Genomic DNA, 72,089 nt, shown 5'->3' on the forward strand with positions numbered 1-72,089 from the left:
TTCCAATGCCTTCTATGGTCTGCTCACTCCCTCCATCAGGCACACATTGATCTCCCCCTTCCATTTCATTTAAATTTAACCTGCAAAATATTGAAATGGAATGAAGGCACTTGGTGTACTGCTGGAGTTGTGTTTGCCTAGCAGACGGGGAATGTGGCAGGCAGCACTGGAGGAATCTACAGCAACAACTGCGTGACCTTTAGTGTGAGCTGGGGAGGTAAACCTCAGAGGTGTATGTGCTTGCGCTCGCGCGTGGGAGGGAGGGAGGGAAGGCGAGGAGTGGGTGACTCATTAAAAGCTAACAAAGCTATAATCATCTCCCCCTGCTGTTGTATTATTTCATCCCCACCAAGGTTTATTTTAAACTGCTGCTCTACAGGATTGAAACTTAATTAAAAAATAATTTAGCATTTCAAACAAATTGATTGTCTTTAGAAAAAGTACTGTTCTTTGTACACAGAGTGGGCGAGGGAGGGAGACGGTCCCCGCTCAATGCAGAGAGCGAGAGAGAGCAGGTTGGTATATTATCAGCAGTTATTAGATGAAGAATAAAGGTGCAGTTCATGGAAGGTGTAAAACCAGCCACGAAAAAGAGGTTTAACATATTCACAGTAGCTGCTGGTGGATTTCCTTATTGATGCTGAGGTATACACAAGGGTCTACTATTACACTAAAGGCAAGGGGGCTCATTCGCAGTTTGGTGGCTTACCCTTTAAGCTACTGGGCACATTGTATCCACCAAATTTATATTTTTTTGCCAAAACTGTTTTTGTTGATATGGTGATAGCAGCTTTAGAGAAAACATGACATTAACCAGCCTGCATTGGAATGGAGGCATGGTGTGGGCTGGTCGGCATTTTGTTTTGTTTTCTAAAGACAAAGCAACAAATATATATTTGTTTTTGAAAAACAAAAAAGGAAAGCTGCCTATGATTTGGGAGTGATTTGGGAGTTATAGCACTTGGGCAGTTATAGCACTTGGGCAGTTATAGCACTTGGGCAACATTTTTATAATTTTCTTGAAAAACAGTCAAAGCGGAAAGAGGAAAATATGTCTGACATGATGTTGGAAGTCATGTCCTCTGCAGAACATAAGAAATTACATGATCTATGAGGTCATGAACACTGCGCACTGTTCCTGTGGGGCAACAACCCTTTTCAAATGAACCGTACAAATTCTTTCATAAAGAATGAAAGCACAAAATTATAATTCAAACATGTCTTTTTAGTACTGTTCTCATATTCTTGCATATGTAACAATTCAATGTAGATACACATTTGAAATGTATGCAAACATCAATGAATAGAATCATAACATATCATGACAACATAATGGTAGCGTCAAAACACAGTATTTGCTTTTGCCAAATGAAAAGTATTTGAAGTCATGCCCGATGCATTTCGGGACTGCCGCGTCCCTTCTTCAGGGGCAACCAATCGTGAGGATGAAATTAAGCAACCTTCGTTCAGCGCAAAGCGGTAAGGAAAGAAGTAACCGTGGTGGTAAAACGGCTGTTGGTAAACATCGAGTGTTCTGGTAACCTCATGAAAAGGAAGCCGGACGCTACGCCATGCTGCAACCAGAGAGCTACCACTATGTTGTCATGATATGTTATGATTCTATTCATTGATGTTTGCATACATTTCAAATGTGTATCTACATTGAATTGTTACATATGCAAGAATATGATAACAGTACTAAAAAGACATGTTTGAATTATAATTTTGTGCTTTCATTCTTTATGAAAGAATTTGTACGGTTCATTTGAAAAGGGTTGTTGCCCCACAGGAACAGTGCGCAGTGTTTATGACCTCATTGATCATGTAATTTCTTGTTTCAATGTTAACACTTGATTTGACAGCAAGTGTCACACTGCAGCACCCTTGGTTTAATCAAGTACAATCTGATCAAAAGGTTTACATAGGTGTGCGCTACCTCACATACTTACCTACTCTGCAGTACATACCCATGGGTGTAGGAAGTGTGGGAGACGCGAGGGATATATCCCCCGCAGATTTTGTAGTGGAGGGACAAAGTTGGGGACAGTAGAATTTCCCCTCTATCTTCTGTCAGTCGTAGGACACTAGTGCTTTGATGTGCAATTGCCCTGCACTTGACCTGGGACCAGCTGTGCTGCAAAACTCCAGGAATGTTTTCTCACTTCGCCTCCGCCCCCAGGGCTGCCTGCAGTCTGTACTTTTAGGACAAAGGAAGAGGGAAGTTTGTTGGTTGATGTGTGCATCCTGCCCCTCCTCAGCCCGGATCCTACCTTATTTGACTGTTTCACACTGCAGAAATTCAGCCACTCAAAGAACTGGGCTAATGTTTGGTTGAAAGGTTTATTTTGAGCAGTTGAACCTTGCCCTGGAACATGAGCACAATTAGCATCAGACATAGTCTAGGCACACATCTGGGGCTACCTTGTGTCAGATGTGTTGGTTTGTCATAATATTTACACAAATAACAATTTAAATACCACTCTTTTGTCTTTTTTTCTTTCATAGCGCTACTCAACGCAATCTAGGGTGTAGGAGTGCTTTACATCACACATGCACATTATACATTGACAATAAATCATGTGCGTGTAACTCAATTTACAGGAAATGGTTACATAAGATAGTGAGGGTTGTAATGTGTAGGAGTCACATGTCCTTTCCTTCATAGTTCACTGTGCAATATTAGAAAGATTACAAATTATGAACTTCAAGTAACTAAAGGATCTCTGTGTTAAAAGCAATAACCCACTTACCCATATACATAAAATAAAAATCAGTCATCTGTCTGTCACATGATGTGCTTTGCAGGAGACATATTAAACCTATATGCCACTTTGATTCAAAACTGAGACTAGACAAAACACCTTTCTCTCCAGTGAGTGCATTAACCTCCAGAGTTATTTTACCATTATTATTATTTCCTAAGATTTACTGGGTATATAAAGATCTCTGCAGCAGGTGCCCTAACCCCATATGATATTTTAAAATGCAGACTTTGCAAACAATTAATCAGAACAGATATACTGCCACATTTCTCCTTGTTGCCAATTTCTTTCTGGCAGAGTTTTAATAAATAAATGTATAAGTGGAGGCCTAGATCTTGCGCCTGGGTTGCATCTATTTTTTGGCACAACTCCAATGCAAAATGTAATTAGTTAAATATTGAAATGCGCTCAAATGTACTCATGATAGACCTGCTTAGTATATGTGAAGTCGTAGAATCTGATGTCATTTTTTGTTATATCACTTCCTGTGAGGTTATGGGTTGTGAAGTCGCATACGATGTCACGGGCTGTGATGTCACTTACATACTGCCTCACTTGGTTAGTGCACCGCTTCTGTTTTTTAGTACTTGTGCTCTGATGAGAAAAGTATAATGGAAAATTGGTGGTGGTTGTAGTTGGCTGGCTTAGTGGGGCTGGCTTAGTATATGGTGCATGCTCTCAGAAGTAATTAACCATGCACTAATCCAGGCAACCCTTATGGTGATTTTAGTGGTCTTCGATAAATATAGAAAGCTCTCAAAGTGGTAGCTATGGAGAGCAGCCTTCAGGCTTATCTTGACGGAAGGTAAAGCAGCTTGTTTTACCATATTTAATCAACAGTGTAGATTAGATGAAAATGAACCACACAGTGTATATAAAAAATAAGTCTATTTATTATGCAACAGAATTATGAACACATTGGTATATCTCCTACCTGGAGATATCAACAATACACACAAGAATACTTCCAAAATAATCAGGTAAGTAGCACAAATAAACAGTGGTCTCCAATGGGAGACCAAACCATATGCTAAGAAAGTGGAATTCGAACTGCAAAGGAGAATGGGATTTAGACCAGAAGACTCAGAGGAACTGGGGACACAAGAAACCACCCAAGGTAAGTACCCAGGAACCCCACGGAGGCTGTGTGCAGAATGGAAACACAGGCGTGTGCCCAATGGAAGTCAATAGAGAAGTCGCGGTTGTAGTTTTAAAGAAGTACCCTTGCAGAAGGACCCCAAAGAAACCCTTTGGAAGACTGGAGGTTGGAGAGCCACCTCAACCATGGATGCCCCGGCAACTAGATTACTTGTACCAGGGAAGCAGGGTGCAGAGGGGTGAAGCAACGTCGGAACCTTCCGTAGACGGCAGTGGAAGACTTCAAAGAAGATGCCTCTGGAGAAGCCTGTGAAGGAGTCCAGTGGAATCCAAGAGTGGATTCATAAAGAGAACAACCTGCAAGCAGAAGGGACAGAGTCTATGCCACTCGGAAGTGACCAGGAGGCACGGAAGCACAATGCCCATCAATGTTGGGAGGGTCAGGGGTGAAAATGTCGACTTTGTCGCTGCAGCTGGGAGGACCAGGCAATGCTGAGGATGACCAGGAGCCATGCACGAGCTGTCCCACTTTAGGTGTTGGTGTCTAGGTGGTCAGTGTCCGTCAGGAATACCAAAAAGCTTTGGTAGCCGCAACTGGCGTGGAAAGTGAAAAGATGCAAACTTTGGAACCAGCAAGGGTTAAGGGACTCGCCAAGTGCAGGAGAGTCAGAGAAGGCACAGAGCAAGCAGAAGAGCCCACTGAAGCAAAGTAAGACCCTCGAGAGGACCCACAGGCCGTAGGCACAGGAGTCGCAAGAAGACCTCAGGCAGCTCACCAAAGAAGGTGGCCCAAGGTGCAGAGGATGCAGTGAGTATGCTGATCTTCAAGGGATGAGGTGCTGGAGGCTGGGGCTTCTTGTAGCCCTAAGATCTCTAGAGTGCAGAGCCAACAAGCCATGGCAACAGCAAGTCGACGGAGTGCACATTGGTTTGTTCCCAGCAGCTGTGATGAAGGATCCTGTGCTCAAAATTTCAGAGAAGACCGGTCAGGCCTCTAGGGAGCTGCAGAACCATCAACTGTGTGGCTGGGCCGTAGAACAACAGGAGCACTAGACCGGTCAGCTTCATTGCGGTGCCTGCAGCCACAGGGGAGTGACTTCTTCACTCCAAGGGAGATTACCTTGGATGTCATTGATGCCCAAAGGCCTCCTGGGGAACATGATGAAGCACAGACACAGGTGACGGAAAGGACTTGAAGAACAGTGAGACCAGGAGCAGCCTCGGTTCCCTATCTCAGAAGCAGCTGTCTGGACAATAAATGGTTTGGAGTAGTCAGAAGTTTGCAGAATTGGAGCAGAGCACATGGCTTGCTTTAGGTCATCAAATGCCTTCTGACAGCTAACTGTCCACTGAACTTTCTTAGGTATTCTTTTGGAGGTGAGATCATTAAGAGGTGTCACTATGGATCCATAACCCTAACCAAATCTTATGTTGTACTCAGTCAGGTCCAAGAAAGCTCTGACCTGAGTCTAGGTTGTGGGAGGAATCCAGTCCATGATAATCTGAATATCGCTCTCCAGTGGTTGAACTTGGCCTTCACCTACCAGGTGGCCCAAGTACACGACCTTGCTCTGCCCTATCTGGTACTTTGTGGCATTGATAGTGGGGCCTGCCTTCAGCAGTGCCTCAAGTACATTTCCACCTGGTAGGTGATTCTCCCCGGTGGGAGCAAAAGACCGCTATATTATTTAGATATGCTGCACTATAGACTTCAAGACCTGTTAAGACTTTATTTACCAGGCCTTGAAATGTGGCAGGCGCATTTTTCAAACCAAAAGGCATCGCATTAACAATTTAATGGAGCTTGAGAATGCTGTGTTTGGTTTGACATCCTCATAGAGTCTGATTTACCAATAACCAGCAGTCAAGTCAAATGTACTGAGATATTTGGAAGAGGCCAAAGTATCAATCAGTTCATCTGCCCTCAGAATTGGATGCAAAAAGAACAACCGATGGACTGAATACTGAACAATTTGAAACATTCACCCCAGTAAAGAGATCAGGACTTTAGTCCAACATGTTGTTTGCTTCCTAGTCCATTCCAGTTTAAACTCAGCCATATGCAAATCAGTCTTGACCCTGCTCCCCATGGGAACAGTTCAGCCTGATCTGCCAGGCCAGGTCTTCCGTAGACTTGAAACATGCATCCTGGGACTGGTTTCAGAGTATCACCCCTCCTCAGCCATATCTCTGGTCCATGGAGGACCTGGCCTGGTAGTTAGGGCTGACTGTTCCCATGGGGAGCAGGGTCAAGACTGATTTTCATATGGCTGGGTCTGAACTGGAATGTCGTGGTATGGTGTGCAAAAAAAGATTGATTTAACCCAGATCACTGACTGGGGGAGAATGTTTGATTTGTTCAGCATTCAGTCCATCATCGATACTTTTTGCACTTGGAATTAGATGGGCATCAGTTCTAGTGGCTGGATTTAGGCCTTTATAGTCAACACAAAACCTCATCTCTCTCTTATCATCCTGGGTGTGAGGTTTTGGTACAAGGACTACAGGACTAGCACAAGGGCTATCTGAAGGCCCAACTCCAGCATCTTTTAGACCTCTGCCCTGATACAATCTCTGACATGGTCAGTCTGTCTGCACATTTTGCTCTTCACAGGCAGACTGTCACCGGTGTCCACTTCATGGGTCCACCAGGTGGTTTGACTGGGTGTCAGAGAAAAGAGACCAAGAAACTGATTGAGATCCTGCCTGCAATCAGCTTGCTGTTGATCAGTGAGGCTGCCGGCCATAACTACTTCTTTAACTGATTCATCAACAGAGCCCTGAGATAAAGAGATCAAGAAGAGGGCCAATCTCTTCCTCCTGTGCCTCATCAGTGGCCATGAGCAAGCTCCTGTTAGCCCTGTCAACAAAAGGTTTCAGGTGAATCACATGAAGTAACCTGTGGGGACTTCTTTGAGTACCTAGGTCAACTAATAAGGTGATGTTAGACCTGGCATCCTTTGCGTGGTTTCCCCTGATTTTTTGCCTCTACCTCCTACGTTTTTGACACTGTGATGGATTTCGTTTCGCTGGTTTAGATGCTTTGGGCACTTTGCCACTGCTGATCAGTGCCACAGTGCAAGTGCTCCCGGGTTAAATTATTACTGTGATTGGTTATACATGATTGGCATATTTGTTTTACCAGTAGGTCCCTAGTAAAGTGCACTGAATGTGCCAGGGCGGGTGATTCAAATGCTACTAGTGGGCCTGCAGCACTAGTTGTGCCACCCACATGAGTAGCCCTAAAATGGTGTCTCAGGCCTGCCACTGCAGTGCCTGTGCACAGTCTGTGAACTGCCATGTTGTCCTGGCCAGTGTACACACTGGCCAGGCCTGACCCTTCCCTTTTATTACACATTGGACACCCCTATGGTAGGCCCAAGGTACCCCCCTGGGCAGGGTGCAGTGTATGTGAAAGGTAGGAAATGTGCTAGTGTGGGTAACATGCCCGAATAGTGAAATACTGACAATTTCGTTTTTCACTATTGAAAGGCTATCTTGCCCATAGGATACCATGGGGAATGCTGTGTAACATGTTTACCTGCATATCTTCCCATAACGGCAAGATAGACATATGGAATCTAGTATCCCTGAACTCAGAATTTAATAACACATCTTTTAGTGAAGATGGTTTTTAAATTCTATGTTTGGAAATAGCACTTTTAGAAAGTGGCTATTTTCTTGTTCAACCTTTCTGTGTGCCTCTGTCTGTTTGTGGATTGAGTGTCTGGTTTGTGAGTGACAGGGGATGGGGGTGGCTCTAGGAGACTGGTTGAGTCAGCACTAGGCTGAATAGCCCCATCTGCATGTAGAGTGGTAGGGAGGAGTAGCACCTGGGTCTGAATAGGGCTGTGCTTGCTCTGCCTCCTGCGGTGCGTCTGATGGTCCTGGCCCACACTCACAAAGGAAGAAGATGTGCCCTGGCAGAGTGCACCCAGAACTGGTTTGGACTGGGTTCAGGAACCCTCACACAGAAAGAACAAAGACTTTGGGGGTATAAAAGTAGAGCTAAGACCCCTGTAAAATTAGATTAGGAGAATTTGTGATCAAGAAGGAATCCCTGCCAAAGAAGGGCAGCCAGGAAGACTGAGGAACATTGCTGCCATTGCTGAGTGTCTGGAAGCTGACCTGCAGTTGCTGTGACTGCTGAGGAAGAGGACCAAGGGACTGTCTGCTCTGTGCTGTGTCCCCCTTACTTGAAGAAGAGGAGCTGTGCTGTGTGCTTTGCCCCCTCTGAAGTCCCCCTATCTCCAAGGGCCTGGGTAGAGCTGGCCTCCTGTTGCAAACTCAGGGACACAAAAGTTTACAGAAGGACAGCTGTGCTTCACCGTGGGCATGTGCTCTAACCCCAGCGTGGTTGCTGTAAGAAGCGTGGGGTTAATTGGCACCATCTGTCTGCTCTCCCCTGCTCGTGGCCGTGAAGAGGCCGGGGAGTGTTGTGCCAGTTTCACCGCCGCCGGCCCGTGAGCCGCAAGTGCCTCGTGCCAATTTCACCGCCGCTGGCTCGAGTCAGGAGAGTGAGCGCACTTCGTGAGCGGCCTGAAGGCTCCGTGTCAGTTTCACCGTCACCGGCCTGAGTCAGGAGAGTGAGCACGCTTCATGAACGGCCTGGAGGCTCCATGTCAGTTTCACCACGCGGCACGGGTCACGAAGAAAAGCCGCGTTGGAAGTTGAGCAATTCCAGGACGTTGCCTAGCAACCGGGAGGCTCGAACCCGTGAAGCCGCGTCAGGAAGAAGGACAGTATAGGCGTCTCCTAGCAACCAGGGCTTCCTCAAGTGCAGTATCGAGGATGGAGCCTGACCAGAAGCCAGGGAGTGCCACCAAGAAGAGAGGGCTGCCTGGCCGATGACGAAGTCTTTGCTTCGCATCCCAGAGGTAAAAGGGACCCGATCTGTGCTTAGAGCAGGCGCAGTGAGCAAGTGTTGTAAGCGCTACGGGCGGCCCACCTGAAACCCCGCGTCCCCCTCCTTGATTTACAGTTCATGTCGTGGGGGCAATATTAAGGACAGCGTCCTTCTGGCAATTTGAAAGACAGCGAGGAAAATATTTCAGAGCCGTGTCCCGCGCTGTTGTAAAGGGTCATTTCTAAAAGGGAAAGTGAACAAACAGGGGTAGCACACCCCGTGCTACAGCGGAGGCATTCTGTTGTCAAGAGCACCATTTTGTTAGAGACTCTCTCTATCGAAGGAACGGTGTTGTTGAGGAGCACCTGATTTGTATTAACTTTCCACATGCTAGCATCAAGGGCTCACAGCCATTCTGAGCCTATAAGTGCCTTTATCCCTACAAGTACATTTTTCTACAAAAGAACATTGCTACAGTGAACCTTTTATTAACAAACCCTTATTGGAAGAAAGTTTATTTTTTGTATGTTGGATTCATGTCGTTTTGACTCTGCCTAATCAAGATACAGTGATTTATATGTTTATAAATAACTTGTGTAGTGTCCATTTGTGGTGTTTCACTATATTACTGTGAGTGTTGGTACAAATACTTTACACATTGCCTTGGGGATAAGCCTGTCTGCTCGTGACAAGCTACCAAGGGGGTGATCAGGGGTTATCAACAGTGTGTATCCCCCTTACACTGACCAGAAGCAAGGGTCCCTATTTGGACAAAGGTACTTACCTCTGCCAACTAGAGACCCCCAGATCTAACAGGCGACCTCACCTGGCTTTTCAAGTGTAGTGTGAGTGCCACTCCACTTGTCTTTGAGAGCTGTTAGGGCAACAGGCTCCAACACCCACACTTTCTGTCCTGGCTAGTAAACAGTCAGTACAGCCTTTTGGTCATGCCAAGCTTTCTGAAGCTCCTGGGTGGCCACTAGCTCTGCGCTGACCTTCTTCATGTACTCAGCCATGCGAGAATGCAGGCCCAGACATAGTCTATTGTCTCCTGTTTAGAAGGCTTAGGAGGTTTCTGTCATCCTTGTTTGACTAGACATAATGGACCCTTCATTGGATATTGAAACAGACGTTGAAATGGGCTGTAGCCCACCCCTTCTGAGGAGCCTCTCTGTAGGCAAAGAGCAGGCAATATAGTAAGACATCCCATTTTTACCTCTGCTTTTCTGGAAGTCCCATGATCATACCTTTGAGGTTCTTGTTGAACCTTTCAACAAGCCCATTGCCCTGTAGATGGTAGTGTGTGGTAAACTTATAGTTAATACCACACTCTTTCCACATAGCAGTGATGTAGTTTGACATGAAGTTGGTACCTCTGTCTGTCAAGACCTCCTAAGGGAACCCAACTCTGGAAAAGATTCACAGGAGGCCCCTGCCTACTACAGGAGAAGCAGTGGTCCTAAGAGGAATAGCCTCTGCATATCTAGTGGTCCACCACCACTAAAGTCAACCTGTGTACAAAGGCTGTTGGAGGGTTTAAGGGACCCCCAACCACTAGTAGTGGGATTAAAAGGGCCTTTGTAGTGCCACGTGACTAACACTGGCTTGGCAGGTGACACAGGATCGGCAAAACTCCTTGGTGTCTTCAGACATGTGGGGCCAGTGAAAGTGAGGTATAGACCTGTCCCAAGTCTTGCTTTGCCCAAGATGTTCTGCAAGGGGAATGTCGTGTGCCAGGGTAAATAGGAAACCCCTGAACTTCTGAGGTATGACCAACTTCCTGGTGGCACAAGGCTTGTGGGCTCTACATTAAAAAAACAGGAGCCAATCTTCCCAATAAGTTCTCTGTGGACCACTTACATTCCCTGCTTCCTCAACAGCAGTTTGCTGGCTGAGTTGTTCAAGAGAGGGGCAGGCCTTCTGCTCCAGACTCAAGTCTTCCCTGAAAAGTCTCTCTGCCCCTCGCAGCTCTGTTTTGTCAGGCCCAAGCTCCTCTGGCCCAGCTCCTTCTCAGGAGGCTGATTATCATTGGGAGTCTGAGAAGAGGATACAGCTTTACCCTTCCTACTCCTTCTCTTGGGAGCTGGCTGGTCCATTTTGTCAGGATCTAGGGCTCCCTCAGTGCCTACATTCTTCACCTGAGCCCTAGTGACAGCAAAGACACTTGCTAAAATTCCCATAATTTCTGCATGAGTCCTGAACTCAACTAAAGACCGGACTGAAGGTTCCAAATGATTGCATAGTAGGCAGTCCATAGTTAGGTCTGAGGATACAACCAGCTCCCTTTTCTGCTAGTTACCCTTTCCTAGCTGAGATTGACAACTGCCATGGAATGATCTGTCCTGTCAATGCTAGCATTGGTCCCTTGGTAAATATGACCAAGTAGAATGTGCTTAGGAGACACACGTTTGTCTGTCACCATAGTGACACAGGCACGTGTGTCCCTGTAAGCTGCAGCTTCCTGACCCTTTCTGAGAGGCTGTTGTCTGTTTTTACCTAAGCTAGTAGAACTTACACTAAGGGTGGTAAGCTCAGTGCCACCATCACAGACTAAAACAGCCTGAGTTGGTGTCCTGACTAGGACAGAACCCACTTCAGTACCCAAGGTTAACCCAGTTAAACTCTTGGGGGCACTAGCGCTACCATTGCTATTGCTAAGAGGTTTAGGAGTAGGGGTAGTAGCATTGGTGATAGACTTAGAGCAACTTGCACTCTTTGCCCTATGGCTTTTTTCCTTACACAAATATCCCCAAGGTTTCTTATTAGAGGAGGAAGAGGATTGGGACCCACCTGCAGAGGAAGATTTTTCCTTTTTTTAGATTTCTCCACACCTTTCTCTTGGTCCTTAGAAGAATCTTGCTTCTTCTGGTCACCACCACCATGAGATTTTTGTTTCACCCTGGTGCGGAGTCTGCAGACCCACTTGTCTATCTTCTTTCCCAAATCTTGGGGAGAGGTCAATTCCAAGTCCACCATGTACTGGTGCAGTTGCTGATTTTGACAGTTATTAAGGATGTGCTCCCTCACACAGTAAATTGTACAGATCTTCATAATCATGCACATTACTTCCATGAAGCCAGCCTTCAAGAGCCTTAATAGCACTATCTACAAAATCTACCCACCCAGTCTTGAGTGTGTGCCTTCTGTGTGTCACTAAACTTAACCCTGTATTGCTCAGTGGTTAACTCAAGCCCATCTTTGAGGGCACTCTTCAAGACTTTGCAATTGTCTGCATCTTATTCTTTTATAGTCAAAAGCTTGTCTCTACCTTTGTTGGAAAAAGAGAGCCACAGGATAGCTGCCCACTGCCCCTGAGAAACCTTATGCCCTGTATAGGCCCTCTCTAAAGCACTAATCCACTTGTGGGGGTCAGCACCCTCCTGGTAAGGAAGGACTATCCTGCTCAAGTTCCTAGTGTCAAAGGAGTGATCCATAACTCTAGGTTCACTAGTACAGACACCATGGGATTCTAATCCCAAATCCTCTAGGACCAACAGTTCCTTCTTGATTCTGAGCTTGGCTCTCTCAAGTTTGAGCAGGTGGTATTCCCTTTCTAAAGAAAAAGAAGGTCTAGGATGGAAAATGGAGGCTAGAGAGTGAAGTGGCAGAGGAGGCTGAATTAACTGGTGAGGACCTGGTTCTCCCCTGAACCCTTTGTACCACTCCCCAGAAGTGATAAAGGGGGTCCTACCTCTAGGGCCTCCCTCTGTGTCATTAGAGGGACTAGAGTTCTCCAGTAAAGGGTCTTCGGACACCACCTGGACATGCTCAGTAGCAGAGTCATGGATGTTGGACACCTCTTGCTCATCTTCTGGAGCATAACCACCCATATCCAGGTTATCCTGCCCATCTGGCCTTTTTTCTTGGTAGCAATAACTATTCCCCAAAGATTACTTTGCTGTTAATATGCAACTCTCCAAATGTCACTTGTAAATAAATCATCATAGATTTGAGTAAGGCCTCCACACCTTCAATAATTATTTCAATTAAATGCTCAATATTTTGGCTCGAATAATCCTAGCACATGGCATGTTTGCTAAATTTCGGCATTTTATAGGTTTTGTGAGCCTCCCATATAACAAAGTTTGTGTGCTTTAGTGCATCCCAACCACTACTCATTTGTGACCTTCCACCCATTGTATTCATTTGAAAGCTTCACACAAAAATACTCTTTTTATGGTGTTCAACACTAACACCTCATATCTGAGCTTTGCCACACACCTCAGTCTGCATATCTCACTATACCTATCTTCTGTGAGCATCTCATATGTGTCTCTCACAGCAGGATTTTTTTTACTTTGGTAAGCAACTCTCTTCCACACGAACGCCGTACATCTAATTTTTGTGAGCATCCCACACAAGGCTAAATCATATTGCAAATTTTTCTCATAGGGCTTCTTTTATTTTTGTGCAAGATAATGTAGTTTGAGTGCATTGTACACTTGCATCATCCATCTGCAATAACGCCTCTCATTGATGAGACAACAAAAGTTTCTGTATTGTGTTGTATGCTTTGGAATGCGTTAAAGGTTTCTCCACCCACCAACCATAGGAATGCAGGCGATAAGCTTCCAATGTTTGAGAAAATATTCTCGCTCTCCTTCTGCTAGACCAGGGGTTTCCAAAAGAGATCCGACTGACCTCAATACTCAGACATACAGAATCCTATACCATACTATTAAACCTGCTAGCCTTAGAGTGGTCTTCCCCGAAACATTTTGCCTTCTTACCTCCTCTTTTTGCTGATTCTTTTTGTTGGCCTTAGGACTCTGAGCACTTTACCACTGCTGACCAATGTTAAAGTGCACGTACTTCTCCCCTAAACATAGTCACATTGGTGTATACACATCGGACCTATTTAATTTACTCGTAAGTACCTTGTATAGTGGTATATCATATACACAGGGCCTGTAAATTAAATGCTACTAGTGAGTCTCCAGCACTGATTGTGCCACCCACACAAGTTGCCTTTTAAATATGTCTAAGGCCTACCACTGCAGAGGCTGTGTGTGCATTTTTACTGCCATGTCGACTTAGTATTAAAAACTCCTTGCCAAGCCTTAAACATCTCTTTTATTACACATGTCACCCTTAAGGTAAGCCCTAGGTAGCCCATAGGGCAGGGTGCTATGTTACTAACAGGTAGGACATGTATTTTTACGTTTTGCATGTCCTTGTAGTGAAATACACCTACATTCGTTTTCCACTACTGTGAGTCCTACTTCTCTCATAGATTAACATTGGGAAATTCATAATACACTCTTTTAAGCTGTAATTCCTGATTAGAAAGGATTAGCTGTATCAGGTTTTATATCTTTGGAATGGCAATGATAAATCCTCTTTACTGTTAAGGTTGGATTTCACATTACTATTTTAGATAAGCCACTTTTAGAAAATGGACATTTCTCTGCTCTTACAGCTCTGTGTACCTGCAGCCTGTCTTCAGTGCACTCCATTATTAGTCCAATTGTATTTTTTGGTTTAGGAATGTTGTGAAAGGCATTCAGTTTATTCTTCCTTTTCTGTAAGTTTCAAAAACATGTTTTTTCACATTTCGTCAAATTACTTTTTGAATGTAAATAACAATTAAAGCACCCTTGCAAACTGTGACTACATGACTGTCTTTATCAATGTTCCACTACAAAACTATGTGATTGTATTAATTTAATGGAGCGTACGGGTCTCAGACAATGGGCGATTTCGATAGAGTCACTGGAAAGTCCAAAAGGTTGTCCTTGTCCCCCCCAGAAATTTAGTGTCATCTACGCCCCTGACAGAGCTACTGAGGCCATGTTAGCCAACACTCCAGCACCAGTAAGATTGATTTCGATGGCAGAAAATGCAGTAGCTTCACCATCAGAAACTCCACGTTTCCCCAATTCTAAACTATAGAGGGTAACTCAATATTGGGCGGTGCAGATTTTGTCAATTTATTCTATCACCACACAAGAGTAAATAAGAATAATTGAGTCAACCAACATTTTATATTCACATTTTCTGTGGAAAACATAGATTTCTTAAACTTCTACAGATTTAAAAAAAATTGGGAAATATTCACAAGATTGTATGACAATTTTATGACATTTTGAAAAATTGTCATGAATTTTATATTTTACGTTTCAGGCAGAATAAAAGCTGGGCTAGTAGCATTTCAAAAAATATATCTAATCTCACAGAAATCTCAATTATTTAGTCATCCTGAATATTGTTCCGTGAACATCAAAAGTGGATAAGACGGTATTACTATATGTATTTAACAACTATGGACATGCAGCAATGGTGGCCAGAAAAATGAAGATTATGCTGGATGGTGGCAATCCGTCCTCATGCTCTGTTCTAAAAAAACCTGAGCCAATGGGAAAGTGCAGTAATAAAGTTTAAATGGACTAAGCTTTATGGTGTTCATATGGAATTAAAAGGTGTTGAGAAAGGGATTACCAAAATGCGTCTGCCTGTCTTCAATAGTACATTGGGTGCAATATTGCCCCGCAAGTGCCAGTCTTTCCTTTCAGGATTGTTAAACAATTATATATATATTACCTACTGGCGGTCGCCAGTAGGTAGTTATAGTTAGGACCCTGTTTCCATAGGAAAAGCGCAACATTCTATTTTGAATAACTTTGGCGCCGGTCGACGAATCCTCGCCAAATTTTCAAAATAGGTGGGGCGCTGAGCTCCGCTCCTACCCTGAAAGTATCGGGGGGATTCGTCAAGCGGGGGCTGAGATAAAAGGGGGGTCCCAAAACGCGTTTTTCCCATGCATTTTTCCGTAGGACCTTTAGACACAGCTACAGCCCGAACGGCTGAACAGAGTTCCTTGAAATTTGGCAGAGAGGTAGTCCTCAGGTCAAGGAAGTGCCTTTTGTAGGTCTGGTGTAAATCTGTTCAGTAGTTCCTGAGAAAATAGCCTTTAAATCAATATATATATCTGAGCCAGCTTACGGTGCGCTTACGGTGCGCTTACCGTACGCGTACGGTGACGTGCGCGAGCGCGATTCTGATTGGCTGATAGATCTTAGTAAACATTCGAATCGGTCGAAACCAGGAAGCGTCGGCCGCCATTTTCTCTCTCGCACTCTGACAGGGGATTGAAAAACAAAGGGCAAAAACATGTAAATGGGCTGTTTAGACGGCTCCCAAGCACCTAGCCATATTGAGGGAGTCCCCAACGATCCCCCAAGTCAAAAAAGGCAATTTTATTTTTTTCAAAAATTTTGCCGATTACGCTTACTGTACGCGTACGGTAATAAATAATAAAAAATAAAAAAAATATCCACACTCTCCCCACCCCATGTGCAAATGGTGCCCGAAGGGCACCATTTGCGCATGGCATGTCACAGCAAAGCAAAACATATATTTTACCTGTCACAACGATGCTCATCATATGTCCTCCATGTGCGCAAGGTGCGCGAAGCGCATCGTGCGTTCATGGCCCATCTAGCGTAACGTGGGCACGCGGTGCGCGAAGCGCACCGCGTGCTCACTGTGCGCGCACGGTGCGCGAAGCGCACTGCGCGCGCACGGAAGGAACTGCGTTAAGTGGGCGCGCACGCCACGAATGGCGTAAAGTAACTTAGCATTTAAAAAACCGTACAAATTCACTGAAAAAACCATAGGTTTCACACACGTTATAGTTAGGAATTAGCATTTAAAAAACCTTGCAAATTCACTGAAAAAACCATAGGTTTCACACATGTTATAGTTAGCTGGACATTTTACTGATAAAAAACCAATGAAATTCCCCCGTTATAGTTACTGTAGGCAACTATAACTCACGCGACCGTAATCCTCTGCTGATGACATATGTGTCTTTATGAAAAAAAAATATTTGTAATATATGTATAGCTAAAATTTAATGGAAGAAGACATGGGCAAATAAGTGTCTAAATACAGTATTAGCATCAGCAGAGGATTACGGTCGCGTGAATTATAGTTGCCTGCAGTAACTATAACGGGGGAATTTCATTGGTTTTTTATAAGTAAAATGTCCAGCTAACTATAACATGTGTGAAACCTATGGTTTTTTCAGTGAATTTGCAAGGTTTTTTAAATGCTAATTCCTAACTATAACGTGTGTGAAACCTATGGTTTTTTCAGTGAATATATATATATATTCACTTAAAAAACCATAGGTTTCACACATGTTATAGTTAGCTGGACATTTCACTCGTAAAAAAACATTGAAATTCCCCCGTTATAGTTAGTTCAGATAACTATAACTCGCGCGACCGCCACTCTATCACAAGGATGATGTCATCAGGGATGTCATGAGTGATGTCACTGACCATGTCATGAGTGATGTAATATGTGACGTCATCAGCAGTGGATTGCGGTTGCGCGAGTTATAGTTATCTGAACTAACTATAACGGGGGAATTTCAATGGTTTTTTACGAGTGAAATGTCCAGCTAACTATAACATGTGTGAAACCTATGGTTTTTTAAGTGAATATATATCGAGCATGTAAGTTCGGCATCAACACCACCACTTATGTAACACCTTTTTCTGACACTCCTATAGCTCTGAAGGCCCACTACACATGCAGAACGGAATTTGCCATCTACATACTTAAATGTAGTTGCAATCTCTGTTACGTGGCAGTACCAAACTGCAGGTGTATGTGCGAATCCTGCAACATCTCAGGGCCATAGTAAACTCTGACCAATCCTATCCAGTGGCCCGACATTTTAAAACCGTACATAATAACAACCTCAGCTGTTTACAGTATTTTGTTATTGATGCCGTGGCACCAAACAAAAAGGGAGGTAACAGAGAGAAAACATTACGTCAGTTAGAGTCACGTTACATAGTCAATCTTGATAGCAAATTCCCTGCCGGTTTGAACATAGGGGAAGACCTTTATAATTTCCTATGATCAGTTGTCATATACATGAGCACATCCATATAGACATCGAGTCCCGAGGAGGAACCTATTTACTCTGGTTAATGTACACGTAAAAAAAAAAAAACGTTTTTTTAGATATCTCTTTTTTCAATGTTTCGGAGTATGTTGATCCCGGGGAGTATTTTACCCGCTAGGGGGTTTTTTCTCATATGAATTGGCTTGCTGTCTATTGTCTTGCACTGTACTGATGGTCCTTAGAGGATAGAGCTCTTTCTCCTTTCTTCTGTGTGTGTTTTTTCCCCTTCTGTGCATTCTTCTCATTCTCATTCTCATTCTTTTTATGTGTTTTCACCTTCTTTTCAATACTATAATCGACAATGTTAATATCTGGATAAATTATCTATGCTTCACTCTTATATATAGATAGGTTTGAGTTCAAACCTTCATATTTAATATAGATTGAAGCAATGACTATATGTCGAGGGAAAAAGATTTCTTCTTCTTTTTTCCTATCCCCTTTTCAACTTTAGGCTATATAGTGATACAATTATTGTGTGTAAATTATGATTATAGCTGCTATATCCCCCAATTAGGTAATTTAAGGCAAGCATAAGAAATTATGCTAGAGCACGAAAGCACTTTTTAGCACTGTTGGAATTATAGGCACATTTTGCACTTTGAACAGTACTGTTCTGTTTTTACTGATGTTAATTTTTTCTCCATTTTATCATACTATAATTGTGTATTATACTATACAAGTACATAGGTACAGGTTGTGGTTATTTGAAATACCCGCTTTAGGCCATGAATACAGTAGGTTTAGTATATTTGTACTTAGAAGGTCTGACAACAAAAATAAGGGGTATTTGTACCTGGAAGATTATTCTTTTGTTAGCACTGTATTCCAACGTTTGAGACACTATTTGCACTAAAATAGGGTGGTATTTAATTATGCATTTGTCACCTTATGTACATCAGCTGGTATTTGAACCGGTTTTTATTCCATTCTCTGCTGTTTTTTGCACATCATTAGCAAGTTTGCACATATGCGCTTCTTTGCACAATAGTAGTAATTGTTAATACATCAGATTTGTGAATCTTTGTGTCATAATATAAACGCACTGTGAATTTTGACGCATTAGATTATGTGCTCATTGGCTAAATTAATGATACATCGTGATAAGAGCATGTATCGGTTCTGTTTATAGTATGAATCGATTTGGTGTAATTGTATACAATTTTGAACCGGTAAATGCATCAATGCGCTTCTGTTGAGAAAAAGAAGAAAGGAGGAAAAAAATGTTTCTATGTTTGTGACCATCACGCATTTGTGCCAACACTGTGCTTTTAAACTCAAAATAGGACTCTCTCCATGGATTTGGAGAGATTGGAAACGCAAGCCCGCAGAAATAATCTTAGAATCCTGAAGATACCTGAGGGAGAAGAGCAGGAGGACATTAAGGGGTTTGTTTGTAAGTTACTCAAAGAGGGAGTCCTAAAAGATCGGCCCGATATTGTCCTTGAGACCGAGATACAACGGGTGCACAGGGATCCTTTTAAGTTACATACGGATAGGAAGGCACCCAGGAAGATTCTTGTTAATTTCCTATCTTACAGTGTCAAGGAGCTGATTTTAAGCAGATGTCTATCCCGCTCAGTCCTTCAACATTGGGATAATCCATATCTTATTCGATCAGATATAGGGGGAAGAACAGCTCAGAGACAGTGGGAGCTGGGTTCCAGAATGCCGGAGTTAAGATCATATGGAGCACAAGTTCAAATTAGGTTCCCCGCCCTATTAAAAATCATGTGGCAGAACAAAATGTATAACTACACTCTGCCGGAGGACGTGGATGATCTTTTATCCCAGATGAGACCGAAAAAATCATAAGTAAGATCAAAATTGGACTGGGGATATGAATATATGAAGGAGGATGGAGAAGAACATATGTATATGTATGGACATCATAAGAATAGCACGAAGTAGTTATGTTACAAGTTATCAGAGGGGGGGGAGAATAATGAAGAGGTTTAAAATAAAAAAAAAATAAAAAAATAAAAAATAATAGTAAGAAAAATAAAATAAAAAAGGGGGCGCACATAAAAATAACACTTATTCTTACTAGGTAATATCTCTACATAATTAAATCATGTCGCTTGGGTTAAAGTGAATCACTTAGTTGGGGGTTGTCCTTCGGGGTTTCCTAAAAGGCGGCTTTTTCGCCAGGTATGAGGGAAGGGTTCCTCGGGGGGGAGGTGGGGGGTCACTGGGTGGAGTGGAAAATAGGAAAAATTGTCCTCACATGCAATCGAGATATCATATGTTTTCAAACTGGGGATGTTAAGTGGGCACAGGTCGGGCTATGAGTAGGGCAATAAGTATAAAAATTCTCTCCTGGAACGTGAATGGTTTAGGGGGAGGGAGAAAACAGTCGAGGGTGCGTGAATACTTAAAAAATTCGGACGCCCATATCATTTTATTACAAGAAACCCATTTGGAACTTAACCCATGCAAAATGATATTTGCTGGAGAAGGGTGGGTTCAGGAAATCTTGTGCTCAAGGCAGAAAGGGGTCACCAGAGGAGTAGCATTGATTGTTAGGGCAAACAGAGGGATCAGGGTATTGAAGTGGGATACTGACCAGTCGGGTAGATGGCTGGTGGCATCCCTCTCGATATGTGGTACTTTGTATACGTGTGCTACTTATTATGGTCCGAATGAGGATAACCCCGGTCCCCTTTTGAGGTTAGCGGCCGGACTATTAGGGACATCGGCCCCGGTTTTTTTAGGGGGGGATTTTAACTTGGTTTTTTACCAGGTTTTAGATCGGACCTCCAGGGCTAAGTATCGAACGCCCTTTAAAATGACCTCAGTCTTGGGAAATATTATGAGAGACTTTAATTTGCTGGATGTGTGGCGTTCTAAATATTGTGAAAGGAGAGGATATTCATTTTACAGTAAAAAATATAAACAGTTTTCTAGAATTGATTACTTCCTACTAGATCAACGATTGCTCGCCGATATAATCTCAGTGAGCTATACTCCCGTAGGGATTTCAGACCATTCTGTACTAGAATTAGTCTTTCAGCTGAGTTCTAAACCAGTAGAGTCCAGGTGGACGTTAGATAGGGCACTTCTTTTGGACGCTGATGTAAAAGTAGAACTAACAGAGAGAATTAGGGAGTTTTTTATATTTAACATTGGTTCCTCTGCAGTTCAAATAGTTTGGGAGTCCTTTAAAGCCTTTCTTCGCGGATTGTTGAGTTCTTTAATGAGTCATAGGAGAAAGATCTTGAAAAGAAAAGAGTCGGAGGATTTGAAGGCAATAAAGGAAAAAGATCTTGAACTACAGCGGGCCACTATTTCAGACAGGGGGGGAATCCCTAAGTTGGAGAGAGAACTATTAGACCTGCAAACATCATTTAAAGCAACCGCAGATAAGATCATAAAGGAAAGATGGGAGGTTAGTAAATTAAAAAATTTCGAATATGGAGATAAATGTGGAGCCCTCCTGGCCTGGAAATCCAGAACAGATAGAGTCAGGAATAACATTAAATTGTTAATTCAGAGAGAATCAGCCCTCCCAATCATTGAGGATATGGCCATCAGAGAGGAAGCAAGGGGGTTTATGCAGGGTCTATATAAGGAAGTTAACAATAGTGGACCTGAGGAGGTTAGAGCTTGGTTAGGTCAGAGGGATTTGCCCCAGTTATCCGATGAGGATAGGTCTTATCTCGAGAGTGAAATCACGGAGGGGGAAATAAGAAACCAACTCAAGAAAATGAGTCGTGGTAAAGCAGCAGGCCCTGATGGGCTGCCGACTGAGGTTTACCTGGATTTTCTTGATGTGATGGTTCCGGTGTTAACCACACTTTTTAACAGTCTGTTTAAACACGGTCATAGTATCCCCCCTTCTTGGTTTGTAGCCACAATAACTCTTATAGCCAAGCCGAATAAAGACCCCCAAAAGATAGAGTCTTACAGGCCTATATCTTTATTGAATTCAGATTTAAAGATCTACTCTGGGATACTGGCCACAAGACTTGCTAAAATTATAAAAACAATTATCCACCCAGATCAAAGAGGGTTCATCCCTGGGAGGCAATTGAATGAATTAACATTCCAGGTGATCGGGGCAATTGATTTTGCGGAAGAGAGGGGGTTGCCATTAGCAATAGTCGCAATCGATGCGGCCAAAGCCTTTGATCAGGTTAATTGGGAGTATCTTTGGGCAACAATGTCCAGCTTTGGTTTCCCACAAGTTTATATAGAAGGGATCAAATCACTTTATCAGAGTTCGCGAGCTAAGGTCTTGGTAAACGGGGGTCTATCAGATTGGTTTAACATTTTTCGCGGAACCAGACAGGGATGTCCTTTGTCCCCTTTACTGTTTGATATCTACATAGAGCCTTTTGTCTCTCTTATTAGAGCCGATCAAAAAATTTCACCTTTTAAAATAGCAGATTTAGAGCTTAAAACAGCGTTGTATGCGGACGATCTTCTGCTATATACTTCTAATCATACTGAGGCAATCCCTAGACTATTTGAATTAGCTGAAGAATTTGGACGGCTATCTGGGTATCAAATTAATAAGGGGAAGACTGAAATAATGGGGTGGAATAATTTAACAGGCATCCCGGGGGCCAGAAATAAAATCAGATACCTGGGAATCTATCTTACCCAGAAACTGACTGATATTCCTAAAATCAGTTGGCAGTTAGTCGTTAAGGAGATTTCTAAAACGCTAATAAAATGGGCCAATTTGCCACTGAATTTGTATGGGCGAGTCAATCTGGTTAAAATGACAATCCTCCCTAAAATAACTTTTTTGTTCAATGCTATTCCTCTGGCTTTTCCTATAAAAGATATTACGAGCCTACAAGGGAAAATAGGATCCTTTATATGGGCCTCGAAATCGCCTAGGATTGCATGGAACAAATTAAGGAGGGGATTAAAGATTGGGGGTTTGGCCCTACCTGATCTGTTGTTATATTGTCACGCCTTCCATCTTAAGAATTTCAGATTATTGGCTAACAAATTGGACTCTTCTTCACAGGGTCGCCTATTTCAGGCTTTATTGGACGACCAGCCTCAGGGTCAGGAATTTTTCCTTTTTAAATTTGGTGATCAAAAATTTTTCAAAAAGGTTCGCCTTAAGACCCTGCAGACAGCACTAAGCAACTGGATATATTTCCGGAGAACGTTGGGGATCCCCTATTATAACATGCATGCCCCAATCTGGGATTCGCCAGGTACTCCGGAATGCCTGCAGGACCAACTATCCCAGCCACTTAGGAAAGCAGGTTGTAGGAGATGGGGTGACCTCTGTCTTGATTCGCATCTTATGGGCTGGGAGGCTATAGCGGCTTTGACCAACGGGTCTTTAACAAGATTTAAATATTATCAACTTTCTGCCTAGTGGTCAGGGCAGTCGCTGGTGTTTGAAGATGAAAGGGGGATCTTAGATGCTGTTTGTAGAGGCGGAGTTTGGAAACGAGAGGTTTCATTTTGGTATAGGTCACTATTAGGTGTAAAAGAAACTCTGAACCAGGAACTGGGAGGCCTTTGGGGTAATGTTTTGGGTGGCGGTCTGGAGACGGTGCAAAAAATTTGGATGGACTCATTTTCTATCTCACAGAGTTTAATTAAACCAGCAAATTTGAGGAGAAACCACCTGTTTACGGCATATAGGATTTACTGGACTCCGGCAAAGCTATCTAAGATCACGTCCAATAATTATCATTGCCCCAGATGTAAACACCTGGCAGCGGACGATTTACATATGTTTATGGAATGTTCAAAACTTTCGGGTTATTGGGAGGCGGTCTGTGGTTTCTTGGAAAAGGTATTAAAAACCCCTATTACATGTTCTCTAAGTCTGATTTTCTTCGGTCTGCTATCAAATTATAATATTAATAATTATGCCTCACAATTTATATTCTATGTGATAGTTATAGCCAGAAGAGAAATATGTAAAGAATGGAAATCAGAGGCCCCCCCAAGATTTGCTGATTGTTTAAAAAACATCATGATGGTTAGCAAGTCTGATATGGCCTGTGAGGCCGCAAGCGCCGAGGGGGTGTGGTCGGCCCTGGTTGCTTGGTTGAAAAACTAAGGGTGGTCCTATGATTATGCCAGAGGTTTGTGGTTCAGTCCTCCCGAGTTCCCAGGGTGGCCCAGTTTAGTGAATGGGAATGGGAGTCGGACACGATGACAGCCTACCTCTGGGAGATCTCTTTTCTCTTTCCACACACTGTGTTAAGGGCGGTAAGGACATCGGAGAGTGTGGAAGGTTTGAGGATCTTCCACCTAGAGTTTAAAATATCTGGTGGCATGTATGAGGACAAAAAAAAAAAAAAAAAACCACTGTGCTTTTAAATTTTGTTTAAGCCTCCCCATTTGTTAAGTGAACAAGGAACAAGGACACAGCGCAGTGTCCGAAACGCATCTGAGGCAGCACCGTTTGTACACATGAAATGAAATAAAATCCTGGCAACAGCAGAGTAAAGTGTTCGTGTTCCTGTTTTCGGTGCAACGATGCACTAGGGAAAAGCGGAATTGATATATATATATATTTATTTCTTTATATATATATATGTATATGTATGTATGTATGTATGTATATATATAAAAATGTTTTTAAAAGTTCTAATAAATTGCAATTGCAATGACGTCAGGAAAATGTATAAGTAATGAGGCAATGAACGAGAAAACGATTTGACGAAGATCGCAGCTGCGATCGAAACGCGTTACCTGTGTAGCAACTAAACCCTCTTTTGAAAGTGAGCCCGAGCGTCCTGGTGCTTGTTCTAAAGACAGGCAGGTGTGTTGAGGATGTAGGAATCCGTCACTGATGTCAGACTTTGGGACGCTCTCTCGTTAAGGAGCACCGCGCATATCAGCAAAGGAGAGTGAGCGGTGTACGCGGTACACGACGCGTATCCCCCCCAGGGAATTGCGAGACGTGGATACGGAAGAGAAAGGCTGGCACTGGCACCGCAGAGCAGTGACTGTCTGAATCAGCCGTAAGCCACGCAGCATTCTCTGTTATTGAGCAGTGGGGTGAGAAGAAAGTGGGATTAAACCACATAACGGACACGAGATCAAATGGTGTGTTGCTTACATTGTTGCCAAATCATGTAATGGATCAAGGAAAGGGAGGCGGATGCAGAAAGGCTTTTTAGTGATACCGAGGCAGTGGATGGGCAAAGTGAAGCGTGATCAGAGGCTGATGTCAATATGCCCAGGGGGAGTAAAGATCTATTGAGGTCTCTAGAGAAACTTATCAAACGGGAGACATCAAAGAGGTTGGAAAGTAAATCCCTAACCCGCTACTTGGAAGTGGGGCGTGTCCCAAGAGGCTTGTGAATTTTAACTGCCCCCACATATGAGAACCCCAGTCCAGATATGCTGAGGTAATGGGCAGAGAATAACGGCGAGTCATCGATGAGAATGTAGGCAATCCTGACAAAATATGCAGATTTTGATTGGCAAGCACTATTAAAGGAAATTGACATTCTAAGTGAAGAACTCAGTAAACAGCCGGACCAAGAAGCAATAAAAAAGTTGCAGCCTGAAATGCAAGAGAGGGTACAGAAATATGAACAAATTATAAAGGATAGAAAAGCGGTCAAGTTTAGATGTGATAAGCTTGACTACCAATGAGGCCAAATCTTTACCTTCTCGAAACGGTTTGAAAACATCTGCCGCCAGAAGTTATCACAAAGCTTGAAACCAACTACATCCCAAGGAAGAGATGAGTTTGGTTCAGAAATGAGCTCGGAAGTGAACACAGACAACGAAGATGTCAGGCCAATGCAGGCAATACCATCTGTAAAAGACGAACTTTGTTTTTTACACTGGGATAGAAATACCAATCTCAGACCACTGAGAGGCCAGGAAAGGACATTTTGAGGCAGAGGAAACGGAAGAGGAAAAACAGGAGGTCAAGGCGAACAATCTGGCAACAACGAAGCCAACAAAAGATCACGGAAGAAAACCAAATGAATGAGGATGTGTTGGATATGAGCGTAGTGAATTTAACGGATCTTGAATTAAACACAGCAGAAATTAAAACACTGTCTCGTGGTGTATCATTTTGCATTACAGAGAATATGGACTATGTCCATGCTCGGATAGACTGTTTTAAATTCACTCGCAAATTGAGATTGGCAAAACATTTTGTTAACAATACACCATCTGGAACACAACAGAGTAATATTAGTGCAGACAATGACGATTTGTTGGTCTCTGATTTGAATGTTTTGAGGGATTTGGACAGCCTCTCTAGAGGAGATTGCACTGATGTCACTGATGACACACCAGTGAGAGAGTATGCTTTAGGATACATGAAAAACCTAGTACACCTTTTAAACCCAGGTCCACGTTTTCTCCTATGGTTCCAAGGGATTCCATAGATAAATTTTCAGACCGGGTAACACAAGATATAAAAGAGTAGTACAGTAGTGTTGATGTAATCTGAAGGACAATAGGTCATCAATAGGATATAAAAGCCTGATGACTAAGTTACCACTTTTTCCTGACATAGTGGTAGACAGGCCAATAAAGGAGGCAATATTGTGCTTTGGCCGCTCACCATGTATCAGGAAGAGGCTCTAAATCAGTTAAATGTCAATCTGTGTTATTCGAAGATCGATAAGGGCTGTTTGGAGAATGTGACAATAGAATACCATGCAGATCTGCTGAAATGGCAAATAGGAGGTCTCTTATCCCAAGCAGAAAACAAGTTCCTCGAAATACATGCCCCGGTCACTCCCATTTTGTATCTTATACCTAAGATTCATAAGAACCTGGTCGTCCTATAATCTCGGCCATAGGGAGTTTATTTGAGAACACCTCCAAATATTTGGATTATTTCCTCCAAGACAACATGAAAAATCTTAGCTCCTATACGAGAGACACATGAGATTTCCTGAAAAAAATGTATGCTGTAGAGAGGGAACAGGATCTCCTAATGATTACATTAGACGTATCGTCTCTATATACGAGCATTTCCCACTCAGATGGTATGAATGCAATACAATACTTCTTAGGCTTGCGACCTTTGTCGCAGTATAAACATACCGAAATGCTGATGTGCAAGTTAGGATGTTGTTTGTGCAACAATATCTTTCTGTTCGGTTCGGAACTAAATTTGGCAACTGCGGGATACCGCGATGGGCACCTCCTTCGCAACCAGCTATTGCGAATTTGCATATGGGCTGGTGGGAGGAGCAGGTGCTCGCCAATGAGTACGCAAGAGAAATGTCTGAGAATGTAATACTTTGGTCATGCTACGTTGACTATTTATTTGTCTTGTGGCGTGGCAGCAAATCCTCAGCAGAAAGATTTGTTGAAAGTATAAACAACAATACGTTAAATTTACAATTTACTGCACATCTCAGTGATCAGGAAGTACAGTTTTTGGATTTATCTGTATACATGGTTGATGCAAGGATGCAAACTAAAACATTTAGAAAAAGTACAGCAGGAAAATACTGTGCTTCATGCACATAGCTTCCATCCCACGAAACTCAAAAAAAGTATTCCCTATGTGTAAAAACTCAAAATGAGAAGAAATTGCAGTAATCCTGAACAGCTTTCTGAAGCCCAGTCAGCCCTAACACGGAGATTCAAAGCCAGGGGCTATAATATAGCCATTTTGGAAGAGTCCAATCTGAAATCTAGGGCACAGTTGATTTTTTCTGAAAGAATAAAAGATAAAACACCAGATATAGCTGAACAGAATTTTTGTTTTATTACCAGCTACATTGTGCAACATCAAAAAATACGAGCAATTTTTAAACAACATTGGCGTCTATTATGCAGTGATCCTATCTTAGGACCCAAACTACATAAGAAACCCCTCATTACATTTCGCAAGGCCAGATAGATGAGACAAGACCTGGTCATTAATTGTCCGGGCACAAAACAACAGGCTTAGTGGGGAGAAAGGCTTTAGACGGTGCGACAAATGCAAAGCGTGCACCTATGGTATTAATACCACAAATGTACCTTTACCCTTTGGGGACAAAAACATGGAGAACCACAAAGCCGCTGACTATTCAAGATACATGTTAAGATGTAGTTGCCAAAAGCTATACATTGGCAGCACCATACTTCGTGCACATCAGCGAGTGTTGCAACATATTAGAGCCATTAGGAACATGGATCAAATTTACCCAGTGGCGAGACATTTTGTAATGACCCATAATAGTAACCTCAATGATTTTGAATATTTTGTACTGGCTCAAGTGCCAGTGAGGCTCCGAGAGGGCAATAGAGAAAGGTATTTGCGGTAACTTGAATCCAGATACCTAATACGGTTCAATTCGAGAATTCCAAATGGTCTCAACACTGAGGAAGACATGCATATACATTTGTAGAATGAGTCCCACTTTCCGATGTATGACAACTGTAATAACAATGTATTTTAGAAGCCCAGACTCTACTAAGAATATGTACTCAAATTTACACGTAATCTGAATACTCCCTATCAGATCCATATGAAGATTTCTATATGTGACTTTTTTTTTTATCCTGACGTTAATGTATTGGTTTTTGCACATGCACTTTAAAGGATAAGGCTGTCGTGTTAAAAGGTGCAGAATTGCACATTTTCAGTAGTACTTTTGATGTGATTTTGCACAAACATTATATTGTAGATGCTGCTAAATGAGGATACTGAGCCATTTGGCGATGGAAGCAATAAGAAAATGAAACTAAATAGCCTTCTCTCATGAGCCCCTGTTCCATTACCGTTTCCACCCTCGTAGGTAACATCAGGCATTTTACTTTTCCTCACTTTAACAACTTACTCTCTCCGAACCTATCCGTAATCTTGAAAAAACCTGGACGTCTAATGCACTAATAGGTGTACCACACTGCCCCCTGTGGCAGGAGCAGATGCCTGGGAAGAATGGCGGACTCACAGCAATCCTTGCCATGCAGAAATGGCCCACTGTGGGACATCCTGACTGGTAGTCATCTATAGAGAAAGTGAGACGTTGCAGAATGAGGCCCATAGGAACGTGTGGTCAGGGACAAATGGAGGGCAAGAAAGAGGGTCAGAAGATACATGAACCATTGAGTGAGTGAGAGCCCTAGAGAGAGTGGAGAGCTTTAAAGGCTGATGAGGAGGAGTAAGTCCTTGAAAAGTAATAAGACTATTATGAGGCAGTTAGAGGCCCAGGAGGAGAGTGAGGTAAAGGGGCATTGAAGCTAAAGAACACTGAGGTCCTTGAGGGGGATCAAGCCCACATGGGTAGTGGGATGCACAGTAGCAAATGAGAACTACACAGAGGGGGGTCACTCTCCAAGGTGGCGGGTAAGGCCCGAAGAGAGAGTGAGAGCCAGGGGAAAGTGATGCCAAAGTGTAGGGAGGAGTGAGTCCCACGTGTAGAGTGAGGTCCAACTGTCTAGGAGAAGATGCCAATGTCTTGAAGGGAATGTGGCCCAGGGGAGCATAGGGTTAATGGACACTAATGCACTGTCAGACACCCTGGGAACGGCACAGGGAAAGCATGAAGCCTAGGTTCAATTTACAGTATTGCCCATGAAGAGAATGGCACCCAGGGCCATGGAAAAGGTGATGCTGAGAGACCGAAAGCCAGACGACAGTGAGGATCCAGGGAGGCTGAAGCCCACATGAATACGTGGTCCTATGTCCATTAAACAGTGAGAACTATGGAGAGAGTTAGTCAGGAATAAGGCTTGTGATGAGAATGAGTTAAAGGCAATGTAATGAGAGTATGCCCTCAAAACTCCCAAGTTTCCAAACTTAATAAGTAGATAACTAGTTCAGTTAATGTTTCTGTTTGTTTTCTGGTACTTTAAGTCCAGATTTCTGTGCTTAATTTTTGCTGGTGTTTGCCGGTGCTGAGCACCTGCACTTATTTGTAAATATTACTTATGACAGACCACCACACGGTGGCACTGTCTATTTTGAGCAATATCAGCCCTAGGACTTGTCTGCTTCAGCTTAGGGACTTTCTTTTCTGTTCAACTGCCTCTATTTAACTGTCTTTAATAGAAAATGACCATCAGAGGTCAGTAAAATACCAGAATTGCTTTCTGCTGAGGGACTTTTTTTTTTTTTTCTGGCAGCTTCTTCAGTTTAAATTTCTTGATAGAAAACGACCAGCAGAGGTTACTAAAATACCAGAATCACTTTAGCATTCTCTAGATTCCAGTCCATAGAAATTGTCTTCCACGAGCACCCGTAGACAATAATATAGTTTTCAAATCTTCCATTTTGAGTGATATGACCACCGAAGGCCCTGCTTTTATATTAAAAACAGAGCTTTGGAATATACCATTTCTAGCTGAAAGGCAATATTTCTCTCCATGTGTTCCCATGTAGGTCACAACAGCCTCCGATGCCTTGTACTCAGCACCCGCTCTGCCCGTAAACACACCATCGAACTCTGGTACCTACTCGACTCCACCTCCCCAGACGTCGCCTTCCTGACGGAGACCTGGATGAGCCCCTCCTAGGCACCCGACATCGCCATAGCCATCCCTGACGGCTACAAGATCACTTGCAGGGACCGCACCAATGGAACAGGAAGAGGAATCGCCATTGTCCACAGAAACACCCTCAGAATCACGACCAGCACCGACGACACGCTTATCACCGCCGAACACTTGCACTTCCAGATCCACACCGACCCCAACACCACCCTCAGAGGCACCCTCATCTACAGACCACCAGGCCCCCGGCTGCAGTTCAGCGACTCCATCGCCAACTTCGTCAGCACGCACGCACTTGCGTCCACGGACTACATCCTCCTCGGAGACCTGAACTTCCACCCCGAGAACACCAACGGCAGCAACCCCACCACCCTGCTCGACAACCTCGTCAACTTCGGACACAAACAGCTCGTCATGACTCCCACCTACTCCGCCGGACACACGCTCGACCTCATCTTCTCAGCCAGCAACCACGTCACCTTCAGCCTCACCACCGAACTCCACTGGACCGACCACCACTGCGTCCACTTCACCTTCGAGAAGCCTACCACGCACCACCACACACAACGGGCCCCCCCACCGCAGCTGGAGCAAAGTCACCGAAGACCAGCTAGTCACCACCCTCGCCTGAAACCCACCAACGGACACTACCGACAACGCATCTTCCACCCTCAACCTCAGGTGACGGATCGACGACTGCGCCAAAACTCTCGCCCCGATCAAGAAACCGTCAAACAGACGCACTGTCAGAAAAGCCATCTGGTTCACCGCTGACCTCCAGGCATCCAAGCAGGCCTGCCGTAGGCTCGAGAAGAAGTGGCACCACGAACAGACACCGTACAGCAACACAGCCTACAAGAGCGCCATCCGCAGACACCACCAACTCATCCGAACCGCCAAAAGGACCTCCTTCAAAGAGCGCATTGACAACAACGCACACAACAGCAAAGAGCTCTTCAATATCGTGAAGGAACTCTCCAACCCCAGCTCCAACTCCAACGACATCCCGCCATCACAAAACCTCTGCGACTCCCTAGCCACCTTCTTCCACCGCAAGATCGCAGACATCCACGACAGCTTCAGCAACCAGGCCCCCCGACAGACACAGACACCTAAGACTCACCGCCCCCCAGCCACATCAACCCCCTGTCAACGACGAAGGCACCATCAAAATCATGAACACCATCCACTCCGGTTCACCATCAGACCCCTGCCCGCACCACATCTTCAACAAAGCAAGCTCCACCATCGCACCCCATCTCCGCAAGATCATCAACAGCTCCTTCGAGACCGCCACCTTCCCGGAGAGCTGGAAGCACACTGAGATCAACGCCCTACTTAAGAAACCCAAAGCTGACCCCAAGGACCTCAAGAACTTCCGTCCCATCTCCCTCCTCCTGTTCCCGGCGAAAGTCATCGAGAAGATCGTCAACAGGCAACTGACCTCCTTCTTCAAAAAGAACAACATCCTAGACCCATCCCAATCCGGATTCCGCAGCAACCACAGCACCGAAACAGCGCTCATCGCCGCCACCGACGACATCAGGGCCATGATGGACAACGGAGAATCCACGGCCCTCATCCTCCTGGACCTCTCGGCCGCCTTCGACACTGTCTGCCACCACACCCTCCGCACACGCCTCCACAACGCAGGGATCCACGACAAAGCACTGGACTGGACCACCTCCTTCCTCACCGGCAGAACCCAGAGTGTCCACCTCCCCCCATTCCACTCTAAAGACACCACGATCATCTGAGGCGTACCCCAAGGATCGTCCTTCAGCCCGACACTCTTCAACATCTACATGGCACCGCTCGCCAACATCGCCAGATCGCACAACCTCAACATCGTCTCATACGCCGACGACACCCAGCTGATCCTCTCCCTCACCATGGCCCCCACCACCACCAAATCTAATCTCCACGAAGGAATAAAGGCCATCGCCGAATGGATGATGAAGAGCCGCCTGAAACTGAACTCGGACAACACCCTCCGCATGCTCCACAAGATCTACAGATGGATCCCCACCGGTACCAGAAAGACAGTCACCCAGTCACCCAGGCCCTCGTCAGCAGCAGACTGGACTACGACAATGCTCTCTACGCAGGAACCTCAGAAACGACTACAACACATACAGAACGCCTCTACACGCCTCATCCTCGACATCCCCGCCACAGCCACATCATGGCCCACCTGAAAGACCTGCACTGGCTCCCCGTCAACAAGAGGATCACCTTCAAGCTCCTCACTCACGCTCACAAAGCTCTCCACAACACTGGACCAGCGTCCCTCAACGAACGACTCACCTTCTACACCCCGAACCGCCAGCTTCGCTCCGCTATCCTGACTGAAGAGGGGTGAAACTCCGAAACCGGTCCTAGGATGCTTGTTTCCAGTCCAGGGAGGACCTGGCTTGGCAGTTCGGGCTGGACTGTTCCCATGAGGCACAGGGTCAAGACTGATTTGCATATGGCCAGGTCTAAACTGGGGTGGGATGGTGAGCAAAAGAATGATGGATTTAACCCAGAACTCTTGACTGGGAGTGAATGTTTTGATTTGTTCTGCATTCCGTCCATCAATTGTGTGTCTTTTGCTTTCTCGCCCTAAGTGCGGCAGGTATGCCCAGATATGGGTCCTGGGCTCACTGTGCCACTGGAATCAAGCTATCCTGACCGAAGAGGGGTGAAACCCCAAAACCGGTCCTAGGATACTTGTTTCCGGTCAAGGGAGGACCTGGCTTGGCAGTTCGGACTGGACTGTTCCCATGAGGCACAGGGTCAAGGCTGATTTGCATATGGCCAGGTCTAAATTGGGGTGGCATGGTGAGCAAAAGAATGATGGATTTAACCCAGATCTCTTGACTGGGGGTGAATGTTTTGATTTGTTCTGCATTCCGTCCATCAATTGTGTGTCTTTTGCTTTCTCGCCCTAAGTGCACCAGGTATGCCCAGAAGTGGGTCCTGGGCTCACTGTGCCACTGGAATCAAGCTATCCTGGCTGAAGAGGGGTGAAACCCCGAAACCGGTCCTAGGATGCTTGTTTCCGGTCCAGGGAGGACCTGTCTTGGCAGTTCGGGCTGGACTGTTCCCATGAGGCACAGGGTCAAGACTGATTTGCATATGGCCAGGTCTAAACTGGGGTGGAATGGTGAGCAAAAGAATGATGGATTTGACCCAGATCTCTTGACTGGGGGTGAATTTTTTGATTTGTTCTGCATTCTGTTCATCAATTATGTGTCTTTTGCGACCTCGCCCTCGCCACCGTCCCCCGCATCTGCCGAGCGACCGCCGGCGGCAGATCGTTCTCTCACCTCGCCGCAAAAACCTGGAACACCCTCCCCATCCGCCTACAACAGACCCAGGACCTGCTGGCCATGAGGAGACTCCTCAAGACCTGGCTGTTCGAGCAGTAGCAGCACCCCCGCCCCCCCAGCACCTTGAGACCCTCACGGGTAAGTAGTGCGCTCTGCAAATGTACTGATTGATTGATACCTGGTGTGTCACACAGTTTGGTGCTTACTTTCCACCATGTGAAAGAACAGTAGATGTTTCAACACCCAGGCTAATGTGCTGCATTACTAAATACATATAATGTCCCAAAGGCGAGACCGAATGCATTGCAAATGCTTGTTTCATTCTGAGGCCTACTTTTTTAATGACCTCCCTGCTGTAGGGGTCGTGGCGTGTTTGTTCTCTACCCTCCTGTTGTCCATCTCCAAGGTGAGTTCATCACAGAAGTGTAAGGACCGTACTGCTGCTATTCAAAGCAGCAATGGCTGCTACGGTGTGGTGCAAATCAGTATGGTAACCATACAGAGGGTGCTCACCAGCCTGCAATGTCCTGCATCTAGAGAGCTCAGCCACCTCAGTACCTTGAGTCCACGACAAAAATGTAAGGGGGACATATTTTTGAGGAGTCTGAGAAGCTTTGCTGTTGCTAGATGGCAGGTCCTGGAGCAGCGGCTCACCGCAGGCCCAGTCTGTTCATCTTCATTGAATAGATGCGGAGGGGCGCTGTGCCCTGTGCCACGGCACAGGCCAAACTTGGCCCTGCCCTATACTGGCCTGCCCTCCCTGCAGGGATGTGCTAGGATCCAAAAGCAGTCCTGGCAAATGTTGTCAACCCAGCCTTCCTACTGCATGTAGCGACTTAGCGCACAAATGCAAGGTTGCCCGCTGCAAAGAGTGTTAGGGGGTTTCTTGCTCCAATAATTGAATTTTTTTTAATTGCTACTATGCGGTGTTTCACAACACATTTTTTCAAAATAAAACCTTTTCTAGTAATTGAACGGATTGATGGATGGATGGGGATTGGAGCCATGGCTTTATGGCTCACAGAATGGCTTTTTTCACAGTGCCACCATTTCCTTCGTCATCAGATAAGAGCAACCTGAAATAAATCAGTTCAGGATGCGCTCTGCATGAAAACAAAATACTATAATGTCCCTCAATCCATAGTAAAATCCCAGGGCACATATAGGTGCAAAAGGTAACTTCCTTTCCTCTAGGTTCACTAATAGCATTGTCGGGGCAGTGGCAGGGGGTAGGAATGTTTCCAGATTCGTGATTAGAATCACTTGTAACAAATGCTAGTTAAAACAATGGTATAATTTAACATAATAAATGTAAAGAAAGTAAACACAAGTAGGTGATGGAACTTTTCAGATACTCACCCCCAGTCACAAATCAGCCTTGACCCTGTGCCTCATGGGAACAGTCCAGCTCGAACTGCCAAGCCAAGTCTTCCCTGGACCAGAAACAAGCATCCTGGGACCGGTTTCGGGAGTAACACCCCTCATCAGCCGAGCTAACTTGAATCCAGTGGCAAAGTGAGCAAGGGACTCATGTCTGGGCATACCCTGTCAACTTAGGCCAAACAAAGCAAACACAAGGAGATGATGGATGGAGCGCTGAAACTTTTCCGACGCTCACCCCCAGTAACATATCTGGGTTGAATCCATCATCGTTCTTTAGCTCACTTCACCACCCCAGTCTTTACCCTGTGCCTCATGAGAACAGTCCAGCCGAACTGCCAAGCCAGGTCTTCCCTGGAAACAAGCATCCTGGGACCGGTTCGGGGAAAAAATATAGAAATACACTGCTATTGCACCCCCCCCCCCCCACTAGTGAAGTCACTCAACCCTACCTGGGCTCAATGTGCCAATCTGCCGACTTTGGTGCAGGAAACCAGGGTTCGAGCCTCGAGATCGCGTCCACATCCTGTGATTCTGGGCAAATCACTTAATCTCCCCGTGCTTGAATATGTAATGTAAATACGGTGCTCATGTACAGCGCTCCAATACCTTCGGGTCGAGTTCACGCTATATAAAAGATGCAAAAAAAATAATAAAATACCACCAGCGATTCGTTGCTCCTGCACCCCTTCCCCTTAGTTCACAACGTCCAGCCTGGTCCTTTATCACATTGGGCCCTCAGCGGCAGGTAGACCCTGGGTAAAGGTGTGCACGTAAGTACAAACCTATCTAAAAAAGGCCACGCCGCACCAAAAAAAGGTACAGTGGTGCCCTTAAGGAAAGACCCCTTGCTTGGTGCACGACCGCCCACCTTCCCAATCTGACCCTGAAACCCGGACCTAAACATTTATCCCTGTAATTGACTGCCCCTTTCTCCTACGACCCTGTCCTCTCCTGGTAGGTGTGTTTGGTATTCCAGGCTCTGATGCTGGACGCCCAGTCCCTGCCTTTTGTCATAAACCAAACACATAAATACAAGTACAGAAGTACAGCTGGCGCCCAGCGCTGGCATGGAGGCGGCTGTTCTGCAGGTTGCTTTGGGCATCAATGCGTTCAGCCTTGTGAGGCTTGGCAGATATCTTGCAAAGCCAAGTGACTGGCGAGTCTACAATGCCCTTAATCCAGGCACAGGGCCAGCTTCTGCTGACAATGACAAACGAGCTCTTTTCACTGGAGAACCATGTTGTGCTGTTTCTTTCAAGGGTGGCTGAGCGGGCCTGAATCTCAGCCAGTTTGTGACAGCCCAGTCCAGTGCCATATGTGGACCCAGTGCTCAGGTGTTGATAGGGGATGGAAAACCATCTGAAATGATTCTCTGACAAGCGAGCTGCCTCCAGAAGCAGCAAAAGAAAGAGACAGCTCTTCAGAGTGTACTTTAGAAGAATAAGTGAGCAGCTGTCTCTGGAAATCTCAAATGAGGGAAGAAACACGTGCTTGTATTGCCCTTCGCCCTTCTGAATGCCAGCCTCGTCCACCCATTGAAGAAGTTCTCAAAGCACTGGATTTGGGGGCAAAGTTACAAAATGGGTGTGTGTGGGTGTTTGTGTGTGTACACGCGCGTGCACACGAGCTCACAACTGTGAGAGATAGAGTAAGTGCCAAAGGACAGAGAGAGAAACAGCTGGAGATGGAAGAAAACATGAAGGATGAGAGAGGGGAATAGAGATGGGAAAAGATGAGGCGAGAGATAGGGAAAAGGAAAGAGTAGTCAATAAAGAGAGATTGGCGAGTGTGGCAGAGGGCATGTGCAACACCACGGGTGCCATCTTCGGAGAGGCTGTGTGGTGGTGGGGACAGTACTAGCCGTGGCCCATGCAGGAAAGAGCGGTGGGGCAGTGGGGTCGGGTGAGTGGGAATTTCGACAGACGACAAGGGAAAATTATTTATTTATTTAATTTTCCTTCGAGGTCGTCTGTCAAAAAAAAAACAACCCGGCCCACCGCTCTTACCTGCATGGGCCGCGGCTGGACAGTACAAGCACACACGAAACCTCCTCGCTTTAGCCAGCACCCAAGTGGGCAGAGATGGGGAAATGTTGAGTAAAAGGCAGAGAGAAGGAGATAGAGACGTGCATACATATAAAGTAAATACATAAATACGCGTTAACATGGACTATTGGCGTAATGTAGAGGTTGGTGGATAGGTTACTCTGTCTCAAACATGACAGATAGCCCGTCTGCCTTATTATAAGTATCATAAGACATAATGCACTTGTAATGAGGAGGAAGGGACATCTGTCATGTTTCTGATGGAGCCACCCATCTTCTAACTCTAAGGGAGTTGACAGACAGGATATTCTGTCACAAATGCAGCAGACCATCATTCCCACCAACTCCTTGGTTCACCTGCCTCACTCAGAGATGGGAGACTTCAACTAGTCCATTGACAGAGCCCGTTGGCTTTATCAATGGAATACTTCCTTTGATGGCTCAAGAGTAAGGACCGTCGGAGGAAGGAGGTTACACCACCTGCCCTATTTAAAGTAGACAGCGTAATACCTTTTGTCCTGTCCATCACCGCTAGGAAAAACTGCCGGGCAGGGAGTTTAAGGGAAAGAAACAATATTAGCACCCACATCCTGGGAGAATACTCCCAGGGTATGAGGGTCATTAGTTTTTGTTTTTCAAAACTTTGGGACTTTGGGGCATATTATCAAGCGGCAGTGATAATTATCGCTGGCCGCTCGAAGCGTGAGATTTATTATCGCCGACTATCCCTGGAAATTATCGCCCTGCTAGCGCTGTATTAACAACGCATAGCGCAATGGTGATAATTTTCCTGCGATAGCGGTGTTTTCCATGGAGCATCGCTGGTTTTCCAGCGATGTTCCATGGAAAACGGCGATAACCTTGCTGATATGACCCTGTGGTCGTATCAGCATAATCCACCCGCAATGGTGAGTATCGCTAAGTCAAGATTTTAGCAGACGTTAGTTTAAAACTTACGTCTGCTAAAATCCTGAGAGCCACCTTGTAAATATTGCGAAGGCCCGTTAGCGATATTTTACAATGCAGTTTTACGTGGCACGCCTACCTTTTATCTCATTAGCGATGCAAGGCTAGGCAGAAAGAAGCCGGGTGCTAAGGCAAGGAAACACGCGCTAGCGTGTCCTTGCTAATAAAGCGATAAAATTATCGCCGCTTTTCGCCCGAAAACGGACGATAAAGCGGTGATAATTTTATCGCGTCCCTTGATGATATGCCCCTTAGTTTTTTTTTTTAAAAGCCAATCGTTTGGTGTGCGGCTGTTAAAACCGAGGGCGGTCGTAAACCCATCTCTTAGGACATTGAAAGGAACCGCTGTGATGACATCCTTCCTTTCAATGCACAGAAATGATTTCAGGGTTAGGTATAATCTGCAAATTCGGCTGGGAAAGTACCCTGTGATGGCGGAGGTAATGTCCAAGGCCATCCTGACGGACACTACTCGATCGGTCAAACTTTCCATCAGGCCCTATGTGTAGCACAGCACCCCATCTAATGAGTGCAGATTGTCCTTGAAATACCGCAACAGGAAGGAATTGTTTGTTGGTACAAGAACACCAAAAATACTTTGCAATAAAAAAAAATCTCCTTCCAAGAGTTGTTTTAGCGGTTTCCAAATGTCTTCAAAAGTGGCAGAAATGTCTACAAAGCGACTGAATCTGTGAAGAAAACAACAACAAAGCAAGAAATGAGCAAACTATAAAGAGTCTGAGTAAAGAGAAGAGCCAAGAAGCCTCATCAAACCTCAAGAACTGAAACAGCAGTGCAAAGAGCCAGCACAGCAGCCATAAACACCTGGCCAAGAACCCCTTTTACAGCCAGAAAAGAGGAGCAGAACTCAGTCTGAGATATCCTTCGAATTACAGAAGTTTCCCTTCATATCCTGCGGCCTTTGAAGCAAAGGACGCTGTGTTGTTGTCTGTTTGAAACATGAAACGATCAGCAAGCCTGCAGTTTATAACTTGAAACGAGTGATAAATGTAGCTTCTAGAAATTGCTCTTTCTCTCTCCTCCTCGTGGGATTTTAGAGCATGCAGGCCGGGCAGGCAGAAGGGAATTGGTTTCGAAAGGAGGTTGGCAAGTGCTCGCCAACAACAATTTGCAACTTGTGACACTGAAGCGATGGAAGTGAAAACTGCTGTTCTGGCACCGGGTTCAATGCCGGCTTCTCCTCTTCCACCTGTAGTTTAAAGCCAGACCCTCCACTATGGAGAGGGAGTTTTAAAATCACCCTCCTGCCCTTTACATGCGAACATTGTTCATCAAAACCACAACAGTTAAAATGAATACTGAAAAAGTTAGAGACAATGGAGAACCTCTTATGATACATCAGACAAAGCCAGCCATGTAGTCAGTTGCACAAATACTGTGTAATAATTCAAGCAGCTAAAAAGTGCAGATAAAACCAGCGCCCTATCTACAAGAGGGTGCTAACATGCATAATCGCATGTTAGCACCCTTTTTCCCAACGCCTCACTTTGCATCTCCAATGAGATGCAAAGTGGGCGTTACTGGGCGTACTCAACATGGACTACCTTGCAAATACCGCTGTTGTTTACATCGCAATCTTTACAAGGCAGCCCACGTGATTTTAGCACACATTAGAGTTTGGCGAAAACGGCCATTTTCGCCAAAACCTAACGTCTGCTAAAATCCTGACTAGTCATCCCTAACATAGGGGGTGGATTATGCTGATACGACCCTGTAGGTCGTATCAGCAAGGTTATCGCCCTTTTGCAGGGAACATCCCTGGAAAACCAGCGATGTTCCCTGCAAAAGGGCGATAACCTCGCTATCTCTGGAATTTTTATCGCCCTGGAGTAACACGTTGTTAATAACGCGCTACCAGGGCAATAAATACCAGAGATAGCCTGCGATAATATAATTATGTTAATATGCCCCTTTGTTCTTTAACTCTCCTTAAAAACCCCTTTTAGGTTGGCCCTTCTTAGTGCCTGGATGACTTTTCCTTGTGCAACGGTTTTTACTTCCAAATCCAAATAATAATAAGGGAGGGTTGGTAACATTCCAGTCCCACCGCAGTCACACACCTGAAAGCTTTCTGCATGCCCTCAACGCTCTTCTTGCACATATGTGCTGGGGTCAGGTGTGGACAGCTGAACTGGCTGACCTGCCACCGAGGAGCCTCATGGCTCCTGTGTGCATCACTTCCAGACAACCTCCCTTCATGCATCAGTCCTCGGGACCTTCCTTCAGGACCCTCTTGGTGAGGGTCTCATCAATGCTCACATTGGGCAAAATGCATGGACTTTCTTCCCAGACATTGTGGAAGGCCACAGAGGAGGTTGGTGTTTGCTCATCTGGCTTTACAGATTGGCCTTACAGAAACCAAACCCTCTTGGACAAGGTCCTGTGTTGCTGGGCAACAGCTAGCACTCCGTAAAGTATGGAAGAGGAGCATAGGAGCAGGAGTAGGGTACAGCGCCTACCTGATCTACTGGATCTCTGAGAGCCCCTGAGACAAGAGCATGTAAGTTGCCCAGCCCACAAGGTATTAAAATCATCATCTGAAGGGAAACCACCATTTTGCATCAGCATTCAGTGGCTCCTTCATAGGGCACCTTTCACCCTGCACATGGTCTCCTGGCTGCACAGCACACATGTAACATTCACACAAAGCACAGAGTAATGTGGAGGGAAGAGAAGCATCCCAGTTAATGGTGATGGCCATGGATATAATAGGGGTGGATTGGTAGGCCACTTCCACCACTACGTCCACAGTTAAACACCTCTGTATTCTTGCATTAGAATCAGCTGCCCCCTACCCCTAGTCACCCTATCACCCTGCCTGAGGGGGCAGTGGCTCCCATTGACAGTGGATACAGGTGTACTTGGGCTCACCCCTTGGGCAGAAGAACCTGTTGCTCTACAGATGAAGGTCACTAAAACATGAAACACTGACATTGATGCCTGAGATGGCTATTGTCACAGGGAATAACATCACAGGGAGGTCAGGAGTGATACAGGGTATAGCTCCAGGATAGGTTTTGTATATTTTCTAACAGAGAGAGAGAGAGGTTATGTATATTTTCCAACAGAGAGAGGACCACAGCATATTTATAGTGTGTTAAGTTTAGGGATGGTACGCTATGTGTTTTGGGGGTCAGTTTTGCTGTTAAAAGTTATCCACAAGGCATTATCTTTACTTGTCTTCCTATAAGTAACGATGATAGCCTCAACACTTATCGCCAGAACATCAACGAGGTGGGAATAATGCAGTTATGGCTTGTTAGACCTGGCACCATTGGCGTGGGTCTCCCTTCCATTTTTCGCTGTTGTCTCCTCTGTTTTTGCTAGGTAATAGATGCTCTGAGCGCTGTGCCACTCCCATTCAGTGCCACAGCGCGAATGCTCCCTGTGTATTGATGACATGTGAATTGGCTTATTTGGTTTGCCTGTTAGTCCCTAGTAGCGTGGCCTGTGTGTGCCCAGGGCTGGTAAACCAAATGCTGCTGGTGGGCCTGCAGCGCTGGTTTGCGCCACCCACAGAAGCAGCTTGTAAAGTGTGTCTCAGACCTGCCACTGCAGTGTCTGTGTGCAATCTAGAACTGCCATCTTGGCTTTGAAGTGCACCCACTTCCCAGCCCCTGAACCTTCCCTTGGCACCATGTAAGCCATCCCTATGGTAGGGTGCATTGTATGTGTAAGGTAGGACATGCTCTGATGTGCGTAGCATGTCCTGGTAGTGAATTACACCCAATTTCGTTTTTCACTATTGTAAGGCTACCTTTTCTCCATAGGCCAGAATGGGAGGTTTGGCTATTACATTCTATAGTCCTAACTGACCCACAGAACATGGTAGAAAAACGAATGTAGTATGCCTGAGCTCAGAATATTAAAATATATCTTTTAGTGAAGTTTATTTTTATATTCTGTGTTTGAAAATACCACTTTTAGAAAGTAGGTATTTTCTTGCCTAAGCCTTCCAGTGTGCTCTGCTGTTATGTGTATTGGCTGACTGGTTTTGGAGGGACAGGGCAGGTTGAGTCAGACCTGGGTTGAATAGAGAGATCTGCATTGGAGTATAGGGAGGGGTAGCTCCTGGACCTGAATAGGGCTGTGCCTGGCAAGGTGAATGCTGGCTCCACCTCCCACTGTGAGTCTGATGGCAGACCCCCTCTTTCTGAAAGGAAGGATGCAGCCTGGTAAACAAAGTGCTCCAGGGCTGGGCAGAACTGGTTCTGGCTGGGTTCAGTGACTTGTAGCTTCTGAGAACAAAGACTTTTGGGGTATAAATATCTGTGCTGAAACCCCTACAATTTGTATTGCTCCTGGACAACAAGAAGAACCTCTGTCCGTGTAACTGAAGGAATCTGCAGGAGAGGACTGTCCTTGTGCTTGTGTGCTGTTTCTTGGACTGGCCTGCAGTGGGTACTACTGGACTTGGAAGAAGAGAAAAAGGACTTTGAAGGAACTTTTATTTTATCTTGCTACAGCAATCACCCAAGGGCTAGAAGAGAGCTAGCCTCCTGCAGGAGTCTCAGGCACATCAGACTCCACCACCAGCCTCCTGTTTCCTCCCAGCGAGGATTTCTATCTGCAGGTGAGGCTCCTGTGAGTTCCAGGGCCTCTAGTTCTACTGTGGAGAAGAGAGTGCTGAAAATCGTCGCTAACGCCCATTAGCGAGCCGCCGCAGCTGAAGAGCGTAAGGAAAATCATCGCGCTGCTGCCGCTGAGTGCTCGCTACCGGAGATCATCGCATCACACGTTTGCGGGCTGTCAAATGCTCGCTAACCCGAAGATTATCGCATCGCATGTTTGCGGGCCTCCAAGTGCTCGCTAACCAAAGATCATCGCATCGAGTTCATCGCTTCACGACATCGCAGACGCCGAGCGTTCGCCATTTTCATCGCATCGCATCAGGATCGTCGCTCCCTCGCGGGGCGCCATTTCTTTTCATCGCAACAAGATTGCACACGGAACAGGCTTGGCGCATCATCCTCCCTTCGCGGCAAGGATTTCAACGCATCGCCGGCTTAGCGTGGAGAAGTTTGTCGCTTTGTCCTGCACACAGATCAGTGTATCATCCTCCCTTGCGGCAAGGATTCAACTCATCGCTGGTCACGCGTGAGGAAAATCATCGCTACAACTCCTTAGCGACATTTTGGTTGTTTTGCTACAGAATCCAGGTACTTTGTAAGTAAAAGGGTCGCGGACACCACTGCTTTGAATTGAACTCTTCTTTGCACACTTTGAACTATTTTTGCAGCATTTCAAGAGTAACCCTATTTTTCTAGTATTGTGGATTTTTACTGTTATTGGTCTTGTGTTAAGTCTATATATAAAGATACTTATTTTTTATAACTACTTGTGTGGTGTCCCTTTGTAGTGTTCCTCACTGTGTTACTGTGTATGGTCATAAATGCTTCACACACTGCCTCTGAGATAAGCCTAGCTGCTCGTGCTACGTTACCACAGGGTTGAGCAGGGGTTATCAAAGGGTGTAGCCCGCTTACTCTGACTTAGGAAGAAGGGACCCTACTTGGACAGTGGCCAGCCATTGCCAACTAGAGACCCCCATTTCTAACATGGCTCAATAAATGTACGTGGAATGAAGATTGTGAAAAAGGACATGTCTATCCAGATTAGTGACTCCACGGAGCATGAGTGGGTGAATAAATGGTGCCACAATAACACATGAGGACAGAGTTAATAGTCATATACAATGAACGATAGGCTACGGAGAGGACATTGCCCTAAGTAAGGTCAAGGGTATCCGGTAAGTGGATAGCCTCTTGGAGTACATCCTTTTTCAGAAAGGTCTTGGTGAGGGATTGGTCCTCCCTTGTGCATGAGAGCAGGACTAGTGAGATGCCATGGGGGCTATTTGTAAAGTCAAGAGAAGGGCCAAAGACGTATGTTGATGGTTTGGTATCAACAACCTGGGTGAGATGATAGAGGGGACAGGTGTGTTCTCTAAGGCAGCAATCGAGCTTCAGAAAACTTTAGATCCGCCATTTTTTCCTTTGAGTTGTCAAATCTGCTTTGGAAAAGGCAGTGGTGACTGTGGCAGGCGAAATTTGGATACAGGAGCCCATTTCAAGTGATGTGATAATGAGAGTTTATTTCAGTAGGTGGACAGATGTGTTTGTGGGGAGATCCTGTAACCACAGTGACAGTGGTAGAAAGTATGGGAAGGTCATTTTGCCAGAGAAGGACTACATGCCCTGTGCTTCTTCCACGCTTCTTGTGTTTTCACATGAATTAGCTGGACGGCAGGCCTATTGTTGTAACATTTAGCTTACATTTTTACAATTATGCACAGTACAATAAAGCGCCATTCAGCCTTTACCAACTAGACTGTATACTCTAATTAACACAGATTGTCTTGTGAGCTATGCGAGCTACTGTCGGTGTCTGATCGAAACAATAGGCACTAATTGTGACAATAAGGATACGTGATTTAACCCAGGCCATTGATGCCTGAATGTTGCGGTGTGTGTGATCCTCCAACAATTGAAACTGTCCATTCTGCTGAGATGGAACTCCCAGGTACATTGAACATGACTCCTTTAGTTTTCGTAATAATGAAATGAACAAGCATTAATTATCCTATTGTTCGTGACAGTCCGTTTCTGCGCTGAGCTCTGGGTGCCTTCCCCTGATGTGCCAATGCAGGTTCCTCATCCCTTTACCATCGCGCCGTCTTTCTGTTGATGAGTACTTTGTTTTAGCAGTAGAAACATCACATGACCAAGAAGTTGTCATTATTAACCTTTTATAACTATTTCTTTTAAACCCTCCCCCCATACTGGATGACTGCTTCAGGTATGTCTTTCATTTCTGTACTTCAACGCCGACAAGGGCACCATTCTCAATGGCCTTATTTTGTACTCTAGAAAAACAGCTCTATAGCGTGCAGCCATATCAAACCTACTTAACGTACATGAATCCAGAAACATTCCGTACGACGCCAAACTCAAGATCGTGCCCTTCCAAAATCTAAGAGCTGACCTTCTCATTACCTTATATAAAAATGGCACCATTCTGATCCAAGCGCCAAACAAGAATCTCAATAAATTTGCCGAGTTCTTCACCTTCCTTAAAGACCAAGTACATGACTCCTATCCCTCTACGCACCCCCAGTGCCTGCTGTTGCCATCTGACTCTCGTCGTAGGTTCGGTCAATATAGCTCAAAAGCCAGTGGTAAGGGCGTCCTGTTTATGTCTACCAAAGCTGCAGCTACTTCCCCATGCACCCCTTCACTCTCTCCTAAAGGTTAGGCTGGCACGACTCTCTCCAATGTGCCCTCCACTCAAAACAACACTCTGGACAGCATCTCCCCTAGATATGTTAGAGAACTTCCCTCCACTTCCCCCCAACCTCCTTCATCTCACAATAAGGCAATGCCGCCACCTCCTCTTCCAATCCTCACTCCTCTCCTACACTCATAGTGACTAACACACAAGTCACTCACAGCTCACCAGACACCTGCCCCTATAGCCCTGTGACCACGCTGCTGAGCACGCCTAGCCCTTCGCACACCCCCTCCTCTCAGAAACCTAGCTTCAGGGTGGTCGAGCTCGTCTACCAGGCTACCCGATCATGCCAGCAGAACAAATCCTGACCCACAGGTCCCCATTCTGCAAGTACAACATTCACTTTTGGACCTGGAAACTCATAACCTCAGAGCAGCCAACATAGCTCAGAGCATCCATGAATCTATTCTAGAATTGAAGAGCATCCTACACCTCACTGAACACTCTCACTCGAAAATCAAGCTCTCCCATTACTCAGTTCTTCCCCCACTCTCCAAGCCCTTCCTTCAAACCATGCCACGGGCCAATTTACACCCTCGCCCTTGCAAGCATCCCAGCTACCTCTCGGAGGACGAAACTCTAGCTCTCCTCTTATCCTATAAGACGTCTCCTGATGCCCCCAGTCCTCCAGACAAGAAAGACGAATAGTTAATTCATATGGTCTCAATCAACTCTAATAGATCATCAACTCTCCGTAACAGAGGAGTAAACAGCAACAATGTAGCACAAGTACCCTTATCCTCCCTAACTCACAACACATGCCCCGACCCTCCACTATCTGGCCTCCTACTTAACTGCCGGTCAGCAGCGAAGCATGCCTCTGACATCACCACACTCATCCTGAGCCAAAAAACAGATGTAGCAATCCTAACCGAATCATGGCTCAATGACTCATCGTCACATTACCTATATTTATTGGTCCCTCCAAATTATAACATCGTAAGGCTTGACAGGCAAATAACAAAAGGGGGAGGTATTGCTTGCATCTACCACTCAGACCTCATCATTACAGACCTCCACGCCGACCCTTCCAAGTCCTGCAAATATCTTGCACTCTCCATTTGTAATGACGCTACCCAGTTGTGCAAACTTCTCATCTTCTACCACCCCCAGGTAAGAATGACACATTCATCGACCACTTCATGGAAATCATTACAGCAAAGGTTGGAATGACCTCAATGACCCTCAGGTCAACACCCTCAAAGACTTCCTTGCTGACCAATAACTTATATATGCCTGCACATTACCAACCCACACAAAAGGCTCCATGCTGGATTGGATCATTGCTAAGGCAACGGCGGTCAGGTTTAACTGAATAGATCCATGAGACTGCTCCGATCACCATGCTGTTACCTCCATAATGCTGGAATCCACAAGAATAGGCCAGCGCAACCTGTAAAACCGAAACTCTGGCCCAGAGACACAATGAACCTAGACCTCGAGAAGCTGGCTGCGCATTGCGAGAATCACCTCCACCCCCCCAAAGCTATCTAAGGTCAACGACCTTACAGAGCACTACAACTCAACTATATCTGACATAATTGAAGATCTTGCCCCGCTAAAGCTAAAAAGATCCCAAATCAAAGACAAATACAGAAACCCCTGGTTCAACGGATCCCTCAACAATGAAAGGAGAACTCTCCGGCCAACAGAAAGAAACTGGAGACAGCACCCATCAGCCCCCAACTAAAACTTCTCAGACAAACCAGAAATGCATACAACAGGGACATCCTCAAATCTAAAAATAAAAAGTTCGTTAGATCGGAACTGGAAAACGCTAAGAACAGACCTCGTAAGCTCTTTGAAATGATCAAACAATCAAACAAACTAGCTAAAACCTCCAAAGAAACTACAAAATCCCTAATAACCTGTGAGGAGTTCTCTTCCTTCTTTACAACCAAAATTAACACCCTAGGAAACAAACTTAATTCCGCCACCAACATCCGACCTCCTCCTTCCGGAACCATCTATCTTCTCATCCCCACCAGGCAACACCCAAAAACCAAGTGCACTGGTCCAACTCCAAGTTATATGACGACCATTCCTTCTTGAAAATTCTATCCCCCTTAAAACCGAATAACCACTTTAATGGCCCACTTCCCTCCAACTGCTTGGCCGCGACCTCCCAAGTTATCATTCCTATTTGGACAACAATAATCAACGTTTCCCTACTACAAGGGTCCATACCTGACTCTCTAAAAGCCGGTCAAGTCATCCCCATCTTAAAAAAAAAACACTTTGAATCCTGCTATTTTAAACAGTTTCAGACCAATTTCCAATATTCCACTTCTAGCGAAAGTTCTGGAGAAATGTATGCAGCGTCAACTGAGCCAACACGTCACCAATTTCAACCTGCTAGACGAATTCCAATCTGGGTTCAGACCTGGTCACAGCACGAAAACCACTATTCTCCATATTGTAGATAACACTCTTCAAGCCCTCGACCAAGGCAAAACATCTCTTAATTCTATTGGATTTATCCTCGGCTTTGGACACAGTCAACCACGAGAAATTACTCGAACGCCTCAAACACAGGATGGGAGTAGTTGGAACCATTCTCGAGTGGTTTAGATCCTGCTCCCAAAGATTCTTAATCAACAGTAATCTATGTGCTCCTTCCCCGATAACGATCGGAGTCCCCCAAGGCTCGACTCTTTCCCCAACCCACTTCAATCTCTATCTTGAACCGTTAGCTGAAATACTACGTACCACCAACATCTCCTTCCACATGTTATGTTGTTATGCTATTGGCATTTGTAACGCGCACGGCTACTCAAGAGTGTCCTGGCGCGAAAGCCAACTACAAAGCAGTGAACTGAGAGAAGCGCAACTTAATTAAACAGCAGAGTTCTTAGGTGCTTCTTAAACAGCCTGAGGTCCTGGGTGTTCTGTAGTTCAAAGGGGAGGGCATTCCAGGCTACTTCGGCCTTAAAAGATAAAGAGTTGCCACCCGTGCGAGAAAGACGAAAACGGAGAACCACAACTAACCGCTGCACAGCTGAGCGCAGTTGTCTCTTGGGCTAATAAAAACTAAATCGTCTTCTGAGATAGGGTGGCCCGTTTCATGCAACACTCCATGAGTGAGAATGAGAGCCTTAAACTGGACATGTCTGGCCACAGGAAGCCAGTGTAGGTCCTGAAGGTGTTGTTTCATGCTAGATCTTCCAGGAATGGCAAGCAAAACTCTAGCAGCGGCATTTTGTATTGTTTGTAATTGTTTTAGCTGATAGCCAGGCAAGCCAATGTACAATGCATTGGTATATTCAATGCGTGACAGGATAAGGCCTCGTGTCACCATCTCCTTTGCTGGTCTAGGAAGCAGAGGCAGGTACTTTCTAAGAGATTTCAATATGCCAAAGCACATACCAGCAAGTCTCTTTATCTGAAGGGAGAACCGGAGGTCCTCGCTGAACCACCCTCCCAAATTCTTAACTGGATTGCCGATAGATTTTGGCATGGGTTACTCTGTAGGCCAGATCGTCTCCCTAAAATGTGGGGGAAGAGAGCCATACAGTAGTATCTCCGATTTGTCCTCATTGCACTTAAGCTGTGAGAGTGCAAGCCATTTGAAAACGGCAGAGAGTCAGTTTTTTGCTTGGTCTGGGGACAAGTCATTTTCCTTCCAGGTAAAAAGAAGCTGAGTGTCATCAGCATATGCTATGATCTTCGCTCCCAGTTCCTCTGCTAAGTAGATCAGGGGCGTAATGTAGAGGTTGAGGGGGAGAGTACCCAAGGTAGAGCTCTGTGGAATGCCCGTGGTCACCCTTCTAGGGGCCGAGGAGAACAGAGGTATCCATACGTGCTGAGTTCTATCCTCAAGAAATGATTTAATCCAGCCCAAAGCTAGACCAGAAAAGCCAATATTCGAAAGACGAGCAAGTAATTGACAGTGGGGCACCGTATCGAACGTGGCGGAGAGGTCCAACAAAATGAGGGCCGCTCTACCGCCGGCTTCCAAATATTCTCTAATCGCCTCCGATATTTCGACCAGGGCCGTCTCTGTACAATACGTTGCCCTAAATCCCGATTGAGCAGGATGAAGGGCTCCGGATGTCTCCACAAAGGTGGCCAACTGCTTGTAAACTGCTTTTTCACACACCTTTGCCACGGCCAGAAGAAGAGATATGGGTCGATAGCTAGCTGGCGTATTGGGATCTAGGGAAGCCTTTTTTAATAATGGTAGTAGTTTAGCCTCCTTCCACTCAGGTGAAACTATGGCAGTCTGAAGTGACATGTTTATGATGGTATTGACTTCAGGATTAGCCACCTCGGCAGCCACTGCTAGCAATCTTGCTAGACAAGGATCCGCAGGGGAACCAGATTTCAAGGATTTTAGGATCGACAAAGAGTCAGGCAAGCCAATAGGAGAGAACCCCATCAGGGGGTAAACATAAAAATTGGACACTGTAAAATTCCTACAGGAAGCCATTGCCTGCCCAGGTGAGCTAGTCCCAAAGTTGTCCTGAATCACCTGAATCTTATCAATGAAAAAGCAGGACAGCCTTTCGCACCATGCCACAGAAGCTGGTAAGACAATGCGCTCAGCTTCAGGAGTCAAGAAGCTCTGCGCGATAGAGAAAATGTCCTTTTAATTATTTTTGGACATAGCAATCCGTTCCGTGTAGTAGCTGCTTTTAGCCTCCCTAATCGCAACATAATAATCTCTCTGGGCCTTCCTCAGCGCTGTTTTGGCCAAGGGGCAGTAGGCTAGTCTCCAGCTATGTTCTATTTTTTCACAGAGCTGTTTTAGCTCCTTAAGCTTGCTAGTATACCAGGGCTTTGAAGCGGCGTTTCTAGCTTGTTTATTAGCGAGAGGCGGAGATAAGTATTCAGGAGCCGGAGAGATCCAATTATAAAAGCTCTCTAGAGCACCCTCCAGATTTGTAGCAACGGATGGGCGTGTGTCTGACAGAACCCTGCTCAGAGCCAAAGGGTCAATTCTTGGAGGTTTACTTTGGAGATGTCCCTTATTAAAGTGCGGCATCTGAATGGTCCATGAAAATTGGATCAAATAATGATCCGACCAAGATGTTTGAAGGGGTTCTTTGACACTTAGAGGAAAGTTGGAACAAATCAGGTCTAAAATATGCCCCCCACTATGAGACGGAGAGCTAGTCTATTGGGTGAGTTGAGCAAGGTTAAGCGAGTCCCGTAAATCCCTCGTATCACTTGCCTCCCCTCGATCCCAGTGGATGTTAAAATCACCGAGGAGCAAAGCACTGGGGACAATTACCTCATCCAGAGCTTTCAGAAAGGCTCCCATGGGGCCGGGGGGTCTATACACCAGTGTGCCACCCAGTGTAAAGTGGGGCGATATGACGATGGATAAATTCAGTACCTCACCATCACCGATAGCCTGAGACTCCTCTCGGGTAAAAACCCACGCCTCCCTCACCACCATCGCTATTCCACCACCTCAACCCACTTTTCGGTCTGCCCTGGCTATTTTATACCCCCTAGGTATAGCCAACTCAATAGCTGGGTTAGAAAACTCATCGAGCCATATTCCTGTCACAAAAAGTAAATCTAGCTGCTCATCTGATAGTAGCTCAAATATGTTAAAAGCATGTTTCACTAACTAACGGGAATTAATTAGAGCCGCCGGAATACAATGTCCTTTCAAAGTGGCTGTTAGGGGGGCAGTGGGATGGGAGCAGACTTCCACTTCAGTGCAAAAGGTAAAGTTACAAATATCAAGTGCCTGTGAAAATTGTCCAGTACCTCCCAATGACATTCACACTTACCCCATTGTAAATCTAAAAATATAACTTCATCACGGCTGTACGACTGGCGACCATCTTGTGACTGCGACTTGAAACGGGCAACGTGGCTGGCGCTGGCCACTGACGGGGCGCAGACGGGCTGGCCTTAGGCGTGCCTTCGGCTTGCGCAGTGCGCAGCTTCATGCAAAATCCCTCAAAACGACTAGAGCACGTCCCACACAAAATGGCGCCCAGAAGTATCAACCCCAATGGCAGCTTGATGCGTGGTGAGTGGAGCAATGCGATATTTCGTTTTGTTTCAGAACAAGTTTTACCACTTTTTAAAAACAGTTCAGATCAGTTTTAAAAAACAATATACTTTAAGAATAAGTATGGCAAACATATATTAAAAATTACGGACAGCAAACGAGTTGGAAATTAAGTTAGGTAAAATGCAGGAGGCACCAGCGAAACGCGTGATCAACTCAATTTGCAGCTCCTAGTGGCACTGGCGTCCGCGCAGCGCGCATCTTTATACGTAATCCCTCAAAACGACTAGCGCGCGTCTCACACAAAATGGTGCCCAGTAGCATCATGTATGTAGAGGATACTCAGATCTACATCAAAATCTCATCACTAGATCAGATCAACTCTTTGAATGAGGCCCTAAAGCTGACTGTTCACTGGCTCGTCAGCAACCAGCTCAAACTAAATTCACAAAAACAGAGTTCCTTCTATTTCCCCCCCTAAAAGTACCACTGACCTTCTGGAATGGCCCAAGTCAATCACAGCACTAAACTGCACTCCAGCCATAGTGAAGTCTGCCAAATCTCTCCAAATAACCCTGAACAGCAACCTGAATATGCGAAACCACATCAACTCGATGGCCAAAACTTCCAGATTTCACCTGAGCTACTTGAGGGAACTAAAACCCTTCCTTGATGCTTCGGACCTAAAAATGGCAGTTCAGGCATTAGTTATCTCCAGAATTGAAAGCGGATGCTCAACCCTAGCTGACCTTCCCAAGATCTCCACGCCCCCCATAAAAAGCTTGTCTCAACGCCAGCTCTCAAAATAATTCAACCACATCTCACCGCACCTGAAGGCACTGAACTGGCTTCCTCTTGAAGCCAGAATCCAAATCAAACTGGCATGTATTACGCACAAAGTGCTACATTCGAAATCCCCTGCATATCTCGCCCAGAAAATCATGGTTTCTGGAGAAGCCAGAAACTCCCAGTCTGCCAGAGGCTTTGTGCTCCAATCACCCTGCCTCCGAAAGGAAAAAACATACAATCGTGTCTTCTCTGGGGCCGCATCAAGAATGAGGAACTCGCTGCCGTCTTACATCAGAAGAATACTTTCTCTGTCAATATTTAAAAAGGAAGCTAAAACCTTCCTAATGGGCACGTTCCTCCTGTAAATCTCATTCATTGCACACACTGCTCAGCGGCATTGCAATATGTCTTCTGCTAGATTCTTGACTGCTTCTGTTGCTTTTTGTTTTTGTACTGACCTGTTACTCCCACAAATGTAATTGCTGGATATCTCTGCATAATGCTCACATGTTCACTGCTCTGAATATTGTATATACCCTGTTATTCCCCAAGTGTTTCTCTTTCTTCTATCCCTATTTATGTTACTGTCTATTTCAAACTTGTATACAACGTGTTATCCCCGTAAAGCGCTCTGATACCCTAACAGGTCACATTCGTGCTCTATAAAAATTCTAAATAAATTAATCCATTTCTATAATCTGTGGGTTCAAAAGGTACTGCCCTACGGTGTCTGGGCCTGTTGGACAGACAGACGGATGGACGGATGGATGGATGGATCGCAGAAACCATTTGGGGTATCATACCATTCAAGAGGTGGGTGCAGGGCTCTTACAAAAGGCTGGCACACAGAGATAAATGGCACGATGAGGTAAAACAGTCTGATATGCAATGCAGGGACCCTCCAAATAATGCTCAGGGTAAAAACAAAAGTTACTCATCTCCCGACGCATCAAAATTCCTCCTCGATTCGATGCTCTGCTTCTAGTGACCAGGAAGAAAGTGGCTTTCTGGATTACTTTTAGTGGGTGCAGTCTGGTTAATGTGCAGCATGCACCACAGCACCTGCAGGATGGTGGAAACTATCAGGCTCTAGGTGTCCCGGATGAGTGACGTATAGCCGTGGGTGTTCTACTCAGTTACAGGGAGAGTCAGTCCTTAAGGCTTTTGGAAAGGCAGTATAAGGTAGGCATGAAACGCCACAGCGAAGCAGCACCCGTACCAATCTCTCTCAAGGTCCAGGAACAGAGAGGGGAGGCCATGCAACTGTATACCCTTCTCTCACCATGGTAAGCATCACTGGTGTCAGTCAGAACCTGGAGAAGGTTGAATACCTTGTCCAGAGAGATCAACAGCCGCCTCAGAGAGGTGGCCAAACCCCCAAACCCATGATTTAGTATTCAGGTTTATCTAGTGATGCAATGAGGTCACCTTAGATTTGAGTCCAATCAGGACTGGCTCCCTTGTCTCTTTTTCTCTCCATTGTTCTCCACCAGACAAGTACCTCAGATAGATTTCTAGCTTGTAAAGGGAGCTGCCTGGTGGACAACAGTTTTCCATGTCCCAGTGATGGCAAACGGAGCTGCTCAGGTGCCTGTCTTTCCCTCTTGGCTGCATGAACTGGCCTCCAGGCCCTTGAACATGCCATTCAGTAGTGGGCATTTGATGAGGGACATCTGGCATCGGCTACCCCGAATTGTCCAAGTCCAAGAGCAAAACTGTTCAGCAAACAGTGGATTCCATGAATTCTGATGGCAACAGAAAGAGATGTGGGAGAGGTGCATGAAACTGGAAGAGGCAGGGGGACAAAGGTTTCTCATTGAAAGGTAATTATCCCCAAAGAATGTGAAGGGAAACTTGTAAAGGCCACAATGTCTGAGGCTATAATTAGAACCCACTCATAGCAAGTAAATTATCTATTTTTAACCAGCACACATAGAAAAAAGGAAAAGGCAGGAGATGCATGATGGACTAAAAATTGCAATGGACATTTAACATGAAATAAAACATTTTTTACGGGTTTCCAGATATGTACCATTTTTATAATCCATCACTGTGAAAAATTGGGTTACTGGTTGACCGGGGTGTGAGCCCTGGTCAAGCAGCAAACATAATCCCTGTCAGGATAAGGCACAAGCAAACTCCAAATTAACCTATGCTCAACCCCCTGGCAGCTTGGGGAAGAGCAGTCAGGTTTAACTTAGGGCAATGTGTAAAGTATCTGTGCAACGCTTCAAACAGAAAAACACTGAAAACACTACCCAAAAAGATCCCACACCAAGATAAATAGAACAATATGTAATAAATAAAACAAGACCAAAATGATAAAAATCCAATCAGCAGAACCGGAGATATGAATTTTTACAGAATAAATTAAATATAGCACCACTAAGGATAGCTGGTCGTGCTGGACCAGGTCAAATTCAAAAGCTCAGGCCAACCGCAATGGTGTGCAGGTTGGACACAGACCCAGGTTAGTCCCGCTGAAGGTTTATCTTTTTCAAGTTTGTGCCAAGAGTACCATTTGTGTTGTAGTGGGCCGCAAGGAGTAGGGAGAGCATCACGGGATGCTGCCGGCAAAATGTGAGGAATCGGCTTGTATTGCGGATGGGCATTGCTCGCGCTTTGTGGTGGTGGTCCCTGCGAGTGGTCAATGCTGCTGTGTGAATAGTTGGGCTGATGGAGCTTCACACTGATTTGCAGCACTGGCGACGAGGTCTTGATGTGAACTGGCCAGCTCACAATCACGAAGAGTCCAAAAAGCTTGATTTCAGCACCTGTGAGCCACATCAAGAGTCCAGGACCTGAGAAGTACCACTTGGGGTTCAGGAACTCACTGCAGCTGGGTCCAGGGGCTGGTTCAGGATGTTGGGAAACCATTTATGTCCCTGAGGCTCAGATCAGGAGGCCGGACGACTACCCCTTGGGGTCACTCTGGGGTCCTGAGTTCAAGGTGAAGTTGCAGGTCCAGTCCTTATTCCCCAAGCAATAGGGAAGCAGGTGGTAGGTCAGCACAGAAGAACAACAGTTCTTTTAGAGCAGTGGAGTGGCAGTTCTTTTAGCAGCTTAGCAGTCATTCTTCCCTGCAGAGTATCCACAAGTCCAGAAATGTACTGAAGAGTTGGTGTCTGAGGTCCACTTGTGCCTTTGAAGTGGGGGAAGCTCTTAGAGGCATACATTTGAATGGACAGATGCCCTGCTTTCCTGTCCCTGGCTCCAGACTAACTACAGAGGGTATGCAACTCTTTGTGTAGAAACAGGACATAGCCTATTAAAGTGTAAGTGGGGCTGGGCCCAGCTTCTCCCACGCATCTGACATTGATGGCCCATCCAGTCACACCTAAGCTCCCCATTGTATGTGGCTGTCAAGGAGGAATACACAAAGCCCAACTGTCAGCTACACCCAATCATGGTACCAGGAGATAGGCTGCAGACACCAAATAGCCGAGGCAAGAAAATGTCACAACTTTATAAAAGTGGCATTTTCAGCATTGCAACTTAAAATCCAACTTCACCGTGAGTTTGAATTTTTAAATTGTGGTTCCAGAGACGCCAAACCTGAACTGGTTACCTATTCCCATTTGGAATTTACACTTATAAAAATTTAACAAGGTAATTCCAATGTAAATTCTGTGAGAGAGGTAGTAGGCCTTGCAGTAGCGAAAAATGAATGTACCAGTTTTTCACTACCAGGACTTGTAAAATTAAAAAGTACATGTCCCACTTTGTGAATACACTACTCCCTGGCCTCTCGGCTGTCCAGGCCTAACCTAGAGGTGACTTACATGTATTAAAAAGGAAAGTTCTGGGTCTAGCAATGGGTTTATGTTGTTAGGTCGAAATGGCAGTTTAAAACTGGATACACAGGCTGCAATGGCAGATCTGAGAAATGTTTAAAGGGCTACTTAAGTGAGTGACACAATACTTGCTTCAGGCCCACTAGTAGCATTTAATCAACAAGCCCAGTGCACAAGTAGTGCCACTTTACTAGGGACTTATAAGTAAATTAAATATGCCAATTGGGTATAAGCCAATTCCACTGTATTTTAAGGAGAGATCGCAAGTACTTTAGCACCGGTTAGCAGTTGTAAAGTGCACAGACCCCTAAAGCCAACAAAAGCAAATTCAGCAAATAGTAGAGGGCAAAGACCAAAAGTCTGGGAATGACCCAGCAGAAAAGACTAAGTCCAAAAATCACTTTCTTAAAGCCTATCAATCTTTCTAAATCCTGATTCTATTCTTCCACATTTAATCATAAAATACTTTTCTAAAGTTTCCTAATGATTTTCTTTTTTTTTGACATTTTTTTGTAGTGTTAAAAGAATGTCACCGCATCCAAAAACACAAGCAGTTTGTTCATCTGTAGCTCAATATTTAAGGCTAATTTTATTCTACTGAACAAAACAAATTGACCTTTCGTACAGAACAAGAGCCAAAGAGCCTTGTTCCATCTGCCTTCTTCTTGCAAACAAAAAATGAATTTTCGTACAGAAGTACATTATTTTGTACAAAAGATATTTTAATGTAATCTTTGCAATTAAAAGTGTACAGGTTTAAGCAGCGTTTTGTTAAGCACCGACTTTAATACATCACCATTGAGGGATTCCCCCAACTTGTAACTCCCTTTTGTCTTCATCAGAGGAGTCAGATCTGTCCCCCCTCTCATTTCTCATAATAATAAATAGCAGTTTGTGATCTGAGTTTCTCCATCAAGGTAATCTACTTGCCTTATAACTAGGGCCGCTGCAATTATGCAATTCTGGGGCTAAGGTATTTTCCACATAATTGTAGATTTACCTCAGTTGCCACGTAATTCATCTCCTGCAGCAATCTGCAGACTTTAACAAACAAAAAATGTTATCAGCTGAAACGAATCACAAGTTAATAAAAACGTGGCAGTAGAAGACCCTTTGCAAAGGTTGACGGGTCATCGTTCTGTTGCCTATTTCTGTATTAGGGTGTTTGGATTGAGGAACTTCGATTTTCGATCACGATCGAATCGACCTGCCATTTTGTGACCCGCCGCCATTTTGTGTTGCCATCACTCAGGCAGCACGGCGAACGAAGTCTATTTCTGCTTTTTCTGTAGCTCGGTGTTAGAATACGTCTCGGCCTTTATTTGTGAAGCTGGTGTTTGGACTAGCCGAGTACACTAATCCTTGTCTGGCTTTCCTAATCCCTGTTTCAACTATCTGTAGGCTCACACTATTCTTTCCTGATCATATCTTATCGGCTGGCCTTCACTGTCTCCTGCTAGCATTCTCTTGTGTCACGACTGTCCTCCAATACACACAAACGTATCTCACCACCTGCAAGTTAGTTATAATCTGTTAATGAATTAGTTCGGGGTGGGATGAGAAACACAGTTGGAGGAGAGGTCTCTTCGAGTCATCTGATATTTCTATTTTCGAACCTTTCTTATTGGTTCCGCTTTGTTTTTCCACTTACCCTATTGGCTCTTTTCTTCTATGCTTGGGGCGTGTGTCTTGTTAATAATTATGTATTGTATAGTATTTAATCTGATGCGCCACAGAGTGAAGTGGCAGTCTCCTGAGAACCTACTTTGTGTACTTCTAGGATAACTGTACTAGCTGCAGCTAAATAAATCCAATCTTCTAACGCCGACAGAGTGTCCCGTGTCTCTGTGTAGCGAAGCAGGTGAACTCCGGAGACAGAGGGCGTACCCTGCGCCGCCAGGTCCAAAAGGATCTGGTTCTTCAATTGGCGCCCAACGTTGGGCGGCTTCAGTGGTACCGGTTCTGCTCGAAGGTCGTGAGGAACCTCGCAAGAAAATTCCGGAGGGTTCGCGAGCCACACTAAGCGACCCCTGTATGTCGAAAGTGGTCCGAAGGTCTTTTGCAGGGCGGTTACTCCTTCCTGACGGCTACTGACGACCGCTGCCCTGACTGCCGCCCTGCTTTGGCCCATTCCTTTGATGATGTATGGTAAGGCGAGACGATAGACGGGCCTCTGTTGGTGGAAGAAGACGTCCTTAGTTAAGTATTTTCGTGGGTCGCGCCCACAATTTGGTTCTTTGTTTGGTGTCCTTAGGTTTTGTAAATTTATATTTTGCAAAATATAAAGCCGAGGGTAAGTGCATTTGTACTGCGTAAACTGAGTTTTACTCCCTTGAAGTTTGTGAACAGTCCAGAGACATTGCGAAATGCCTGGTCTGACTAAGCTTGGAAGAATTTGTTGTCTTGGTTGTAATAGGGACTCCCGACTTGAGGACTCTTGTCCGATTCCTTCGGTTGGAACTCCCACATATGAGCTCTATTCGAAACATGGTATCGGCCCCATTGCCTTTAACGAGACATGGACTCGATACACGAAGAAAGATGGTGTTCTCAAATGGCCAGAAAACGGTAGTTTTGACCCTGATGTGCTAGATAATTTGAAAGCAGTTTTGTTCAAAAGAAAAGCCCGGCCGGCAATGTTTGACTCTTTCCGCCTTTGGCGTAAGGAAGCCAAACAGAAAGAAATTAAGTAATCAAAACGAGATAGGAAAGCACAGGGTATGACAATTATACAGGCTGCCCAACAGTTCAAGAATGATGAAATTGATAGTGTGACTGAAATTTCAGAAAGACATCGTATGGCGATAGATAAATGCTATCCGGTGTTGCCTGTTTCTCCTTCTGATAATAAGAAAGATATAGAAGAAGATCCCCTAAGGTCCCATTTATTGAGATTGCCTCTGCCGTATGCGCAAAATGCCAATGTACCTCAGCTGTTACAGCCTGCTCAGCTGCCAGTGGTACCTCCGCCGATTCCGGCTCTTCAGCATTTGCCTCCCCCAGTATTACCGCCCTTGCCGGTTTTACCATTAGTCTCAACTTCTTTGCCTTCATCTCCTGATCTTAGCTCTCCTTCGCCTTCTGCTCCTCTTGCAATTTCCAGTTCTTCTCCTGTTAGTTCTCCTAATACTCTGTCTCCAGTTCTAATGTCTAATTCACCGTCTGTGCGTAAGCGTCTCACAGATTCTGTCAGTAGTATTCTATCTCCTTTCTTTGGAGCTTTTAATATGTCTCCGGCTTTTGCTCGAAGACAATCTCGTAGTCAGTTCCCAGATTTTGAGGAACGAGAGAAGCTAGATTCTCTTGCACGAAGATGGATCAAGAAGGGTCCACAATATAGTGTGCTTGACATTATGCCTACCTTTTTGCAATGGAATGCGCCTACGCAAAGGTATGTTTTTAATGTCATGTGCGACATTCTCATTAAAGAATGGGAAGATGTGAGTTTGAGTCCGATCTCACAAGATTTGTTAGATATTCAAGCCGATTTTGAAAAAGGACTTATTGTAGGTTCCAAAGTCGAGGAAGCTGTAAGGACACTTATCTCTTATAGATTCTTATTGTTTTCTCAGATTTTTCTTGATTCCGATCCGTCGGTTAAACTGACGTCGAAAAATTACCCTATGAGAGAGGTTCCTTCAGTATGGAAGGAGGCAGTTGCGGCTGTAGGTGCTAATGCAGCTATTCCTGCTCATTTCCAACGTATATGGGTACATGTTCCTTGGAAAAGGTCTGAAGTTTTGTCCCTTAAACAGACTTTACCAGATCCTCGTAAGAACCCTGCAGGTTATTACAAAGAATTATCGCAGACAATCGATGCTTGTATTATGAATCTGGCAGATATTGATATGCTAATGGGTAATGTCGTCCCACAGACAATATGGGCTAAGATTCGTAGAGAGGATCACGCACAAGAATTAGGTGCTACTTGGGATGTTATAACCAATACAGATAGAGACCAAGTGGGTGGCACAAAGCCTGACGCTTTGATCTCGGAACTTCCTGGTAGAATCATTACGTTAATGAAAACTATGATGCCTGCATTGAGAGTAAATTGGGATAAGCTAGCAGCATGCAAACAAAAGAAAGATGAAAGTGTCTCTGATTTCTTTACTCGTTTCGAGGAGACATTTATCGACCACAGTGGTCAGGACATGGCTACCGAGGGTGGACAGCGATTATTCGTGGACAAAATTGTATTCAATTTGCTTCCCGAGCTGTCACACAAATTAAAGGATTCAGAAAGTTCATGGGCTGTTTCTTCTTCCGCCCAGATATTGGTTACTGCACAATATTACGAGAATAGAGATAAAGAGGAAAAAGAAAAGCAAGAGAAAAAGACGAAAGATTTAAAAACGAAGGTTCTCTTGCAGCAAGCTTATCCTCCACGTTATGTTCAGCCTCAGACTCAGCAGCCACCGCAGTTTCAGAGATTGTATCAGAAACCTGAGCCATACATTCCGCGACCGGATGTATGTCGTTACAACGCACACTTTTACAACGCATGCACTTACAACGCATTTTTTACAACGCAACATCCACTACAATGCATTCCATTACATAGCATGACACTACAACGCATTTTTAAAAACTACCTTTACAACGCATTCCAATACATCGCATACTACCTTTACAATGCATACCATTACAACGCATAATATTAAATTGCATTTAAGGTAAGTATTGGATAGTATAGGGGTAAAAATTACTATTCTAACTCCAGGGGGTGCAACAGTAGGGTAAGTGTTGGATAGTATAGGGGTACAATTTACTATTCTAACTCCAGGGGGTGCAACAGTAGGGTAAGTGTTGGATAGTATAGGGGTAAAAATTACTATTCTAACTCCAGGGGGTGCAACAGTAGGGTAAGTGTTGGATAGTATAGGGGTAAAAATTGCTATTCTAACTCCAGGGGGTGCAACAGTAGGGTAAGTGTTGGATAGTATAGGGGTAAAAATTACTATTCTAACTTCAGGGGGTGCAACAGTAGGGAAAGTGTTGGATAGTATAGGGGTAAAAATTACTATTCTAACTCCAGGGAGTGCAACAGTAGGGTAAGTGTTGGATAGTATAGGGATAAAAATTACTATTCTAACTCCAGGGGGTGCAACAGTAGGGTAAGTGTTGGATAGTATAGGGGTAAAAATTACTATTCTAACTCCAGGGGGTGCAACAGTAGGGTAAGTGTTGGATAGTATAGGGGTAAAAATTACTATTCTAACTCCAGGGGGTGCAACAGTAGGGTAAGTGTTGGATAGTATAGGGGTAAAAATTACTATTCTAACTCCAGGGGGTGCAACAGTAGGGTAAGTGTTGGATAGTGTAGTGTAATATTATGCGTTGTAATGGTATGCGTTGTAAAGGTAGTATGCGATGTAATGGAATGCGTTGTAAAGGTAGTTTTTAAAAATGCGTTGTAGTGTCATGCTATGTAATGGAATGCGTTGTAGTGGATGTTGCGTTGTAAAAAATGCGTTGTAAGTGTAGTGCGTTGTAAAAGTTGCGTTGTAAACGTTGTTCCCCTCCGCGACCTTTGTTAGGTCCTAATCAATGTGCCTATTGTAGAGAGGAAGGTCCTTTTAAGAGTAGTTGTCCGATTTTATTGCAGCGCAATGGAGCGTTATCTGCTCCACGAGGTCGTGCTGGCCTCCAGTCAGCAAACAGAGGTAGAGGTCGGGGTATGTTAACTCAAGAACAGCATGCCCTTCGTTCTCCCAATTCCATGAACTACTTTGATCAGCAAAATGTGAGATCTACTCAGTATTATAATGAAGACCATTATGTTGAAGGCGACAATGAGAGTCTTCATGCTAATTAGGACAGCCATGGACAAAGTAAGGGAGTTGTGCCAATCCCAGTAGATCAAAATGGTCCTTATGTTAACGTCACTACAATGGGTGTATCAGAGCCATTTCTTCTAGATACTGGAGCAATGAGAAGTTCTATCATTCATTCTAAACTCCCTGGGGCACCTTTGTCTGGCTTAATGAATGTTTCTGTAGGATTCTCTGGCGCCCCTGTTCGCAATCCGGTTTCTTGTCCTTTACCTATTTCAGTTGGTCCTTATGATTTGGAAGCTCCACTTCTGTTGACGAATGGTTGTGGTGAGAATCTGTTGGGTCTAGACCTATTGAAAAGAATGCATGCTACAATATATTGTTCTCCTTCTGGCGTACATCTTACTCTAGGTCAGAAGTTGATCTCCCCAATGTATCTGTCTAAAGATCAGTTTCCTCCTGAGTTGCTTTCCCTTCCAACAGCACTTTGGGCCACGGGTCTGAACGATGAGATACCGCCTTATGTTGTCACTCTCAAGCCCAATGTTGAATTACCACGTATCCCACAATATAGAATCTCTGCTGAAGGTGAAAAAGCGCTTTTGGAAATCATTCATGACTTAATTCGGAAGGGTGTGGTTGAAGAAACGAGAGGTAACACATGCAATAGTCCTATTCTTCCTGTTCTTAAACGTACTGATCCTTCTCAGCCTCCTGTGTACCGTTTTGTTATTGATCTGCGAGAAGTAAACAAAATTGTAATTCCACAATTCCCTGTTGTTCCAGATATCACTGCTCTGTTGACAATGATACCTTCCACAGCGACTTGGTTTTCTGTTATTGATCTAAAGAATGCCTTCTTCAGTATTCCCATTGCAGAAGAGAGTAGGGACATTTTTGGTTTCTCTCTTGGAGGCCGAAGCTTCCGGTTTAAGCGCGCACCCCAAGGGTACTGTGAAAGTCCCTCCATTTACAGCCAAGCTTTAAAATGTCATCTGGATACTTTTCACTTGCCGTCTGGTGCTGCCCTTATCCAATACATGGACGACTTGTTAGTCGCCGCTGATTCAGAAGATATCTGTAAAGATGTCACTGTTGCATTGTTACATCACTTGTTTAAACTGAATCACAAGGTTTCACCTTCCAAACTGCAATATGTTTGTCAAGAGGTTACCTACTTGGGTCATCTCCTATCAAAGGAGGGACGACGATTGACACCAGAACGAATTCAGGCGATTGCACGAATGTCTGTACCATCCACACAAAGGGAAGTACGTGCCTTTCTGGGTATCACTACTTATTGTAGACAGTGGATCCCTAACTTCTCTTTGATTGCCAAACCTATGTTGGCACTCACTTTAAAAGATACGCCTCAGCCCCTTCCTTGGACTGATGAGTGCCAAAGGAGTTTCACTGATTTACGCACTGCTCTGTGTTCTGCTCCTGTACTAGGTACCCCAGATTACACTAAGCCTTTTACGCTGTATGTTCACGAGAAAGAAGGTTGTGCATTATCAGTCTTGACACAGCAATTTGGAGATAGACAGCGGCCATGTGCCTATTTTTCAGCCACATTAGATCCCGTAGCTAAAGCATTGCCCAGTTGTCTCAAAGCAACAGCAGCAGCAGCAATTTCTATCCGACAGTCTGCTGGAGTGGTATTGGATAACACTCTCATTGTTATGGTGCCACATGCAGTGGATACTTTGCTGAACATAACGAAAACGCAGCATCTTACGAGTGCTTGTTTAACTGGTTACGAGCTGACACTCTTAGCTAGTCACATACACATCAAACGATGTAATACTTTAAATCCAGCTACTTTGTTGCCCCTTCCAAATGAGGAGAGTGTTAAGGATCAGCATGATTGTTTCTTCCGTACTGAGGAAGAGACAAAAGGAAGAATTGACCTGAGAGACACACCGTTAGAGAATCCGGATGGGACTCTATGGGTAGATCGTTCTTGTTTCAAGATGCCTAATGGAGATACGGTTTCAGCCTATGCTGTAACTACCTTACATACGATTGTGGAAACTGCACGTATTAGACACAATTCAGCGCAAGCAGCAGAGTTGATAGCACTGACGAGAGCTTGTGTATTATCAAAAGGGAAAAGAGTGAACGTGTACACTGACAGCCAATATGCCTTTGGTGTAGCGTTCAATTTTGGGCGTCTCTGGAAGGAGAGGGGTTTCCTCACTTCACATGGCACTAAAATACAACATGGCCAGTTAGTGACTGATCTCCTTGAGTCACTTGTTTTACCCACCCAAATAGCGATAGTGAAATGCAGTGCACACAAGAAGATTACAGATGATGTTGGACGAGGAAATGCATTTGCAGACGAAGTAGCAAAGAAGACAGCGAGAGATTCAACGAGTCGAAGGCAGGTCCTGCAAATTGGGTCAGAGAGAGAGGAATGTGTGAGAATACAGTGGAAAGTGTAAAAGCTATTCAGAAAGAGGCTTCAGAGAGCGAGATGAGCAAGTGGAAAGAAAGTACGGGAATGTTAGATGAGATGGGTTGTTGGGTGGAACTGTCTGAACATCAACGTTGGCTGTTACCAGATGCCTATGTTCTCCCAGTGGTTACTATGGCTCATGGTCCAGCCCACTTAAGTGCAAAAGGCATTTGTAAACTTCTAGCTCCAGTGTGGCAGAATATGCACATCCCAAAATGTGCAGACAACGTAGTAAAGCACTGTATTGTTTGTTTAATTTACAATCCAGGAAAAGGAACCCCAACTCCAGCAGGTCACTTTGCTCCTCCGACATACCCATTTGAGGTGTTGCAAATCGATTATATTCATATGGAGCGATGCAACAACCTCAAATATGTTCTGGTGGTAGTATGCGCCTTTTCGAGATGGATAGAAGCATATCCTCTAAAAGACAACACAGCTTTATCCACAGCTAAAATCCTTCTAAAAGAGTTCTTCCCCAGGTTTGGTCTGCCGCGCATTGTCTGGAGTGACAATGGGAGCAAATTTGTTGGCCAAGTCATGCAGAAAGTGTGTACAGGTCTTGGTATCAAGCAAAAGTTCCACGCAGCAAATCACCCACAGTCAGCGGGTTTAGTAGAGTGTTACAATGGAACCTTGAAATTAAAATTAGCGAAGGTTCAAGCAAGTACAGGACTCAATTGGCCTGATGCTTTGCCGTTGGCTCTGCTATCCACCAGAACTGCAGTACACTCTCGTTTGGGACTTAGCCCTTACGAAGTGGTATTTGGCCGCCCGGCCAACGTATGGGGAATACCTCGTCCTAAAAAATTCTCAGACTTGCCCTATCCAATGTTGATTGACTATCTGCATGACCTTACAACTAAATTGCATGTTCTTCATCAACAGGTTCAGAGTGCTCTGCCGGAGGCTTCCGCAGACCCAGGTCATTCAATCCGACCAGGTGACTGGGTCTGTGTGAAGAATTTTCAGAGGTCCAGCAATCTGCAGCCCAGGTGGCGGGAGCCTCGAATGGTCTTACTGACAACAAGGACAGCAGTTAAAGTTGAAGGAAAGAAAAATTGGATTCACGGTGTGCATTGCAAGAAAGTACCTTTGCCTTTGCCTTTTGATCAGTGGGTTCGTAGAGGGGTTGGTGACTGTGAAGGCGAAACAGTTCCACGATTTGTACCCTTTAGCGATGCACACCTGAATGGGACATTGTCTGAGAAAGAGGACGACGACATTTTACAAGAAGCAATTCCATCGCATCGTCGCCTAAATACGACTGAACCAAGAACATTGTTTCGAAATCAGAGTGTTCCGGGGAAGGAACGTTATAACCTTAGGCCCAGACAAAAGAACAATTGAGACTTTCTTCTCCCTTGTGTAGTGTTCTGTTTCGGTTGCAGGGTCACGGTAGGAGTCTAGGTCACGACCTGAGTAGTGACAATAGGTCTGCAGGATCCTCAGTGTCATAGGACGGTAGAGCATCGTGACTTCAGTGATTGAGGAAGATTGCAGTGAGCATCCACTAGTAAAAATGGAAACGACATCAAGTAATAAAGAGAGAAGAAATGAAATGAAGAAAGCATCTTGTAAAATAATGTACAGTCGTTATAGTATAACTCTATGTGTTTTTATATCATAATGTATTGCTTTGGCAATTATTGGTTGGATAATTTATGTGTTGCAGCCAAGAAATACCTCCCCTTCTTCCTCTTTGCCTTCTTCTACTATCTCTCCACACCTCTTTCATACTTTTCCTTCACATGAACTTGTCAGAAGAACCGAGTATTACAACAATTCCTTTGTCCAACTATTACACCAGCATCAATTAGTGGTTAACACAACTGATTGTTGGGTATGTGGTCTTATGCCACATACTACCGAGAAAGGAATACCATATCTAGTTCTTCCTTTTTCTTATGAGGGTTCTGCTTGGGCATTCTTTGTCATTTTCTCCAATGCATATCAAAGCAAATTTAGACGGTCCGTTACTTCACAAATTAATTATCCGGATTTTAGTCATAGTTCCTTGATTAAGGGTATGGTAGTTATGGCTAAAATCATGGAGAACAGCAAAATTTCCATCGACGAAAGGAAAGCATACACCAATTGGAACGTCACCCAATATATGTTGAGTCTTAATAATAAAGTGGGAAAGGAAAAATCCTCACCAATCTGGACTATACCGCATCAAGGTAACTTCTGTTTAAAAATAAACGATCGCTCTTCTGACACTGCAGCAAAGAGTAACTATGATAGAGCTTATACTTGGTTACCAACGGGTTTCTCTGGTACTTGCTACATAGCTTTCCTTCTTCCTCCTACTTACACTGCTTCTGCCAATTATCACCGAACCCGTCTCAGCCGAGGAATCATTGACTCAAAAGACACCGCGGGACAAGAAGGAGGAGATTTCCTTAAAGGTTTTCTTCCCTTCTGGGGTCCAATGGCTAACAGCAGAAATATAAGGCAATTGGTCCGTGTCGTAGAGACTACAATAGATATCACTGTAGGAGCCTTAAGTAATATCACGGCGGAACTACAGGCGGATCGTCTTATGACCTTGCAAAATCGAGTTGCCTTAGACGTTATTCTTGCAGATCGTGGTGGAGTATGTAAATTGATCGGGTCAAGCTGCTGTATTTTCATTCCTAATGACGCTTCGACAGTATACCAAGCTATCTCCAAGTTGCACATAATCTCTGAGTCTATTCATCAGGACGAAGGAGATTGGTCTTTAACGGAATGGTTTTGGGGACCACTGTCCAAATGGGGTTGGAAAGCATTGATATTCCTTGGAATAATCTTGACTATTGTATTTTCTTGTTGCCTCTGTATGCACTGTGGTCCCGCTATCTGTGATCTTTGTTCTACTATGTGCATCCCAAAATCCAAACCTCAAGTAACAGAAAACATAAGGATGATGTTACAGCAACAGCTCGATGATCTCATGGCTATTGACGTGGACTCAGATTAACGTGAGTCTATCTTGCCTGAGTTCTGGCAAAAGGAGGGTCTAAGGAACTTCGATTTTCGATCACGATCGAATCGACCCGCCATTTTGTGACCCGCCGCCATTTTGTGTTGCCATCACTCAGGCAGCACGGCGAACGAAGTCTATTTCTACTTTTTCTGTAGCTCGGTGTTAGAATACGTCCTCTGCCTTTATTTGTGAAGCTGGTGTTTGGACTAGCCGAGTACACTAATCCTTGTCTGGCTTTCCTAATCCCTGTTTCAACTATCTGTAGGCTCACACTATTCTTTCCTGATCAGATCTTATCGACTGGCCTTCACTGTCTCCTGCTAGCATTCTCTTGTGTCACAACTGTCCTCCAATACACACAAACGTATCTCACCACCTGCAAGTTAGTTATAATCTGTTAATGAATTAGTTCGGGGGTGGGATGACAAACACAGTTGGAGGAGAGGTCTCTTCGAGTCATCTGATATTTCTATTTTCGAATCTTTCTTATTGGTTCCGCTTTGTTTTTCCACTTACCCTATTGGCTCTTTTCTTCTATGCTTGGGGCGTGTGTCTTGTTAATAATTATGTATTGTATAGTATTTAATCTGATGCGCCACAGAGTGAAGTGGCAGTCTCCTGAGAACCTACTTTGTGTACTTCTAGGATAACTGTACTAGCTGCAGCTAAATAAATCCAATCTTCTAACGCCGACAGAGTGTCCCGTGTCTCTGTGTAGCGAAGCAGGTGAACTCCGGAGACAGAGGGCGTACCCAGCGCCGCCAGGTCCAAAAGGTTCTGGTTCTTCAGGATTGTGCTAGTGAGGTGAGATACAGTTAACATGTGTATAAATGACAAAATAATTAGGTAATACTACCACAAAACGTGCCTCATTACGCCACATAATTTACTTTTCTTGCCTCATAATTCTAGTGGTCCTACTAAAATCTTGGATATAAATTTGTCTCATGAATGATGTGGATTGCACATAGATGCTACTATTGGGTAACTACCAGTTATGCAAAAATCACAGTCTTCAATCACATCAGTACTTTTAGACTTCTAGACTTCCCTTATTTATCTGGTTAAGTTCCCTCATTAGTAGCTCATTATGAGCTGTGTGATCTTTTGCATGCTGTAAAGCGAGTTTTGTGTCGCACACAGTAAGTACCGTAGGATGCAGGTTTAATCTGAATGAGAGAAAATGTGCTTTACATCCCAGTACCAGATTCCAAAATTCCAAAGTTCTGCCTTTTATTGCCATGGGATATGCGCAGGCATGCACCAGCTCAACCTCGCTCACCAATGGACAATTAAAAATGTGCGAACATACGTGACAAGAATTTTCAATTCTATTAAGGACAACGGAGGCGAGGATTATGCTTCTCATTTCTTTGCTTTTTTATTCAGAAAGCCAATCACAACGCTTATTTATAAAAAACTACAAATCCCATGAGTCCTCATTGCTCATGATAACCATAGAGTGTGACATATAAATGTCCCAACCGAGGTAACTACTTCCTCTTTCTTTGCTTGATCACAGCATAGCTAAAATGAACTTTGTCCAACATTATCCTGAAACGATGTCCCCGATGGAAGAGTCCTTCACGACCTTGACCCTGGACAGATGAACTTCAATCCTCCGAACGTGAAGATGATTCCATGAACTTCAAACACTCGGTGAGCAGTCGCAACATAACTCCAGAAGTAATAACCCTTTGACTGAACCAACGTAGAAGAGTCGTACTTTTCATTTGCCGTCTGACCCTGAAACAGAAATAAATCTTCATAATACGAAGTAAAAATCCACGGAAAACATAGTTATGCCATTATACAACAAGGGAGGGAAAAGGAAAACTTATACAATGCAACCACTCTAACAGGCATATTTCAGAATAATACATTACAACAGTATTGTATCCGTGGGTGGGATAATCCTCACCTCTGTTGTCCTTAATGAAATTGAAAATTCTTGTCACATATGTTCGCAAATGTTTAATTCTATGTCAGGACCGGAGGCTACGATTATGCTTGTTCAAAGCTGAGCCACCACTACTGACACCACATCCAAAATAGCCTTATAAGAAAAACGTCTTGAATGTAGATTAAAGCAAACCAATCAGCTGCACTCATTATATCAACAAGACTTACACCCATGGAAAAAGATTTGGACGCCATCGCCCCTCGGACCGAATGGGAGCCAAATATTGAGACATGAATGCCCGCTTTTTCCATGAGCCCTCGCACCAATCTAGATAAGGTGGCCGGTGTCACTGGTCGAACGGGTTTTTGCAAAGCAATGAACAATTGACCCCTCATACCAGACCTGAATTCAGCTGTACTTACCTCGTACGCTTTCAAGTATTGGACTACACATAGTTTAGGGTTATCCGGGAACGCCGGATAAGAAACCGAAGTAGAATGTCCTTTCGTCCGTCTGGATATATTTAAAAGTTACTCCTTCAGGAGTGAACCGACAGCCCGCGAGATCTAGGGTGCGGATATCCGAAACCCTCTTGCAGGAAACCAGACATAAAAGCATGGCTAATTTAGCTGAAAGCTACTTTTGAGATAGATATCTGTTGACCGGGCAGGATTCCAAAAACCGTAGGACCACGGACACGTCCCAAAGAACTGAGTATCTGGGGCACGGAGGTTTCACCATCCTAATACCCCGAAGCAGTTTACAGACTAAGGTATGCTCTCCAATTGATTTATCATCTACTGGAACGTGGCCTGCCGATATGGCGGAACAAAAATTGTTCACAGTCCGGTACGCTAGCCCAGAGGACGCTAGGGAGGCCAGGAAATACACTACCATGGAGACTGATGCTGAATCGGGATCGTTTTTCCGTTGAGAACACCAGCTACACAATCTGTTCCATGCCGATGAATATCGTTTATGTGTGTTGGATGACCAGGCCTCATTAATGAACTTGTGAGCTTCACTCGAAAGTCCTGGGATTTCCTAGCGATCCCTGAAACTTGCCTAGCCACCAGAGGAAGCTGCCCCGACTCTATCAAGGGATGAGGAGCCTTCAGAGGATCTAACAATAGATTCCATTTCTGCGAAAGCAAGAGAGGTACAGCACAGGACATTTCCAGAAGCGTCGGGAACCAAGCCTGATCCCTCCATAGCGGGGTGATGAGTATTATCTCCGCTTGTTGGCGCCTGGTGTGGGCCAAGACTCTGGGAATCATCGCAAATGGCGGCAAAGCATAATTCAGAGTCTGGGGCCATGTCTGGAGAAACGTATCTGAGGCTAACACCTCCAGATCCGGACGCCAACTGTAAAACGCCGGTAACTGCCTGTTGAGGCGGAAGGCAAAGAGATCCAGATGACACGGACCCCATAGGAGATTCGGGGCTCGAAAGACTTATGGATGGAGCCTCCAATCGCTGAAGTCTCGAAGGTAGCGAGAATGCCAATCGGCTACCACGTTGCTGCGACCCGGGAGGTACTCTGCCACTACTGAAATCCTGTGGAGTAGGCAATAATGCCAAAAGTCCTTGGCTCTCTTCCAAAATCCTCGATTTAGTTCCCCCCGGTTTGTTGACATAGCAGACCGCTGAGAAAATTGTCAATTCGCAAAAGAATGCAACAATCTGTCTTCTGGGGTGAGAGACTGCGGATCGCGAAAGAACCTGCCAACAGCTCCAAGCAGTTTATGTGCAAGGAGTGTTCCTGTTGGGAGCACCGTTCCCCAGTGGATACTGAGCCGCAACGCGCTCCCCAGCCCCATTGGCTGGCATCTGATTCTATCACAATCTCGGGGCTGGATCCAAATATGACACCATGTGTTTGAGCCACCACAGCATCTCCCACCTCGCCTCTTCGGAAAGAGGGATCTTTTCTGAATATCCAAGGCCTTTGCGAAGATGCTGGATCTTTAAACGCTGGAGAGCCTGATAGTGAAGAGGGCCTGGGAAAATGGCTTGTATCGAGGAGGCTAACAGTCCTACGATCCGCGCTACTGACCTTAATGACACCACTCGCTTATTCAATACGATTCGCAATTCCTTTTTGATTGTTCTGATTTTTTTAGATGAAAGCAGTAGCTGGCAGCTCCGTGAATCTATCTGAAACCCTAGAAAATCTATGGATTGCATGGGAGACAAGATGGATTTCTGAGGGTTTACCACAAAGCCTAGACTCTGAAGGAGAGAGATGGACCATTCCAGATGAGTGACTACCACTCGGGGACAATGTGCCATGAGAATGATGTTGTCTAAATAGACGATCAACCTTACACCGCGAGCTCTCAAGGATTCCACAACCGGGCGAAGCAGCTTTGTGAAGCACCAAGGTACAGAAGAAAGCCCGAAGGGGAGAACTTTGTACTCGTAGCGACGAAGCGGGGGGTAAATAGGAACGGAGAGGTAGGCGTCTTTGAGATCGAGACGCACCATCCAATCCCCTTCTTGTAAAAGATCGCGCAACAGATGGATGCCCTCCATCTTGAAGTGGCGATAAATGATCCAGCCATTGAATTCTTTCAAATTGAGGACCAACCTGGACCCGCCCCCTTTTTTCTTGACCAGAAACACGTTGCTGACAAAATCCTTCGGATGGAGACGTGACGGGGCGATGGCTCCTTTCTGCACTAGAGAATTGACCTAGTCTATGATAAAATTCTGGTAGTGTTGGGAAAAATACATTGGAGGGGGTAAGGAACCCTGACTGGGGCTGTCGTACGTCTTGAGCTTGTAGCCCTGAACTGTCTCCAAGACCCACGCATCGTGCGAGATCGTGCACCAAAAAGGCAGAAAAGATTGAATGCGTCCTCCCAAAATTACCTCTGAACATAAAACCAGTATCACCTGAATTCTTGGTGTCCATCTAGTGGGGTAGAAGGAGGAATTGGAAGAATTGGAGTAATTGGGGTCCTGGTAGCCTTCACGCTGTTGATGAAACTGGCCTCTTGGGTTCCTCAGCCGAACGACCGCCCTCTACATCGTCCGGCCCGAGTGAAAACCGGGGGAAAGCCCGTTTCAAGGACTCTTGTACCATATCCAGGCCGCTGAAGGTCGCCACAAATTTCGTGAGTTCCTTCAGGAGCGGCTGACCAAAGAGGAGACCAGCCGCGACGGGTCCTGCCTCTGAGGTGGACAATTCCGCTAGCTTGGGATCTAATTTACGCAGAATGGACCATCTCCTTTCGCTAGACATGGCACAATTAGCGTTGCCAAGCTGGCATACGAGACGCTGTGCCCAACCAATGAGTTCACCGGGATCGATGGGTGTTCCGGATTCCTTGGCCTCGTACCCTAACTCCAGGATTTTTGTGGCGGGGCCTGACAAGTC

Source organism: Triturus cristatus, chromosome 9 (genome assembly GCF_964204655.1).
Source record: "Triturus cristatus chromosome 9, aTriCri1.1, whole genome shotgun sequence".
Lineage (NCBI taxonomy): Eukaryota > Metazoa > Chordata > Amphibia > Caudata > Salamandridae > Triturus > Triturus cristatus.